Source organism: Dendropsophus ebraccatus, chromosome 12, assembly GCF_027789765.1.
Source record: "Dendropsophus ebraccatus isolate aDenEbr1 chromosome 12, aDenEbr1.pat, whole genome shotgun sequence".
Lineage (NCBI taxonomy): Eukaryota > Metazoa > Chordata > Amphibia > Anura > Hylidae > Dendropsophus > Dendropsophus ebraccatus.
In genome coordinates, this window is record NC_091465.1 from 92,379,450 (window position 1) to 92,451,538 (window position 72,089).

The window sequence follows — 72,089 nt, forward strand, 5'->3', positions numbered from 1 at the left end:
TCCCCCCAGTCTATGTCCCCGGGGTCCTCTCTTATATCTCAGGGCAGTGTCCCCCCAGTCTATGTCCCCGGGGTCCTCTCTTATATCTCAGGGCAGTGTCCCCCCAGTCTATGTCCCCGGGGTCCTCTCTTATATCTCAGGGCAGTGTCCCCCCAGTCTATGTCCCCGGGGTCCTCTCTTATATCTCAGGGCAGTGTCTATGTCCCCGGGGTCCTCTCTTATATCTCAGGGCAGTGTCTATGTCCCCGGGGTCCTCTCTTATATCTCAGGGCAGTGTCCATGTCCCCGGGGTCCTCTCTTATATCTCAGGGCAGTGTCCCCCCAGTCTATGTCCCCGGGGTCCTCCCTTATATCTCAGGGCAGTGTCCCAGTCTATGTCCCCGGGGTCCTCTCTTATATCTCAGGGCAGTGTCCCCCAGTCTATGTCCCCGGGGTCCTCTCTTATATCTCTATTTGTCTTATAAGAAGATTTTCTGGCTCTTCCACTATACTTGGAGGTTTATAACTCACTCCTATAAGAATTTTATTATTCTTCGTCCCTCCCCTTATTTCTACCACATTATCATCACTTATATCCTCCCGCACAATAGGCTTAAGGCAGGATATAACATATAGGCAGACCCCTCCCCCTTTCTTATTTTTACGGTCATTTCTGAATAGACTATAACCCTGGATATTAACCGCCCAGTCACAACTCTCATCCAGCCATGTCTCGCTTATCCCCGCTATATATCATATTTCTCTTCAACCATTATGAGTTCTAATTCCTCAGCTTTATTAGTGAGGCTTCGAGGCATTTGTATACATACATTTAATATATTTGTCCATATTCCCTTTCCTTTTATCACTAGTGACTGTTCTAACCCCTCCCGCCGCTCCCCCCCAGTTCCATAATCTAGGCCCAGCTCTCCATCTACTCTGTCTTCACTTATTATATTGTAGTTGCCCTCCCCCCCCCCCCCCCGGTCTCCTCCAACCTCTTAGCCATCTTCTCCCCCAGCACGGCTGCACCCTCCCCATTGAGATGCAGCCCGTCCCTACCGTAGAGCCTGTAACCGACCGAGAAGTCGGCCCAGTTCTCCATGAACCCAAACCCCTCTATCCTACACCAGCTCTTGAGCCACTTATTTACCTCCCTAATCTCCTGCTGTCTCTCAGGTGTGGCTCGTGGTACAGGTAATATTTCGGAGGATATCACCTTGGAGGTCCTAGTTTTAAGCTTCCTGCCTAAGTTCCTGAAATCGTTTTTAAGGACCCGCCACCTACCTCTAACTTTATCATTGGTGCCAATGTGCACCATGACTGCTGGGTCATCGCCAGCCCCTCCCAGTAATCTGTCAGCCCGATCCGCGATGTGACGAACTCGAGCGCCAGGAAGGCAACACACTGTTCGACGATCCCGGTCTTTGTGACAGATTGCCCTGTCTGTCCCCCTAATAATTGAGCCCCCCACTACCAGTACCTGCCTGGCCTGCCCTGAACTCCTGTTTCCCACCTTACTGGAGCAGACACCCCCCTGGCTGTCAGTGTCCTGCTGCAGCAATGCCCCCCTGAACCAGCATCCCCCTCATCCGCCAATTTGGTAAACTTGTTGGGGTGTGCCAGATCAGGACTGGGCTCCCTCACACTCTTCCCTCTACCCCGGTTTATAACTGTGACCCAACTAGCTGCCTCTTCCTCCTGTACCTCCATGCTATCACTCTCTCCCCCATCTACCCCTTGGAGTGCTTGCTCAGTGAGAAGCAGACCCCTTTCCAGTTTGCTGATGTATCACAAACGTCGCAGCCGCTCATTTACATCCAGGATCTGGGCTTCCAAACCAGCAACATGCACACATCTCCCACAATGGTATATACCCTCACCCCCCCATACATCTCCCACAATGGTATATACCCTCCCCCCATACATCTCCCACAATGGTATATACCCTCACCCCCCCATACATCTCCCACAATGGTATGCACCCTCCTCCCCCCCATACATCTCCCATAATGGTATATACCCTCCCCCCCCCCATACATCTCCCACAATGGTATATACCCTCCCCCCCCCCCATACATCTCCCACAATGGTATATACCCTCACCCCCCCATACATCTCCCACAATGGTATGCACCCCCACCCCCCCATACATCTCCCACAATGGTATATACCCTCACCCCCCCATACATCTCCCACAATGGTATATACCCTCACCCCCCATACATCTCCCACAATGGTATATACCCTCTATCTGTTGATCAAGGATTGCATACATCGCACAAGATGTACATTGGGCCGCATTGTCAAACATGGCGCTCATTTCTATGGGGATATTATGTATAACTAAACAAAACAAAAACAACAAGCAACAAAAGCAAACAATGTGTTCAAAAGCAAATAAACAATTTGTTTTCCTCTAAAACCCCCGAATCTAAAGTCCCGTAATATTAAAGTCCCGTAATATTAAAGTCCCGTAATATTAAAGTCCCGGAATATTAAAGTCCCGGAATATTAAAGTCCCGTAATATTAAAGTCCCGTAATATTAAAGTCCCGGAATATTAAAGTCCCGTAATATTAAAGTCCCGTAATATTAAAGTCCCGGAATATTAAAGTCCCGGAATATTAAAGTCCCGGAATATTAAAGTCCCGTAATATTAAAGTCCCGGAATATTAAAGTCCCGTAATATTAAAGTCCCACACTTGAGACACAAACACACTTCAGATCAAAAACTCGCTCACAAATACAATATAAAAGAACTTAGCTTGCAGAGATAGCTGTTTCTGGCTCCTTCTGGGGCTCATATTTCTGGGGCTCATATTCCTGGGGCTCATATTTCTGGGGCTCATATTCCGGGGACTCATTTTTTTAGGGTTCATATTTCTGGGGCTCATATTTCTGGGGCTCATATTTCTGGGGCTCATATTCCTGGGGCTCATATTTCTGGGGCTCATATTCCTGGGGCTCATATTCCTTGGGTTCATATTTCTGGGGCTCCTAATTCTGGGGCTCATGTTCCTGGGGTTCATATTCCTGGGGCTCATTTTCCTTGGGCTTATATTTCTGGGGTTCATATTCCTGGTGCTCATAGTTTTGGGGCTCATATTCCTGAGGCCCATATTTCTAGGGCTCATGTTCCTGGGGCTCAAATTTCTGGTGCTCATATTCCTGGGGTTATTATGTCTGGGGCTCATATTTCTGGGGCTCATATTCCTGGGGCTCATATTCCTGGGGCTCATATTTCTGGGGCTCATATTCCTGGGGCTCATATTTCTGGGGCTCAAATTCCTGGGGCTCAAATTCCTGGGGCTCATATTCCTGGGGCTCATATTTATAGGGTTCATATTTCTACTGCTTATATTCCTGGGGCTCAAATTCCAGGGGCTCATATTCCTGGGGCTCATTCCAGGGGCTCATATTCCTGGGGTTCATATTCCTGGGGCTCATATTCCTGGGGCTCATATTCCTGGGGCTCATATTCCTGGGGCTCATATTTATAGGGTTCATATTCCTGGGACTCATATTTATAGGGTTCATATTTCTGGTGCTTATATTCCTGGGGCTGAAATTCTGGGGGCGCATATTTATAGGGTTCAAATTCCTAGGGTTCATATTTCTGGGGCTCATGTTCCTGGGGCTCATATTTTTGGGGCTCATATTCCTGGGGCTCATATTTCTGGGGCTCATATTCCTGGGGCTCATATTCCTGACGATCATATTCCTGGGGCTCATATTTCTGGGGCTCATATTTCTGGGGCTCATATTCCTGGGGCTCATATTCCTGGGGCTCATATTTCTGGGGCTCATATTTTTGGGGTTCATATTTCTGGGGTTCATATTTCTGGGGCTCATATTTCTGGGGCTCATATTTCTGGGGCTCATATTCCTGGGGCTCATATTCCTGGGGCTCATATTTATAGAGTTCATATTTCTGGGACTCATATTTATAGGGTTCATATTTCTGGTGCTTATATTCCTGGGGCTGAAATTCTGGGGGCGCATATTTATAGGGTTCAAATTCCTAGGGTTCATATTTCTGGGGCTCATGTTCCTGGGGCTCATATTTTTGGGGCTCATATTCCTGGGGCTCATATTTCTGGGGCTCATATTTCTGGGGCTCATATTCCTGGGGCTCATATTCCTGGGGCTCATATTTCTGGGGCTCATATTTCTGGGGCTCATATTCCTGGGGCTCATATTTCTGGGGCTCATATTTTTGGGGTTCATATTTCTGGGGTTCATATTTCTGGGGCTCATATTCCTGGGGCTCATATTTCTGGGGCTCATATTCCTGGGGCTCATATTTATGGGGCTCATATTTCTGGGGCTCATATTCCTGGGGCTCATATTCCTGGGGCTCATATTTCTGGGGCTCATATTCCTGGGGCTCATATTTCTGGGGCTCATATTTCTGATGTTAATATTTCTGGGGCTCATATTTCTGGGGCTCATATTTCTGGGGCTCATATTCCTGGGGCTCATATTTCTGGGGCTCATATTCCTGGGGCTCATATTCCTGGGGCTCATATTCCTGGGGCTCATATTTCTGGGGCTCATATTTCTGGGGCTCATATTCCTGGGGCTCATATTCCTGATGTTAATATTTCTGGGGCTCATATTCTTGTATTTATACGGTCATATTTCTGGGGCTCATATTCCTGGGGCTCATATTTCTGGGGCTCATATTTCTGGGGCTCATATTCCTGGGGCTCATATTCCTTGGGCTCATATTTCTGGGGCTCATATTTCTGGGGCTCATATTCCTGGGGCTCATATTCCTGGGGCTCATATTTCTGGGGCTCATATTCCTGGGGCTCATATTCCTGGGGCTCATATTTCTGGGGCTCATATTCCTGGGGCTCATATTCCTGGGGCTTATATTTCTGGGGCTCATATTCCTGGGGCTCATATTCCTGGGGCTCATATTCCAGGGGCTCATATTCCTGGGGCTCATATTTCTGGGGCTCATATTCCTGGGGCTCATATTCCTGGGGCTCATATTCCAGGGGCTCATATTCCTGGGGCTCATATTTCTGGGGCTCATATTCCTGGGGCTCATATTCCTGGGGCTCATATTTCTGGGGCTCATATTTCTGGGGCTCATATTTCTGGGGCTCATATTTCTGGGGCTCATATTCCTGGAGCTCATATTCCTGGGGCTCATATTCCTGGGGCTCATATTCCTGGGGCTCATATTTCTGGGGCTCATATTCCTGGGGCTCATATTTCTGGGGCTCATATTCCTGGGGCTCATATTTCTGGGGCTCATATTCCTGATGTTAATATTTCTGGGGCTCATATTCTTGTATTTATACGGTCATATTTCTGGGGCTCATATTTCTGGGGCTCATATTTCTGGGGCTCATATTTCTGTATTTATAGGGTCATATTCCTGGGGCTCATATTTCTGGGGCTCATATTTCTGGGGCTCATATTTCTGGGGCTCATATTCCTGGGGCTCATATTTCTGGGGTTCATATTCCTGGGGCTCATATTTCTGGGGTTCATATTTCTGGGGCTCATATTTCTGGGGCTCATATTTCTGGGGCTCATATTCCTGGGGCTCATATTTCTGGGGCTCATATTTCTGGGGCTCATATTTCTGGGGCTCATATTCCTGGGGCTCATATTTATAGAGTTCATATTCCTGGGGCTCATATTCCTGGGGCTCATATTCCTGGGGCTCATATTTCTGTATTTATAGGGTCATATTTCTGGGTTTTATATCTCTGGTTATTAAGTTACTGGGAAATATATTTTTGTACCATTTTATACCTGTTCCAATATTGTCTTTTTCTATATCAGTTTCTCTGAAAGTTCCTCTAGCTGTTCTGAGTAATTGCACCCCTCCCATGTGTACCGCTCTCCGGCTGGCGTGCCTAGCTACACCTGTTCTTCAGGTATGCAGCTCCCTACCCTCGTAACCCTTCTGCCCTCCCAGGGCGGTATATAAGGCCTCAGACCGGTGTGAGGGACAGATCCTGGGCCGCCTGCAGGTATGTACCATGTCTATGCTGTGTATATGTGGACACTATCTGCACATTACTGCTTATTACTGTACAGATGTAGCCGAGCTGTATCGTGATTTGCTCTGTGCGATCTGGCTCTGCTACATCCATGCTTATAGCTCTTAACCTTTTTACTTTGAGGATTTTTCTTTGCTTCCTCTATAGCGTGTCATACATTTAGGGATTTTTCTGTGAAGTCTTTTGCTATCGTTCTATTATTTACTGGCTCGGCTTGGTTTATGGTGGGTTCAGTAGAACTGGAGATGGTCAGAGTATTGGGGTCATAATTACGGCCACCTGGCACTGAATAAGGCCATATTGGTGCAGAGGATAAGGGGACAATTCTGCCCTAGGGTTACGGTCAATTCTAGTGCATAAATTTTGTAGGAGGTAATTCACTACATCTGTACAGGAATTGATCTGCCGCTCAGATGTTGAATCTAAAATGTTTCAGACAGGTACCATCCCCCAGGTACTATCCCCCACGTACAATCCCCCAGGTACTATCCCCCACGTACAATCCCCCAGGTGCCATCCCCCAGGTACTATCCCCCACGTACAATCCCCCAGGTGCCATCCCCCACGTACAATCCCCCAGGTACTATCCCCCAGGTACCATCCCCCAGGTACCATCCCCCACGTACAATCCCCCAGGTACTATCCCCCACGTACAATCCCCCAGGTGCCATCCCCCAGGTACTATCCCCCACGTACAATCCCCCAGGTGCCATCCCCCACGTACAATCCCCCAGGTACTATCCCCCAGGTACCATCCCCCAGGTACCATCCCCCACGTACAATCCCCCAGGTACTATCCCCCAGGTACAATCCCCCAGGTACAATCCCGCACGTACAATCCCCCAGGTACTATCCCCCAGGTACCATCCCCCAGGTACTATCCCCCAGGTACCATCCCCCAGGTACTATCCCCCACGTACAATCCCCCAGGTGCCATCCCCAGGTACTATCCCCCAGGTACTATCCCCCAGGTACTATCCCCCAGGTACTATCCCCCAGGTACCATCCCCCAGATACCATCTCCCAGGTACTATCCCCCAGGTACTATCCCCCAGATACCATCCCCAGGTACCATCCTCCAGGTACTATTCCCCAGATATCATCCCCCAGATACCATCTCCCAGGTACTATCCCCCACGTACAATCCCCAGGTGCCATCCCCCAGGTACTATTCCCCAGATATCATCCCCCAGGTACTATCCCCAGATGGTATCCCCCAGATACCATCTCCCAGGTACTATCCCCCAGGTACTATGCCCCAGGTACTATCCCACAGGTACCATCCCCCGGGTACTATCCCACAGGTACTATCCCTAGATACCATCCCCCAGGTACTATCCCCCAGGTACTATTCCCCAGATATCATCCCCCAGGTACTATCCCCCAGGTACAGTACCATCCCCCAGGTATCCCCCCAGGTACTATCCCCCAGGTACCGTACCATCCCCCAGGTACAGTACCATCCCCCAGGTACCATCCACCAGGTACCATTAACCAGAAACCTTCCCCCAGGTACTATCCACTAGGTACCATCCCCCAGGTATCGTCCCCCAGGTACCATCCCCCAGGTACCATCCCCCAGGTATCGTCCCCCAGGTACCATCCCCCATACCATCCCCCAGGTACCATCCCCCAGGTACTACTCACCAGATAACATCCCCCAGAAACCACTTACCAGATAACATCCCCCAGGTACCAACCCCCAGTTATCATCCCCCCAGGTACCATCCCCCAGGTACTATCCCCCAGGTACTATCCCCCAGGTACCATCCACCTTATACTTCATAATAAGATGTGTATAACGTACGAGAAATACCTTGGTGTTGCAGCTCTTCAGTGCTCGCTCCAAGAAGTAGCAAGAACGTGTACTCACACAGATGCAGGCTTTACTTTCATTTATTTCTCTTTAGTCGGTATCTCGTACAGGACAAAATCAAATGCTCACAGGCTGGCGTGTTCTCCTCTCAGTCCAAACCATCCAACCTCGCGGCGGACGTTTCGGAGGACAGGCTCCTCCTTCCTCATGCGCGAGGTTGGATGGTTTGGACTGAGAGGAGAACACGCCAGCCTGTGAGCATTTGATTTTGTCCTGTACGAGATACCGACTAAAGAGAAATAAATGAAAGTAAAGCCTGCATCTGTGTGAGTACACGTTCTTGCTACTTCTTGGAGCGAGCACTGAAGAGCTGCAACACCAAGGTATTTCTCGTACGTTATACACATCTTATTATGAAGTATTGCTGTTACATTGCGGATTGAGTGGGATCCGGTGTGATGTGTACGGACTGATATACTGCCTATAGAGTGCGGTGTTGGTTATTTATTGTTAGACCATCCACCTTATACCATCCCCCAGGTGCCATCCACCAGGTACCATTTACCATCCACTAGGTACTATCCACTAAGTACCCTCCCCCAGGTGCCATCCACCAGGTACCATTTACCATCCACTAGGTACTATCCACTAAGTACCCTCCCCCAGGTACCATCCACCAGGTACCATTTACCATCCACCAGGTACTATCCACTAGGTACTATCCACTAAGTACCCTCCCCCAGGTACCATCCACCAGGTGCCATCCGCAAGATACCATCTGCTACGAACCCCCTGAACACAACAACCAGCAGTTCAGGTCTCCCCTTAGATGCTGAGTCCAACCATGGGTTTCCAGCCCAGCTTCCCTCCAGAGCAACAGAATATACAGAGGAACCTGATCCGAATCATGCAGCACTGCAGGGGGGACGCCAACCCCCTAAATAATAATAGCACCACGTATTGATAACGCCCATTCATATTCCCCTCAGAGTAACAAGGCCCCCTCTTTACCCTCTTAGTAATAATGCCCCATCTTTACCCTCTTAGTAATATTGAACCCTCATTACCCCCTTAGTAATAATGCCCCCTCATTACCCTCTTAGTAATAATGCCCCCTCATTACCCTCTTAGTAATAATGCCCCATCTTTACCCTCTTAGTAATAATGCCCCCTCATTACCCTCTTAGTAATAATGCCCCATCTTTACCCTCTTAGTAATAATGCCCCCTCATTACCCTCTTAGTAATATTGAACCCTCATTACCCCCTTAGTAATAATGCCCCATCTTTACCCTCTTAGTAATAATGCCCCCTCATTACCCTCTTAGTAATATTGAACCCTCATTACCCCCTTAGTAATAATGCCCCATCTTTACCCTCTTAGTAATAATGCCCCCTCATTACCCTCTTAGTAATATTGAACCCTCATTACCCCCTTAGTAATAATGCCCCATCTTTACCCTCTTAGTAATAATGCCCCCTCATTACCCTCTTAGTAATATTGAACCCTCATTACCCCCTTAGTAATAATGCCTCCTCATTACCCTCTTAGTAATAATTAGTGATGAGCGAACTGAGTAAAATGTTTAAAGCGACTCTGTACCCACAATCTGTCCCCCCAAAGGTGGGGGGGGGAAGATTGTGGGTACAGAGTCGCTTTAATTTCGAGTCGAACCTCAAACAACAGTGGTGTTCGTTTGAGGTTCAACTTGAACTCGAACCCCATTAAAGTCAATGGGAGATGTTTGGGTTAATTTTTATACCTATACAGGTGATCAGAAGCTGGAATTACCATCCAGAAGAATAAACTGGATACATGGAACAACTTAGTGAAGAGAATTTGGCACTAAGAATGACAGGGAAAAAATGGAGGGAAAAAATGGAGGGTAAAATACTTCATTATTTTCAATGGATAACTGAGGTAGCAAAGTTGAGAGAGTGACATACAGTAGCAGAGTTGAGGTAGTAAGAAAGTGATGTAGCAGAGTTGATGTAGCAGAGTTGAGTGGACAGTGATGTAGCAGAGTTGAGGCGGCAGTGACGTAGCACAGTTGAGGTAGTAAGGTATTGACATAGAGTCGAGGTAGTAAGGTAGTGACGTAGCAGAGTTGAGGCAGCAGTGACGCCAGTTGTAGGTCACTCAGCTTTCCTAGCATGTTGTATAGTAGTCAGTGTAATGGAGGTCACCCAGCTTTCCCAGCATCTTGTATAGTAGTCAGTATAATGGAGGTCACTTAGCTTTACTAGCATCTTGTATAGTAGTTAGTATAATGGAGGTCACCCAGCTTTCCTAGCATCTTGTATAGTAGTCAGTATAATGGAGGTCACCCAGCTTTCCTAGCATCTTGTATAGTATACAGTATAATGGCGGTCACCCAGCTTTCCCAGCATCTTGTATAGTAGTCAGTATAATGGAGGTCACCCAGCTTTCCTAGCATCTTGTATAGTAGTCAGTATAATAGCGGTCACCCAGCTTTCCCAGCATCTTGCATAGTAGTCAGTATAATGGAGGTCTCTCAGCTTTTCAGCATCTCGTATAGTAGTCAGTATAATGGAGGTCACCCAGCTTTCCTTGCATCTTGTATAGTAGTTAGTATAATGGCGGTCACCCAGCTTTCCCAACATCTTGTATAGTAGTCAGTATTATAGAAGTCACCCCGCTTTCCTAAGATATTGTATAGTAGGCAGTATATGGAGGTCACCCAGCTTTCCTAGCATCCGGTATAGTAGTATAATGGAGGTCACCTAGCTTTCCCAGCATCTTGTATAAAGCCGGTCAGCAGCTTTTCTAGCATCTTGTATAGTAGTCAGTGTGATGAAGGTCACCCAGCTTTCCCAGCATCTTGTATAGTAGTCAGTATAATAGAGGTCACCCAGCTTTCCAAGCATCTTGTATAATGGCGGTCATCCAGCTTTCCTAGCATCTTTTATAGTAGTCAGTATATTGGCAGTCAGCCAGCTTTCCCAGCATCTTGTATAGTAGTCAGTATAATGGAAGTCACCCAGCTTTCCCAGCATCTTGTATAGTAGTCAGTATAATGGCGGTCACCCAGCTTTCCCAGCATCTTGTATAGTAGTCAGTATAATGGCGGTCACCCAGCTTTCCAAGCATCTTGTATATTAATAAGTATAATGGCGGTCACCCAGCTTTCCTAGCATCTTGTATAGTAGTCAGTATAATGGAGGTCACCCAGCTTTCCCAGCATCTTGTATAGTAGTCAGTATAATGGAGATCACCCAGCTTTCCTAGCATCTTGTATAGTAGTCAGTATAATGGCGGTCACCCAGCTTTCCTAGCATCTTGTATAGTAGTCAGTATAATGGCGGTCACTCAGCTTTCCTAGCATCTTGTATAGTAGTCAGTATAATATCAGTCATCCAGCTTTCCTAGCATCTTGTATAGTAGTCAGTTTAATGGAGGTCACCCAGCTTTCCCAGCATCCTGTATAGTAGTCAGTATAATGGAGGTCACCCAGCTTTCCCAGCATCTTGTATAGTAGTCAGTATAATGGAGGTCACCCAGCTTTCCCAGCATCTTGTATAGTAGTCAGTATAATGGCGGTCACCCAGCTTTCCCAGCATCCTGTAGAGTAGTCAGTATAATGGCGGTCACCCAGCTTTCCTAGCATCTTGTATAGTAGTCAGTATAATGGCGGTCACCCAGCTTTCCTAGCATCTTGTATAGTAGTCAGTATAATATCAGTCACCCAGCTTTCCTAGCATCTTGTATAGTAGTCAGTTTAATGGAGGTCACCCAGCTTTCCCAGCATCTTGTATAGTAGTCAGTATAATGGAGGTCACCCAGCTTTCCCAGCATCTTGTATAGTAGTCAGTATAATGGAGGTCACCCAGCTTTCCCAGCATCTTGTATAGTAGTCAGTATAATGGCGGTCACCCAGCTTTCCCAGCATCCTGTATAGTAGTCAGTATAATGGCGGTCACCCAGCTTTCCTAGCATCTTGTATAGTAGTCAGTATAATGGCGGTCACCCAGCTTTCCTAGCATCTTGTATAGTAGTCAGTATAATATCAGTCATCCAGCTTTCCTAGCATCTTGTATAGTAGTCAGTTTAATGGAGGTCACCCAGCTTTCCCAGCATCCTGTATAGTAGTCAGTATAATGGAGGTCACCCAGCTTTCCCAGCATCTTGTATAGTAGTCAGTATAATGGCGGTCACCCAGCTTTCCCAGCATCCTGTATAGTAGTCAGTATAATGGAGGTCACCCAGCTTTCCCAGCATCCTGTATAGTAGTCAGTATAATGGAGGTAACCCAGCTTTGATATTGGAAAGATGGAAAGCTATAGGGGGGCTATTTATTAATGCAATAAATGATTTTTGGGGGGATACCCCTGTGAAAATTACACATTTTGCCATTGAGAAAGATTTAGCAACAGATAGAACTCTATTTCCTGGATATATATCTGTATGACAATAACACATGGTATATATATATCTGTATGACAATAACACACGGTATATATATATATCTGTATGACAATAACACACGGTATATATATATATCTATATGACAATAACACACGGTATATATATATATCTATATGACAATAACACACGGTATATATATATCTGTATGACAATTACACACGGTATATATATATATCTGTATGACAATAACACACAGTATATATATATCTGTATGACAATAACACACAGTATATATATATCTGTATGACAATAACACACGGTATATATATATCTGTATGACAATAACACACGGTATATATATATCTGTATGACAATTACACACGGTGTATATATCTGTATGACAATAACACACAGTATATATATATCTGTATGACAATTACACACGGTATATATATATCTATATGACAATAACACACGGTATATATATATATATATGACAATAACACACGGTATATATATATATCTATATGACAATAACACACGGTATATATATATCTGTATGACAATAACACACGGTATATATATATCTGTATGACAATTACACACGGTGTATATATCTGTATGACAATAACACACAGTATATATATATCTGTATGACAATAACACACGGTATATATATATATCTGTATGACAATAACACACGGTATATATATATCTGTATGACAATAACACACGGTATATATATATCTGTATGACAATAACACACGGTATATATATATATATCTGTATGACAATAACACATGGTGTATATATCTGTATGACAATAACACACGGTATATATATATATCTGTATGACAATAACACACGGTATATATATATATCTGTATGACAATAACACACAGTATATATATATCTGTATGACAATAACACACGGTATATATATATATCTGTATGACAATTACACACGGTATATATATATCTGTATGACAATAACACACGGTATATATATATCTGTATGACAATAACACACGGTATATATATATATATATATATCTGTATGACAATAACACACGGTATATATATATATCTGTATGACAATAACACACGGTATATATATATCTATATGACAATAACACACGGTATATATATATCTATATGACAATAACACACGGTATATATATATCTGTATGACAATAACACACGGTATATATATATATATCTGTATGACAATAACACACGGTATATATATATATATATATATATATCTGTATGACAATAACACACGGTATATATATATCTGTATGACAATAACACACGGTATATATATATATCTGTATGACAATAACACACGGTATATATATATCTGTATGACAATAACACACGGTATATATATATATATCTGTATGACAATAACACATGGTGTATATATCTGTATGACAATAACACACGGTATATATATATATCTGTATGACAATAACACACGGTATATATATATATCTGTATGACAATAACACACGGTATATATATATATCTGTATGACAATAACACACAGTATATATATATCTGTATGACAATAACACACGGTATATATATATATCTGTATGACAATTACACACGGTATATATATATCTGTATGACAATAACACACGGTATATATATATCTGTATGACAATAACACATGGTATATATATATATATATATCTGTATGACAATAACACACGGTATATATATATCTGTATGACAATAACACACGGTATATATATATATATATATATATCTGTATGACAATAACACACGGTATATATATATATCTGTATGACAATAACACACGGTATATATATATCTATATGACAATAACACACGGTATATATATATCTATATGACAATAACACACGGTATATATATATCTGTATGACAATAACACATGGTATATATATATATCTGTATGACAATAACACACGGTATATATATATCTGTATGACAATTACACACGGTATATATATATCTGTATGACAATAACACACGGTATATATATATCTGTATGACAATAACACACGGTATATATATATATATATATATCTGTATGACAATAACACACGGTATATATATATATATCTATATGACAATAACACACGGTATATATATATCTATATGACAATAACACACGGTATATATATCTCTGTATGACAATAACACACGGTATATATATATATCTATATGACAATAACACACGGTATATATATATCTGTATGACAATAACACATGGTATATATATATATCTGTATGACAATAACACACGGTATATATATATCTGTATGACAATTACACACGGTATATATATATCTGTATGACAATAACACACGGTATATATATATCTGTATGACAATAACACACGGTATATATATATATATATATATCTGTATGACAATAACACACGGTATATATATATATATCTATATGACAATAACACACGGTATATATATATCTATATGACAATAACACACGGTATATATATCTCTGTATGACAATAACACACGGTATATATATATATCTATATGACAATAACACACGGTATATATATATCTGTATGACAATAACACATGGTATATATATATATATATATCTGTATGACAATAACACACGGTATATATATATATATCTGTATGACAATAACACACGGTATATATATATATATCTGTATGACAATAACACACGGTATATATATATATATCTGTATGACAATAACACACGGTATATATATATATCTGTATGACAATAACACACGGTATATATATATATATATATATATATCTGTATGACAATAACACACGGTATATATATATATCTGTATGACAATAACACACGGTATATATATATATCTGTATGACAATAACACACGGTATATATATATATCTGTATGACAATAACACACGGTATATATATATCTATATGACAATAACACACGGTATATATATATATATATATCTGTATGACAATAACACACGGTATATATATATATATATCTGTATGACAATAACACACGGTATATATATATATATATATATATATATATCTGTATGACAATAACACACGGTATATATATATATATCTGTATGACAATAACACACAGTATATTTGAACGGTATTTCACCCCCAAAACTGACAAAAATGAACTTTTGACTAAGCATCTCCTCTGTATGATAGATTGATGTGTATGACAGACGGGGAGACTTTTTTATACTATTATTCAGCAAAAAAAACCTGACAAAATGGACTTTAGGGCCCTGAGTGTGAATAATAAAATAATGGAGGTCACCCAGCTTTCCCAGCATCTTGTATAGTAGTCAGTATAATGGAGATCACCCAGCTTTCCTAGCATCTTGTATAGTAGTCAGTATAATGGCGGTCACCCAGCTTTCCTAGCATCTTGTATAGTAGTCAGTATAATGGCGGTCACCCAGCTTTCCTAGCATCTTGTATAGTAGTCAGTATAATATCAGTCATCCAGCTTTCCTAGCATCTTGTATAGTAGTCAGTTTAATGGAGGTCACCCAGCTTTCCCAGCATCCTGTATAGTAGTCAGTATAATGGAGGTCACCCAGCTTTCCCAGCATCTTGTATAGTAGTCAGTATAATGGAGGTCACCCAGCTTTCCCAGCATCTTGTATAGTAGTCAGTATAATGGCGGTCACCCAGCTTTCCCAGCATCCTGTATAGTAGTCAGTATAATGGCGGTCACCCAGCTTTCCTAGCATCTTGTATAGTAGTCAGTATAATGGCGGTCACCCAGCTTTCCTAGCATCTTGTATAGTAGTCAGTATAATATCAGTCATCCAGCTTTCCTAGCATCTTGTATAGTAGTCAGTTTAATGGAGGTCACCCAGCTTTCCCAGCATCCTGTATAGTAGTCAGTATAATGGAGGTCACCCAGCTTTCCCAGCATCTTGTATAGTAGTCAGTATAATGGCGGTCACCCAGCTTTCCCAGCATCCTGTATAGTAGTCAGTATAATGGAGGTCACCCAGCTTTCCCAGCATCCTGTATAGTAGTCAGTATAATGGAGGTAACCCAGCTTTGATATTGGAAAGATGGAAAGCTATAGGGGGGCTATTTATTAATGCAATAAATGATTTTTGGGGGGATACCCCTGTGAAAATTACACATTTTGCCATTGAGAAAGATTTAGCAACAGATAGAACTCTATTTCCTGGATATATATCTGTATGACAATAACACACGGTATATATATATATCTGTATGACAATAACACACGGTATATATATATCTGTATGACAATAACACACGGTATATATATATCTGTATGACAATAACACACGGTATATATATATATATATCTGTATGACAATAACACACGGTATATATATATCTGTATGACAATAACACACGGTATATATATATATATCTGTATGACAATAACACACGGTATATATATATCTGTATGACAATTACACACGGTATATATATATCTGTATGACAATAACACACGGTATATATATATCTCTGTATGACAATAACACATGGTATATATATATATCTGTATGACAATAACACATGGTATATATATATATCTATATGACAATAACACACAGTATATATATATATATATATATCTGTATGACAATAACACATGGTATATATATATATCTATATGACAATAACACACGGTATATATATATATATCTGTATGACAATAACACATGGTATATATATATCTATATGACAATAACACACGGTATATATATATCTGTATGACAATAACACACGGTATATATATATATCTGTATGACAATAACACATGGTATATATATATCTATATGACAATAACACACGGTATATATATATATCTATGTGACAATAACACACGGTATATATATATATCTATGTGACAATAACACACGGTATATATATATATCTGTATGACAATAACACACGGTATATATATATCTGTATGACAATAACACACAGTATATATATATATATCTGTATGACAATAACACACAGTGTATATATATATATCTGTATGACAATAACACACAGTGTATATATATATATCTGTATGACAATAACACATGGTATATATATATATCTATATGACAATAACACACAGTATATATATATATATATATATATCTGTATGACAATAACACATGGTATATATATATATCTATATGACAATAACACACGGTATATATATATATATCTGTATGACAATAACACATGGTATATATATATCTGTATGACAATAACACACGGTATATATATATCTGTATGACTATAACACATGGTATATATATATCTGTATGACAATAACACACGGTATATATATATCTGTATGACAATAACACACGGTATATATATATATCTGTATGACAATAACACACGGTATATATATATATATCTATATGACAATAACACACGGTATATATATATCTGTATGACAATAACACACGGTATATATATATATCTGTATGACAATAACACACGGTATATATATATCTGTATGACAATAACACACAGTGTATATATATATATCTGTATGACAATAACACACAGTGTATATATATATATCTGTATGACAATAACACACGGTATATATATATATCTATATGACAATAACACACGGTATATATATATCTGTATGACAATAACACACGGTATATATATATCTATATGACAATAACACACGGTATATATATATCTGTATGACAATAACACACGGTATATATATATATCTGTATGACAATAACACACAGTATATATATATCTGTATGACAATAACACACAGTGTATATATATATATCTGTATGACAATAACACACAGTGTATATATATATATCTGTATGACAATAACACACGGTATATATATATATATCTGTATGACAATAACACACGGTATATATATATATATCTGTATGACAATAACACACGGTATATATATATATATCTGTATGACAATAACACACGGTATATATATATATCTATATGACAATAACACACGGTATATATATATATCTGTATGACAATAACACACGGTATATATATATATCTGTATGACAATAACACACGGTATATATATATATATCTGTATGACAATAACACACAGTGTATATATATATATCTGTATGACAATAACACACGGTATATATATATATATCTGTATGACAATAACACACAGTATATTTGAACGGTATTTTACCCTCAAAACTGACAAAAAATGAACTTTTGACTAAGCATCTCCTCTGTATGATAGATTGATGTGTATGACAGACGGGGAGACTTTTTTATACTATTATTCAGCAAAAAAAACCTGACAAAATGGACTTTAGGGCCCTGAGTGTGAATAATAAAATAATGGAGGTCGCCCAGATTTCCCAAACCCAAGTATTGCTGTCTATGGAGAGGGAAATGCTATCTAACTAAGTCTACGCTTCTCCCTAAGTCCCTGAGCTTGTCCCTAAGTCCTTGAGCCTGTCCCTAAGTCCCTGAGCCTGTCCCTAAGTCCCTGAGCTTGTCCCTAAGTCCTTGAGCCTGTCCCTAAGTCCCTGAGCCTGTCCCTAAGTCCTTGAGCCTGTCCCTAAGTCCCTGAGCCTGTCCCTAAGTCCCTGAGCTTGTCCCTAAGTCCCCGAGCTTGTCCCTAAGTCCCTGAGCCTGTCCCTAAGTCCCTGAGCTTGTCCCTAAGTCCCTGAGCTTCTCCCTAAGTCCCTGAGCTTGTCCTTAAGTCCCTGAGCTTGTCCCTAAGTCCCTGAGCTTGTCCCTAAGTCCCTGAGCTTGTCCCTAAGTCCCTGAGCTTGTCCCTAAGTCCCTGAGCTTCTCCCTAAGTCCCTGAGCTTGTCCCTAAGTCCCTGAGCTTGTCCCTAAGTCCCTGAGCTTGTCCCTAAGTCCTTGAGCTTGTCCCTAAGTCCCTGAGCTTCTCCCTAAGTCCCTGAGCTTGTCCCTAAGTCCCTGAGCTTGTCCCTAAGTCCCTGAGCTTGTCCCTAAGTCCCTGAGCTTGTCCCTAAGTCCCTGAGCTTGTCCCTAAGTCCCTGAGCTTGTACAGCACAGTGAGTGAGCAGAAAATGGCGCCCAGAACACATCACAGTGATATATATATGAGACGGTCATGTGATTTTAGCAGCCAATGAGACTAGGGATGGTCCGGACCCTCCAAGGTTCGGGTTTGTACGAACCTGAACTCTCGGCAATGATTCCCACTGTCTGCCCGCTCCGTGGAGAGGGTGGATACAGCGGGAGGACCGCCTGGAAAACTGGCATATAGCCTATGGCTGTGGCTGTATTGCAGTTTTCCAGGCGGTCCTCCCACTAAATCCACCCTCTCCACGGAGCGGGCAGACAGCGGGAATCATTGCCGAGAGATCAACAGATTCCGCAGCACTGTACAATTCTGGAGGTACATACATAGACAGAAATCAGACATTACAGAGATCTACATATAATTATCCAACCATGAGGAGTGAGGTCCCTGCTCGCATGCATCAGCTTACACACTATCGGGAGGGGGGGGGGGAGACAGAATGGCAGAGGGGCAAAGTGCATCATTGTTCAGGTTCTTACGAAACCCAAACCTCGGCAGGTTCGGTCCATCCCTAAATGAGACCCCTACACCTCAGCAATGACGTTTCTGACACTTCTATGTGCTCTGCATTGATTGCCTGGCAAAAAGGCGCTCGAACTCGAACACTTACTCGAACGAACAGTAAAAAGGTTGGTTTGGTTCGGTTCAAGTTCAAGAAAATCAAGATGTTCGACTAGAACTTAACTTTTCTTAAACAGTTCGATCAACACTAGTAATAATGCCTCCCAGTAATAATGAACCCTCATTACCCCTTCAGTAATAATGCCCCCTTATTACCCCCTCAGTAACAATAACACAGTTTACTGATAATGCCTATTCATATTCCCTTTAAAGTAACAAGGCCTCCTCATTACCCCCTTAGTAATAATGCTCCCTCATTACCCCCTTAGTAATAATAACATCTCATTACCCCCTTAGTAATAATTGCCCCTCATTACCCCCTTAGTAATAATTGTCCCTCATTATCCTCTTAGTAATAATGAACCTTCACTACCTTATTATTAATAATAACCCCCAATTACCACCTTAGTAATAATGTCCCCTCATTACCACCTTAGTAATAATGCCCCATCATTGTTCCATTAGTAATAATGCCACTTCATTACCCCCTTAGTAATAATTCCCCCTCATTACCACCTTAGTAATAATGCCCCATCATTACCACCTTAGTAATAATGTCCCCTCATTACCCCCTTAGTAATAATTCCCCCTTATTGTCCCATTAGTAATAATGCTCCCTCATTACCCCCTTAGTAATAATGCTCCCTCATTACCCCTTAGTAATAATAACATCTCATTACCCCCTTAGTAATAATTCCCCCTCATTACCACCTTAGTAATAATGTCCCCTCATTACCACCTAAGTAATAATGCCCCCTTATTGTTCCATTAGTAATAATGCCCCCTCATTACCCCCATAGTAATATTGCCCCCTCATCATCCCATTAGTAATAATGCCACCTCATTACCCCACCCTAGTATTAAGGCCCTTTTGTCCTCTCTATTCATGTGCTGTGGCCAAATAAAGAAAATCAACTCACTGGGGACTGAGAAGTCTAAAGGAGGAGCCAGAGGTGTCTATAAGGGAACGAAAAAGTCTGGAGGAGGAGCCACAGGTACCTATAGGGGAACAGAGGAGTACGGAGTAGGAGCCAAAGGTGTCTATAGGCAAACAGCAGAGCCTTGAGGAGGGAAACAAGAGAAGCCTGGGGGACAGAGGATTCTGGAGGAGAGGGGCAGAGGAATCGGGAAGAGGGGAACAGAGGAGTCGGGTGGAGCACAGGAGTCTGGAGAAGGGGAACAGAGGAGTCGGGTGGAGCACAGGAGTCTGGAGAAGGGGAACAGAGGAGTTGGGTGGAGCAAGAGAGTCTGGAGAAGGGGAACAGAGGAGTCGGGTGGAGCACAGGAGTCTGGAGAAGGGGAACAGAGGAGTCGGGTGGAGCACAGGAGTCTGGAGAAGGGGAACAGAGGAGTTGGGTGGAGCAAGAGAGTCTGGAGAAGGGGAACAGAGGAGTCGGGTGGAGCACAGGAGTCTGGAGAAGGGGAACAGAGGAGTCGGGTGGAGCACAGGAGTCTGGAGAAGGGGAACAGAGGAGTTGGGTGGAGCATAGGAGTCTGGAGAAGGGGAACAGAGGAGTTGGGTGGAGCAAGAGAGTCTGGAGAAGGGGAACAGAGGAGTCGGGTGGAGCAAGAGAGTCTGGAGAAGGGGAACAGAGGAGTCTGGGGGAACAGAAAAGTCTGGATGAGGGGAACATAGGAGTTTGGAGATTCTAGACCAGTAACATGACTGATCACTGGTGTGAATACCGTCATGGTAACGTCTGCCTCATTTACATGAATTGAACGTTGCTTCTGACCGGCAGGTGATTAGTCCCCTCTGCACTGGGATAGTAACTTTCTCTTCCTCTCTCCGCAGTCATGGGTGGGGTGACAGTCCTGCAGCTGTGGGCCTTCCTGGCGCTCCTGTCCGGTGAGTACAAACCATAAGTGGCGTATTAGACGGCTGATGTGCCCAATAAGCTGTTTGCTAGATATCGGCCTATTACACGGCTCCATAACGATGCTGGAGGAACTGGGGGGAAATTGTTAGCGATGCGGTGCAGCTCTTGGCTTTCATCTGTGGTCGCCAACGTATCTATACTATATGGTGTTAGATGTCACTGGCGCATGATGATTTGTCAAGACAAGAATTGTCGCTATTACCCAGGCAGATATCTGTCCGATTCTGCAAAATATTGCTCTGTGTAATAGTGCCTCCCTCTGTTCTCAAATGCCACCCCCGTGTAGTAAAAATGCCCCTTTCTGTCTCCCTGTATAGTAATCCAAACCTCAAAAACATAAGCGCAGGCTTTGTATCCAAAGGGGTAAATTTATTTCATAGTCCAATAATTATAAACCCTCAAGGCACACGGCCTCTTCCTCAGATAAGAACGGACAAAAAGTTAGTAGTGTGTGAGACCAAGCGTGCTGCACACACATCTATCTGCAATACAAAGACTCTTGCTAATGCAGATAGAGGTGTGTGCAGCATGCTGGGTCTCCCACATGACGTAACTTTTTGTCCGTTCTTATCTGAGGAAGAGGCCGTGTACCTTGAGAGCGGGTTTATAATTATTGGACTATGAAATAAATTTACCCTTTGGATACAAAGCCTGCGCTTATGGTTGATGTGTTTTTGAAGTTTGGAATGCCCTGACACCCCCCATGTGTGGATGTACTTGTGTGGAGCTGCTGCTGCTGGTATCTATACTTCACTCTACTCACATATATGTGCTATATAAGTGGCTGTGGCTATACACAACCTGATCAGGTGAGCCTTCAATCGGTGTCACATCATTGCCTTACCATGGTCCTGAGCGTACTACCCCATCAGGCGCTCTGCCTGTTTTTTTTTGTCTGTCCTGTATAGTAGTGATACCCCTTGCTATGCCCTCATATCCCTGACTGTGCCCTCGTAATATTAATGCCTCCTGCTGTGCCTCCATAAAGAAATAATGCCCCCTGTATTGTGTTCCCATAGTAATAATGTCCCCTGATGTGCCTCCATAAAGAAAGTGTCCCCTGCTGTGCCCCATAGTAATAATGTCCTTGCTGTGCCCCATATAGAAATAATGCCTCCTGCTGTACTTCCATATAGTAATAATACCCCCTACTGTGCCACCATATAGTAATAATGTCTCCTGCTGTGCCCTCATGAAGTAATAATGTCTCTTGCTGTGCGTCTACATAGTAATAATGTCCCCTGCGCTGCCTCCATATAGTAATAATGTCTCCTGCTGTGCCCCCATATAGTAATAATGTGCCCTGCTGTGCCTCCATATAGGAATGATGCCTCCTTCTGTGCTCCCATATAGTAAAAATGTCTCCTGCTGTTCCCTATATAATAATAATGTCTCCTGCTGTGCCCCCATATATCAATAATGTGCCCTGCTGTGCCTCCATATAGGAATGATGCCTCCTTCTGTGCTCCCATATAGTAAACATGTCTCATGCTGTTTCCCATATAGTAATAATGTCTCCTGCTGTGCCCCATATATCAATAATGTGCCCTGCTGTGCCTCCATATAGAAATAATGCCTCCTGCCGTGCCCCAATATAGAAAAAATATCTCCTGCTGTGCCTCCATATAGTAATAATGTCTCCTACTGTGCCTCCATATAGTTGTAATGACCCTTGCTGTTCCTCCATATACTAATAATGACCCTTGTTGTGCCCCTATTTAGTAATATTGCCCCCTGCTGTACCCCCATGTAGAAATAATGCCGCTGCTTGGCCCCTTTATAGTAATAATGTCCCCTGCTGTGTCCTCATATAGTAATAATGTCCCCTGCTGTGCCCTCTATATAGCAGTAATGTCCCCTGCTGTGCCCCATATAGTAATAATGTCTCCTACTGTGCCCCATATAGTAATATTGTTTCCTGCTGTTTCCCCATATAGAAATAATGCACCCTGCTGTGCTGTCCATGTGGTAATAATGTATCCTGCATTGCCCCATATAGTAATAATGTCTCCTGCTGTGCCTCCCTCTAGTAATTATGCCCCTTCTGTGCTCCCATATAGTAATAATTTCCTCTGATGTGCTCTCCATATGGTAATAATGTCCCCTGCTGTGCCCCCATATAGTAATAATGTCCCTACTTTGCCCGCATATAGTAGTAATGTCCCTGCTGTGCCTTTATATAGTAATAATGTTCCCTGCTGTGCCCCCATATAGTAATAATGTCTCCTTTTGTGCCTCCATGTAGTAACAATGCCCCCTGCTGTGCCCCGTAAAGTAATGTCTTCTGTTACACTCCCATATAGTAATAATGCCTCCTGCTGTTCCCTCTTTATAGTAATAATGTCTCCTGCTGTGCCCCCATATAGTAATAATGTCCTCTGCTTTGCGTTTCATATAGAGTACCATCTATCTATATCACTGTCTGTACAATAGTGCCGTCTATATCACGGCACTATTGTACAGACATATATACATACTGACAGGCTCCCTGGTGTCAATATATTATCAGCTGTAGTGGATTGTATTTGGCTGGAGTTTCCTGTTCCTGAAGCCGCAGAGTCTCAATGTTTTATCTCTATGATCAAGTTTATGAATAATCAGATTTTATTAAAATTTTTGATAGAAGAATAGAAAAATAAACAGATAATATAATAAAGGAAAAGGTCCATCAAAGACAAACGTAGGACCAGAACATTTTTACAATATCACAATGTCTGCTATACAAAAGGAATGACAGACGAGAAATACTAATAGGAAACCTCGGCAACTGTATACAACATTATTCCCTGGGGGGTAAATTGAGCAGTATGCACTGTGCAGATATATATAAAATATTTAAAATAAACGGACAATTCGGCACAAATCCGACTACAGAGAAGAACAAGAGCTAGAAGGTCCTCCCAGGGTGGTCCAGTAGAGGGGACCATAAACAAAACTGTGACCAAAAAGCATCACCAGGCAAAATCAAAGATGCAGCGGACCAGCGTAAACCGAAGAATAGGGAACCTCGAAGAGAAGGTAAGGAAAAGAGAACAAACGGAGAGTAGACAAAGAAGGTGAAATAGGAAAAGAAAGAGAGGAAGAAAAAAAGGGAGGGGGGAAGGGACAAGGGGCACATACCCTGACCGGGGGGGGGGGGGGGGGGGATGGGGGGGGGGGGAGAAGGGGCTGGCAGCTTAACTAAATAGCGTAACAGGTAAACAAATCAGGAGAACAATGTCTGAAAAGCTGGAGTTTCACGGAAAAGCAACCAAGGCTTTGATGGACCCCACAGCCTCAGCAGATAGCTCCTCCATATGGTGAAGGTTTGACATTTCGGTCTGCCATTCAGTCATGGTGGGTACCTGAGTATAACGCCAATGGTGGGGAATTACTGACCGAGCTGCAGACAAACAGAAACAAAGAAGACTTTTTTTCTGTTGGCCTATAGCGCCAGGGAGTATGGAAAGGAGGGCCATCTGAGGAGTCTTAGGTGCCGTCTGAGCCGAGATTGACCAATAGGCGTTGAAAACACCTGTCCAGAATGGGGTCCACTTGTCAAACCCCCACATGTGTGGAGCATGGTGCCCCCCCTCACTGTTACACCGCCAGCAAAGATCAGACACTGACGGGAACATGGAGTGCACCTTTGTTGGGAACCGATACCATCGGAATAGTAACTTATAGTTCCGTTCTTGAGCCAAGCATGCAGTAGATAACTTATGTGTGAAGATCCTCAGAGGAGATCGTAACAGCAAGGTCCTTCTCCCAAGCATTCCAGAACCCAGGGGGATCATCCATCTCTTTTTGTCAAAGGAGACGATAGATCAAAGAGACAAAGTGCTCAGGAGGCGAGTCAATTAGGAAAAGGGATTCAAAGGAAGTAGGGGTGGACATCAGGGAGCTGCGGCCCCCACGAGGGCTTAGATAAGAGCTGAGAGTACTCAAGCCAAGAGAGCTTGGTAGAGCCGGCGCACAATTACAAGTCCTCAAGGGAGGGAAGGGGTTTGCCCCCGAGTATTGTATGAAAACAGGGATTGTCATGGGCATTGCAGAGCAACAGTGTGTGTCTCCTGTGGGCAGGGGGAAAGTCAGAATTACAGAAAAGTGCCATAGGTTTAATTCCACTCAGGGCAAGGGAGAGTCTGCTAGGAATGGAGAAGTGACAGTGAGGGGAACCCATGGTATATTAGAAATAGGTGTCTTTATCCCGTCTTGTTCTGCAGCACCATACCGCTAACCTAATAGGTGAAACAGTACGGAGACCCAATGGTATAGACGGAGATCAGGCAAGCCCATTCCCCTGTCCGACTTATGTTTGGAGAGCGTGGAATATTTAATTCTAGGGGGCGAACTACCCCATATGAACTTGAGAAATGCTGTACGTAACTTACGAAACAAAGTAGGGGGAGGCATGATGGGGGTGGTTTGAAAAATGTAGAGAAACTGAGGAAGGATATCCATTTTTATAACATTGATTTGGCCGAACAAAGACAGAGGTTTCTTATTGTACGTCAAAAGATCTTTCAGTGTGTGGTCTAAAAGGGGTTGGTAGTTAAGAGAGTACAGGCAAGTAAGATCAGCAGAGACGTTCACTCCAAGGTATGTGAGGTGATCAGGTTGCCATCGAAAGGGGAAATTTTGGGCAATGGAGGAAGCAATCTCAGGGGGCAAGGTAATGTTTAAGACTTCAGATTTTGTATAGTTTATCTTAAAGTTGGACACTTGTCCGAACTGCTGAAATTCAGAAATAATGAAAGGGAGAGAAATGTGAGGTGTGGCGACATACAGGAGGAGGTCATCCATGTATAGAGCGGCTTTATATTGAGTCCCCCCCAGTGAAAGCCCATGAATATTGGGATTGTCTCATATGGCTGTTGCTAGTAGCTCCATCACAAGGACGTAAAGGAGGGAAGATAGGGGACACCCCTGCCGGTTACCATTAGATATGGAAATAGGAGCAGATAGTGCCCCGTTGACATGTACTCTCGCCGTAGGACCCGTATATAATGACAGCATTCTGCTAAGGAAGCGAGGGCCAACACCAACTTGTCACAAAGCAGCTTGGAGGAAGCCCCAATGGACACAATCAAAAGCCTTCTCTGCGTAGACCAAGTCAGGGTTGTATTGGTGTTGTCCCGCGCCTCCCGCCCCTGTAAAAAGCCAACCTGATCAGAGAGATCCCATGCAAAAGCGGTGTCAAACGGTTGGCAAGAGTTCTGGAGAAGAACTCTGATGATTAAGTGTTTACTTAGCAGATATCCTGTGCTTTGTGCATCAGAAGGTAAATCACTGTGCACTGCAGCGTCAGGGACTGATATCACCAGTAAAGCCCCTATTACACAGGGGGTCATAGAGACAGAAACCAGCGCTGTCAGTGCTTGTTTGCTCCTTGCTCCCCACTCGCTGCTGGCTTTATTACACATGTTGGCAGTGAGCGGGTAAGTGCAGGGGAGGCCGTGGGGAGGTGCGCGAGGGCTGCCCAGGTGATCGCTAGATTGCCCATGCAGCCCATAGAGGATAGCAGCGGTCTGCTGCCTCCTATTCTATGGAGCAATGGCAGATCGCTGCTATCACAGTCGTTTGTCTTTCAACATTGTTCAAGTCAGCTGATTGTTGCCTTCAATTACACGGGACGACGTAATGGCCAATATTGGCCACAAATCGTTATATATATCATCAGTAACCGATAATTGTTTTGTGTGTGGGAAATGACCGATAACCCTTTGTGTGTCATTGATTAAACTGACCAGAAAATCATTGTTAATTGTTCGTTAAGTATTCTCTTATTGTACGCATCGTTCCTTCTTTTGCTGGAATCAGAAGGGGTAAGGGTCCTAATAGACAAAGCGATTTTATAACAATTACAAATTAACCATAAACAATGACAAACCAGAGCTTTTGGGAAGGACATCATATTACACCGACCGATTGACGTAAGTTGCGGTCGTTTATTCCTTCTGATCCCAGCAAACGAATATACGATGTGTACAAATAGCAAACGAATATAGAATGTGTAAGATTAGAAAACGAGTATACGATGTGTATAATTAATCAGCAAACAAGTATACGATGTGTACAATCAGCAAACGAGTATATGAAGTGTACGAACAGCAAACGAATATAGAATGTGTAAGATTAGAAAACGAGTATACGATGTGTATAATCAGCAAACGAGTATACGATGTGTACGATTAGCAAACGAGTATACGAAGTGTACGATTAAAAGAGAGACAACCTACAAAGTCCTGCCAACACACATATACAGTGCAACAACAAACCTAAACAAAATCCAAAGAACTTGCACAGTAAATAAAGGTATACAAAAAAGTCTTTATTATGGTCAATCAATTCACTTACTTGTCTTTTGTGATGCCACACTGTTGTCTTCCACCCCCCTCTGGTTTTGACTTCTGTGTTCTATCCCATATATCATTTTATCTGTTTTTATGAATTGATTGACCATAATAAAGACTTTTTTGTATACCTTTATTTACTGTGCAAGTTCTTTGGATTTTGTTTAGAAGTGTACGATTAGCAAACGAGTATATGATGTGTACGATTAGCAAACGAGTATACGATGTGTATAATCAGCAAACGAGTATACGATGTGTATAATCAGCAAACGAGTATACGATGTGTACGATTAGCAAACGAGTATACGATGTGTATAATCAGCAAACGAGTATACGATGTGTATAATCAGCAAACGAGTATACGATGTGTACGATTAGCAAACGAGTATACGATGTGTATAATCAGCAAACGAGTATACAATGTGTACCATCAGCAAACGAGTATACGATGTGTACCATCAGCAAACGAGTATACAATGTGTATAATCAGCAAACGAGTATACGATGTGTATAATCAGCAAACGAGTATACAATGTGTACCATCAGCAAACGAGTATACGATGTGTATAATCAAACGAGTATATGATGTGTACAATCAGCAAACGAGTATATGATGTGTACGATTAGCAAACGAGTATATAATGTGTACGATTAGCAAACGAGTATACGATGTGTATAATCAGCAAACGAGTATACGATGTGTACGATTAGCAAACGAGTATACGATGTGTACGATTAGCAAACGAGTATACGATGTGTATAATCAGCAAACGAGTATACGATGTGTACGATTAGCAAACGAGTATACGATGTGTATAATCAGCAAACGAGTATACGATGTGTACGATTAGCAAACGAGTATACGATGTGTACGATTAGCAAACGAGTATACGATGTGTATAATCAGCAAACGAGTATGCGATGTGTACAATTAGCAAACGAGTATACGATGTGTATAATCAGCAAACGAGTATGCGATGTGTACAATTAGCAAACGAGTATACGATGTGTATAATCAGCAAACGAGTATGCGATGTGTACAATTAGCAAACGAGTATACGATGTGTACCATCAGCAAACGAGTATACGATGTGTACCATCAGCAAACGAGTATACGATGTGTACGATTAGCAAACGAGTATACGATGTGTACGATTAGCAAATGATTAGGGAGCGAGTAAGGGTCCTAATTCCTTGCGGACTCCGCTTAGGATCCCACCGGCCTCAGTGTGTCAATGTGATGCCTCACACGCCTCTGATCTGTATATCACACAAGTCTTCGCATTGACAGACTGAGGCAGGTGGGATTCCGAGCATAGTCCGTGGCGGGGCTCTGCATAGAATTCCGCCTGTGTGAACAGACCCTGACAATGATTTTAGGGTCAGCTTAGAAGATGCCACCAACAGCACAGGAAAGATTTTTCCGCTCCTTGCCTGCATACACACAAAACTATTATTGTTTAAATTTGAAGGATGCAACGATTGTTCACGCAATTATCTTCCCGTGTAATAGGGCTCTAAACCATTGCAGTGACGATTGTAACTAACGACTATTGTTCTGTGTCTTATGGGGAATGATTTCAGGTTGTTCCCACAAGCTCTCGTTTGTGATTGTTTAACGTTAATCGTTAAAAATCGCTTTGTCTAATCGGGGTCTTAATGGAGGTCCCTCACATGTCCTCGCAGTCTCAGCTAAAGCGGCCGAGGAGACGTCTACAGACATCTCCCCCATCTCAGCCTCCGGAGTCATTAGGAAGCGTAGGAATGTTGAGCTTTCTTGGAGGCACGCCCGATTTCTATGGTTTGCGTGGAGTTTAAGAAGTAACCGTATGTAAAAAGAAGAGGTCACATATTGTCAACTATTGATTGGAGACCGATCATTTACCTCCATGTTATCTGATGTCAAGTTATGGCATCGTAGACAAGTTGTCTTTGTCTTGCTTTAGGCTAAAAAATGTTCAGGCTGGAAGAGCAGGTTATATGAGAATGAGCCTCAGGGTAGGGGAGGGTAAGGGTTTCGAGATGAAAGTTGCCTTTAGCCTCCAGCAATGTTACTGGACTTCCAAAGAAGATTTTTATTAAATACCACAAATTGTTAAAGAAATGTATCGACCCCAGTCCACTGAGGCCACTATGGGTTTTGTAGAGACCACCACTGAGGATGCCCTTCGGATCCAGTAGAACATGTATATGGTCACAGCCTTCCCCATCCTCTCCTTCCCATTTCTAGATATCCTATTCTAATATCATGGTAAAAATTCTAATCTATTCTAATCTGGTAAAAATAACAATGGCGACGCAAAATTGTACTTTTGTCACAGAATAGACCAGGATACAAGGGAATATTACTCCTATAATCCCTTGTATCCTGGTTTTCTGTGAATATCAAGATGTGTGACGTCAACCCTGTTAGGGTGAGACCTTAACCCCTTGCTGCAAAATGACATTTGGGGAACGTCATGTAAAACAAGTAGTTCCCGCAACATGACGTTCCCCAAACGTCATGGCTTCCCTGCCTCCCCCCGCTGTCCCTAACGGTGATTGGGCAGCAGGAGGAGGCTATGTCACACAGCATCCTCCCGCTGCCTCTGTCCGGAGGGGAGCCGCGCTCCCCACGGGCAGTTAACCCCATAAACGCCGCGGTCAATGCGACCGCAGCTTCTATGGGGAGATTAGGTGTCCTCCCGCCGATCGGGCGGCGGGAGGAGGCTGCAGAACGTTGCCTCCTCCCGCCGCCACTTCTATTATGTCCCCCGGCCCCCTTCCCCAGTCCCCCGATACCGGCGGATCTCCGCTATTACCGTTACAGCGGCGATCCGCCGGTACCGGGCATTACCGGCGCCGCCGACAGCTTTCATCTCCCCCCACCGTGAATCCACGGTGGGGGAGATGAAAATGTATAAATCAGACCCCAGATCAGCCCCCCTAGTGGGCGATCACTAACCCACTCCCCTCCCCGGGCGGCCATCAGATCCAAGATGGCCGCCCCCATCCCTGCGAACAAACGATGTTTGTTCAAAGGGATGGAAATGAATAAATGATCAAAGCCCCATGCTCTCGGCCACCGAAGGTAGCGGAGAGCATGGGGCAGTGATCGGGGACCCCCCGTGTGGTCCTGGTAAAGGCGATCAGCGGAATATACTATATACCGCTGATCGCCTGTTTCCAGTGCAAAGAAGCACTTTTTATCCCCTGTCACCATAAATCATTGGTGACAGGGAATAAAAAGTGTCAGTGTGTCGCCCCCCACCCCTCCTGTCACCCCCGTCCCCCAGTCACCCCCCCCTTCCCCATATACGTTACCTGATCCTGGAGCTCCTTCCTCCTAGACGTCCTGGCTGGTTATGAAGTGCGCATGCGCTCCACAACCAGCCAACTCTGAAAATTTAATTTTGGTCTCTGTCACTGAACTATGATTACTGTGATAGAAAATATCACAGTAATCATAGTAATACAGTGAAAATGAATATGTGAAAGTACAAAAAGTGAAAAACATACAAAAAAAATAAAACACACACTTTTTATTATAGTAATAATTGCAGTTTACTCCCAAATTACCCCTAACCCCCCCAGATTACCCGTAACCACTGCAGGTTTCCCGTATCCGCCCCAGGTTGCCCTTAATCAAGCCAGATTGCACGTAATCACGCCAGATTGAACGTAATCACCGCACGTTGCCCATAACCACCGAACGTTGCCAATAACCACCGCACGTTGCCTCTAACCACCGCAAGTTGCCTATAACCACCACACATTGCCCATAACCACCGCATGTTGCCCATAACCACTGCAAGTTGCCTATAACCACTGCACGTTGCCCATAACCACCACACGTTGCCCATAACCACCACACATTACCCATAACCACCGCACGTTGCCTGTAACCACCACATGTTGACCGTAACCACCCCGAATTGCCAGTGACCCCCTCCAGATGGTCCGTAATCAGCCCCGATTGCCCGTAACCCCCCAGATTGCACGTAACCACCGCACATTGCCTCTGACCACCGCACGTTGCCTATAACCACCACACGTTGCCAGTGACCCCCTCCAGATTGCCCGTAACCACACCAGATTGCCGTAACCACCCAAAATTACATGTAACCACCCCTGATTACCTATAAGCACTTCAGTTTATCTGTAACCACCCCAGATTGTCTGTAACCACCCCATGTTGCCCGTAACCACCGCAGATTGTCTGTAACCCCCCCCAGGTTGCCCCTAATCACACGTAATTCCCCCCAGATTGCCTCTGACCACCGCACGTTGCCTCCGACCACCGCACGTTTCCTCCGGCCACCGCACGTTGCCTCCGGCCACCGCACGTTGCCTCCGGCCACCGCACGTTTCCTCCGGCCACCGCACGTTTCCTCCGGCCACCGCACGTTGCCTCCGGCCACCGCACGTTGCCTCCGACCACCGCACGTTGCCTCCGGCCACCGCACGTTGCCTCCGGCCACCGCACGTTGCCTCCGACCACCGCACGTTGCCTCCGGCCACCGCACGTTGCCTCCGGCCACCGCACGTTGCCTCCGGCCACCGCACGTTGCCTCCGGCCACCGCACGTTGCCTCCGGCCACCGCACGTTGCCTCCGACCACCGCACGTTGCCTCTAACCACCCCAAATTGCAAGTGACCCTCTACAGATTGCCCATAACCACGCCAGATTGCCTGTAACGACCCTAAATTAAAAGTACCCATCCCAGATTACCTATAAGCACTTCAGTTTATCCGTAACCACCCCACGTTGCCGTAACCACCCCACGTTGCATGTTACCACCCCAGGTTGCCCGTAACCACCCCAGGTTGCCCATAACCACACCAGGTTGCCCGTGACCACCCCAGGTTGCCCGTGACCACCCCACATTACCTGTTATCTCATTTTTTGTTGTATTTTAGTAACTGCGCTATTGTAATAACTATTACTAGCTGCGGTTTTGCTCCAACAAATTGGCGCTCCCTTCCTTCTGAGCCCTGCTGTGTGCCCATACAGTATGCCCACATATGGGGTACCGTTGTACTCAGGAGAACCTGCGTTACAGATTTTGGGGTACGTTTTTTCTCCTGTTCCTCGTGAAATTAAGAAATTTTAAACTAAACCAACATATTATTGGAAAAATTCGAGTTTTTCATTTTTACTGTCTTATTTTGAATACTTTTCTCTAATACCTGTGGGGTCAAACCGCTCACTGCACCCCAAGATGAGTTCTTTGAGGGGTGCACTTTCCTAAATGGGGTGACTTTTGGGGGGAATCTATTCTGCTGACACTACAGGGGCTCTGCAAACGCACCTGGCGCTCAGAAACTTCTTTGGAAAAATCTGCACTGAAAATGCTAATTGGCGCTCCTTCCCTTCTGAGCCCAGCTGGGTGCCCATACAGTGGTTTATGCCCACATATGGGGTACCATTCTACTCAGGAGAACCTGCGTTACAGAGTTTGGCATGCAGCTTCTCCCCTGTTCCTCGTGAAATTGAGAAATTTCAAACTAAACGAACATATTATTGGAAAAATTCTAGTTTTTCAATTTTACTGTCTTATTTTGAATACTTTCCTCTAATACCTGTGGGGTCAAAATGGTCACCACACCCCAAGATGAATTCTTTGAGGGGTGTACTTTCCAAAATGGGGTGACTTTGGGGGGATTTCTCTTCTGCGGACACTACAGGGCGCACCTGGCGCTCAGAAACTTCTTCAGCAAAATCTGCATTAAAAAAGCTAATACAGTGGTTTACGCCCACATATGGGGGACCGTTGTATTCAGGAGAACCTGCGTTACAAATTTTGGCATGCTTCTTTTCTCATGTTCCTTTTGAAAATGAGAAATTTTAATCTAAATGTATATATTATTTGAAAATTTAAATTTTCTATTTTTTTACGGCCTAATTGTGAATACTTTCCTCCAGCCCCTGTAGGGTTAAAATGCTCATTATACCCCTAGATTAATTCTTTAAGGTGTCTAGTTTCCAAAATGGGGTCACTTATGGGGGTTTCCAGTATACAAGCCTTCTAAATCCATTTAAAAAAGAACTGGTCCCTAAAAAAAATCAGTTTTGGAAACTTTCACAAAATGTGATAATTTGCTAATTTCTAAGCCCCATAACACACTAAAAAAGTAAAATATGTTTCCCAAATTATGCCAGAATAAGGAGGACATATCGGTAATGTGACTTAGTAACTAATTTATGTGCTATGACAGAGAATTTCAAAAGTTCATAAAATGCTAAATTTTCAAATTTTTCATGATATTTTGATGTTTTTAACAAAAAACACACAAAGTAGTGACCAAATTTTGCCACTAATATAAAGTGTCATATGTGACGAAAAAACAATCTCAGAATTGCTAGCATACGTTAAAGCATCACTGAGCTATAAGCGCATAAAGTGAGACAGGTCAGATTTTGAAAAATTACCCTGGTCATTGAGGCCAAAACAGGCAAAAAAGGGGTTAAATTAGTCACCTCAGATATACCTGGGTGCTGCCTAATCAAAAATGTAATGTGACAGCCGTCTGTGAGGATCAACCAAGACACATGAAAGTAACTTCACTGTTCAAGCTTATCGAATTTATTAAGGGAAAATCAGTTCATATCTTTACAATCAGGTTAAAAAAATAGAAGAATCCCTTTTAGCCTCAATAACAAAAAAAACCAGTCCCATCACTGTTGCAGAAACAAAAAAAGTCCCAAAAAAGGTCCCAGCTGTCCCATCACTGCACAGTTGTGTAGAAAAATGTTTGCGACTCATTGGGAGTTTTGGTGTCCAGGACCGTGCACCCCAGTGCTGATGTCTGCTCCCTTAATTATGGGCAGGGTAGTACATGTCTGTTACTGCCCATTGGGTCAACATCCCCCCAGAAGACCACCAGAAAGTTGGCCCATTCTTGTCGCTGTCACCTCCCCGCTGCTTTAGGGGGCCAGTTCTGCACAGGTTCTGCCTCCACCAGCTTGCAACCATCCACCGCTTTGACTGCAGTCCAACCTGCCCCGGTGTCTTACCAACCATGTCAGGCCCGGCGCTCTCAGGATGTCCTCCATTTTGTGAGCCGTGGTGAACGAAGCACAGTGGGCAGGATCTCCTCCGGACCATCAGGGAGGAGATATATGAATGGCTGAGCCCAGGTCAACTAATGGTGGGAAGTGTTGTAGCCGACAATGGGAGGAACATTGTCTCTGCAGTGCAGCAGGGAGTCAGACACTTTGTGTGGCACATGTGATAAACCTCATAGTGCTCAGGTTTCTGCGAATATGGTGTGCCAATTGTTGATCACTTTTGAGGACGCAACTCTGTGAGCATCAACGACATCATCCCACTCGTCCGTATTCTGGAAAGTGCGGTGAACAACATCATCAGCGAGGATTCCCAGGCCACCACTCCAAGGCTGAACATCCTCCTCCTCCTACTACTACTCAATTGTCTGTTCTCAATCATACTGGGCTTGGTGCAATCAGGTACTGCCCTCCTCCTCCTCTCCTCCAATAGTCTCTTTTCAACCATACTAGGCTGTTTGCAATCAAGTGCTACTGCCTCCTCCTCCTCCTCCTCCACACTGGGTCCAATACAGTACTTTTACTGCTGCTGGTTCCACTGTCAAATGTCTGTTATCACCCTACTGGCTCCAAGAAACTTTGTGTCCTATGTCCCGTCTAATCTCTTACACCTTAGCAAATTTTTTTTTCACTATTTTTGCACTTTCATTTTTCCCACTTTTTTCATTGTAATAGCAGCTGCAACTAAACGAAACAATACCCTATTGTAGCTGCAATTATTCAGCCGTTATAGCAAGGTTCGTTTTAGGTTTGGTTCGTATGTGTCAGGATCGGGCGATACAGACAGGACAAGACAGTGGGCCCTAGGTCTGAACCCACCCACTGTCACCTGCCTACTTGCCTCGATCGGCCCTAGGCAGCCGTGGACAACCACGAAGATGTTCCCTACACTGATAAAGTGCACACAGAACGAGACGGACGAACAAACATAAAAGATGAACAAGCCGGGTCAAATCCACACAGGCAGCGCAGTACAAAATCAGCAGGCAAAGGGATTGTCAAATAGTCAGGCAGAAGGTCAGATAACAAGTCGAGTAACACAGAGGGATTAGGAGAGGGGTTCGCAGGAATAGACGGGGGAGCTGGGACCAGGAATACACCTAATTAGCCAGCGCTGGGACTCAGTCTGTGCTTAGCTTTTATGCTGACCAAGAGCCCGGTCTGGATCCTCATTGGACCGGCGCTCTGATCTTCAGGTACAGACAGGCAGAGAAACCTGTCAATCACAGCAACAACACAGGTGTAACATCAAGTCCAGGAGCTTCTCAGCTTAACTCCTGCATAGCCAGAAGCTGAGAAGCAATCGGGTGTGGCACACAAAAGCAAAACACCAGGTCCAGTTCACACAGGCTACTGCAGATTCCTGACAGTGTGAATCCGAACTTCACAAAAGTTCGCCGGATCGAACCGAACTTTTCAAAAGTTCACTCATCCCTAATGAAGACATCACATTCACCACATTCAGAGGATACAGTCCCACAAGTTAGTGATGTGGAACATACAGTCTAACGGCCCTATTAAAAGTTAATATCGGCTGTTCATATTGATAATTGTTTTGTTTAATAGCATGCACAATGTCTGCTGATCATGGCCTTTCAAGATGCTGAAAGGGCATGATTTGTGCAGCGACGGTCTTCTGTTCGTTGCTCCGTGTAATAGGAGCCGCAGCAGCCGCCGCAGACCAATGGGCAGCCCGAACGATCTAAGAATCGCTCCTCCCGCTCGCAGTCATGTAATACGGCCGTATGATTACACTGTATTTGCTGAACAATCACGTGGGCAAAGCTTCGTAGACCGGTGTCTTGCTTTGATGGTCAGGTATTTGGTAGCTACATGGTGGAAAATATTTCAGGAAAGATCTTATAGCAAGAAGTTAGAAATGTAGAGATGGAGCTGCTCCCCGCCCGTGTCTAGTCACAGTGCTCTGCCTGTCAGCGTGCTCGGCGGGATGATTGATAGGCAGAGAGGCCAGTAACAGACTTCTCCCATAGTGGTACCAGAAAAGTCTGAGCAATTCTAGAGCCTGACACCAGGGTCAAAACCAATCAATGGAAGTTAAAGGGGTGGTCGAGTAGTACAGAAATAAGGGATCCTCAATTGTCCAATCCCTTTCTGCTGCCATCCCAACAATTTCCGGGTCTTTGCCGATCAGCACTTCCAGGTCCAATTTTTAAGAAGGAAATATCACCTCAAGCAATGACTAACCCAGGAGGTTATGGTTGTTACAGGAACAGGAAGCACTGATCACAGAAGATCAGACACTGATTAAATGCCAGCAGAGTGTTACAGGATCAGAAGTCACTGATCAGCCAGGACTGGGGTGCTGGCGGCCTATTAGTAGTGTGTTAATCTGATACTTGATAGGCACAGACCTAGGAACTGTGGAGATGGCAGTGGTGTGTTCACACAGGACCAGGAAGGATGGTGAGGGTCAGATAAACGAGGAACTTATTCACTCCAGTTTACTGTACTTTTTTAATGCTTATCTCCAGAAAACCCCAGTAACATTGGGGTAAAAGCCATTACACTTAAGGCCCTATTCCACCAACAGATCTGGCAACAGATTATCTGCCAAAGATTTGAAGCCAAACCCAGGAGTGGATTTGAAAAGATGAGAAATCCAGTATTTCCTTTATGACCTGTTCTCTGATTATAGTCTGTTCCTGGTTTTGGCTTTAAATCTTTGGCAGATAATCTGTCGTCAGGTCTGTTGGTGGAATAGGGCCTTTAGTACTTCCCCTGTTAAGATCTTCTATGACTTCACCACATTTCATATTAGAGGTGACCATAATTCAGAGCTAGACAAACCTCACAATAACAACACAAGGCTCATGGTGTAAGGTGAAGACCCTTTATAGGGTTATCATAGTGTAAGGTGAAGGTCCTTTATAGGGTTATCATGGTGTAAGGTGAAGGTCTTATAGGGTTATTATGGTGTAAGGTGAGGGTCTTATATTAGGTTATCATGATGTAAGGTGAGAGTCTTATATTAGGTTATCATGATGTAAGGTGAGGGTCTTATATTGAGTTATCATGGTGTAAGGTGAAGTTCTTATATATCATAGTGTAAGGTGAAGGTCTTATATATGGCTATCATTGTGTAAGATGAAGGTCTTATATTTGGTTATCATGGTGTTAGGTGAGGGTCTTATATTGGGTTATCATGGTGTAAGGTGAGGGTCTTATATTGGGTTATCATGGTGTGAGGTGAAGGTCTTATATTGGGTTATCATGGTGTAAGGTGAAGTTCTTATATATCATGGTGTAAGGTGAAAGTCTTATATTTGGTTATCATGGTGTAAGGTGAAGTTCTTATATTGGGTTATCATGGAGTAAGGTGAAGGTCTTATATTGGGTTATCATGGCAAAAGGTTAAGGTCTTATATTAGGTTATCATGGTGTAAGATGAAGGTCTTATTTTGAATTATCATTGTGTAAGATGAAGGTCTTATAGTGGGTTATCATGGTGTTAGGTGAAGTTCTCATATATCATAGTGTAAGATGAGAGTCTTATATTAAGTTATCATAGTGTAAGGTGAAGTTCTTATATTGGGTTATCATGGTGTAATGTGAAGGTCTTATATTGGGTTATTATGGTGTAAGGTGAAGTTCTTATATATCATGGTGTGAGGTGAAGGTCCTTTATATGGTTATCATGGTGTAAGGTGAAGGTCTTATATTGGGTTATCATGGTGTAAGGTGAAGGTCTTATATTGGGTTTTCATGGTGTTAGGTGAAGTTCTTATATATCATAGCGTAAGGTGAGGATCTTATATGAGGTTATCATGGTGTAAGGTGAAGGTCTTATATTGGGTTATCATGGTGTAAGGTGAAGGTCTTATATCGGGTTATCATGGTGTTAGGTGAAGTTCTTATATATCATACCGTAAGGTGAGGATCTTATATGAGGTTATCATGGTGTAAGGTGAGGGTCTTATATTGGGTTATAACGTTCTGTGATATCTTATGCTCTCCCTACAGGAACCTGTACAGCCGGTCCACTGGGCAAGGAATTTGTTACCGTCTTCATGCAGAACTATCAGTTATCTTACAGCAAAGCCGATTTCCAGCTTTTCATCACTGGCTACAATCCTTCCACCACAGTTACAATATGGATGAACAAGTCTAGCTTTAAACAGGTCTTGACAGTGAATGAGCGCTCAACGCTCACAGTGCAGATTCCTGCAAATGCAGAGTTACCTGCTACCAGCAAATCATGCAATGTGATTGGCATCAAGGCTGATAAACCTGTCTCGGTTCTTTCTCTCAATTACAAGTATCAAAGTGCTGACACCAGCGTTGTGTATCCCATTGAAGACCTTGGTACGGATTACTATGTGGTGACACCTTTAGATGGTCCTCCTGATGGGTTTAAAGAGTTCTCTGTGGTCAGTTATGAAGAATCAACCAATGTTGATATCTTCTTGACTGGATCTGTCACCTATCAAGAGAATACCTATGCGGCTGGTAAAAAGCTCACTGTCCTCCTAGAACCATTCAGTGCTCTTCAGCTCCTCAGTAGTGATGACTTGTCTGGTACTCATGTAGTATCTCAGAAACCTGTGGCAGTGCTGAGTGGTCATACGTGTACATGGAAGAACTCCAAATGTAACCATGTCTATGAGCAGCTCCGGCCGGTCTCCAGCTGGGGCACCGGTTTTATCATCCCTCCAATATCCTTGCAGTTGAAGTCGGATATTGTATTTGTGGTGGCTGCCGAGACGACAAAGATTGAATATCAAGTCGAAACTAAGAAGTCTAGCCAGAACTTAAATGCAGGTCAAGTAATTCAGCTTGAAGTCCCTGTCCGGACCCCCATCTATCTTACTGCTAGTGCTGGGATCCAAGTCATCTACTACTGTACCGGTTGGCAAGATAGGTTGTTAACTCAGTATGACCCTATTCTCATGACTATTCCTCCAATCAGCAGCTACTGTTCCTCTTACTACATCTATGGTCAGCAAGAATTTGACAATTACGGCACCCTGGTAGCAAAGACCACAGACGTCTCCAAAGTCACCTTCAATAAAAATCCAGTTGCAGACCTGACATGGAATGAGATTCCAGGAACAGCTTATTCCTGGACAACTCAAAGATTAGGGAAAGGAATCAGCTTCCAACTTCTGGAGAGCCCATCTTCACCCTTCATGTTACTGTCTTATGGATTTGTGAAGCTAAACAGCTATGGTTCTTCAGCCATATGCGCTAATGGTGAGTTTTTTCAGTTGTTTCGATCTGGGGAAAAGGGGAGGAGGTTATAGTTTTTAGAGGTATACTCTAACAGTATCCATCTCCATCAATGTGTTTGGCTAGAGAATCTGTCACTTAATACTCAGTTTATTTTGTTCTTCAGTCAACTCAGGTCCATCTTGTAGCACTATGAAATGCAGAGCTAAAGAGAAGTGCCAGATGACCAATGGAAAGCCAATATGTGTGCCGGAATCTGAAGCCTATTGCCATGCCGTTGGTGACCCCCACTACCGCACCTTTGATGGTCGCTTTTATGACTTCCAAGGAACCTGTACTTACACCATCGCCAAGACCTGTGGCAGTGACAGTGGTCTACCTGTTTTTAACATTGAAGCTAAAAATGAAAATCGGGGAAATACTCGAGTGGCCTATGTCAGCTATGTTACTGTACAAGCCTATGAGTTTTCCATATCGTTAGTAAGATATGAGTATGGATTTGTGAGGGTAAGTGTTTTGAGGAGTAAGCAGAGATAATGTTTGTTTGGTGCTTTTCATAATGACATTACATACCACAACCTACCTTCACTTTACATCTTTTCAGGTAGACAACCAACGCCAACGCCTCCCAATTAGTCTGAATGAGGGTCAGGTCCGCTTGTATCAATCTGGTGGCTCAGTCGTTATTGAAACTGATTTTACCTTAAAGGTTTACTATGATTGGAACTCAAACCTTCAAGTATATATCTCCAGTAGCTTTTATGGGAGTGTTTGTGGATTGTGTGGAAACTACAATGGAAACCCTTCAGATGACCTGATGACGCCAGCTGGTACCCAAGCTCCTGATTTAATTAACTTTGGAAAAAGTTGGAAAGTTGAAGATGGCGACAGGTTCTGCTGGCACAACTGTAATGGGGAATGCAAGACATGTTCTCTGGAAACTCAGCGAACATACTCGAGTGAACAAAGCTGTGGTCTGATCTCTAAGCTGGTAGATGGTCCCTTCCGTCAGTGTCACTCAGTCTTAGATCCCAAAACATACCTCGATAACTGTGTCTATGATCTATGCATGAATGGAGGCTCCAAACAGATTTTGTGTCAGAGCTTAAAAACCTATGCCGATGCCTGCCAGAAAAACAAGGTCTCAATCGGAGAATGGCGGCAACTTTCTGGATGTCGTAAGTTGAAAACTCAATGTGATCTTCTGCCTTATTATTCCTGCATAACATTAAGTGAGGTTAAAGTGGTTGGATAAGATTGGAAAAAGACAGCTGATTTTTGCAGACAGACCATTAGCATTGCCTATAGTCTGGTACTGATATTTCAGGAGGAGGGAGTCCCACCTTTACTGCAGGCTAAGGGGCATATTTATCAATGTCCCCACCTTTTTTCGCCCACAGCTAATTTAAAACACCTCTTGATAAATCCAGAGTATCTGAGGCTGCTGCACAACAGGCTAAAAAATTTACGTCAGCTTTTTTTAAGCTGGCACAAAAATTCATAAATTTTAAGCATGTGGAGGACATGCCTCCCTGCGCACAATGCTGTGCTGTTAGATGGGGTCCTTGCACAAAAATCTGCCCTTTTTTTGAGTTTGCACTAGGCACCCCTAAAGGCCCGATTACACGAGACGGCCGTTATGGGTAATAATCGTCCCATGTTATAGAGGCAACGATCAGCCATCATGAACGATGTCGGCTGATCATTCCTGTCATTTTTCTTTCAACATGTTAGAAAACATACGACTGTGATAGCAGCGATCTGCTGCTGTCACTCCCTGGAATAGTAGTGGCAGCAGCAGACCGCCGCTATCGGCTATGGGCTGCCCGGACAATCTAGCGATCACCTGGGCAGCCCCCCCCACACACAGCTCCAGCATCCCCCTCCCCCCGCCCCTCCCCCACACGCTTCCAACACATTTAATAGCATCAGCAGTGAACGGGAATGAGCGATGACAGCTCTTGTTTGCTCCTCCCCGTCGCCCTATATTACAGAAAGACTGCCCTCCTTTACCAATGGCCATGACCAGTACTATCTAGGGAAACAGGGCAGACCTTTTTCTAATCTCCTACTGCTAACATAAATCGTTTACAATGTTTAATCAGCAAACACACTCTGGAAAACGTTAACTAGAAATCTTTTTCTGCTTAGCAATGCCGTGTCCTGAGAACAGCGAGTACAAGCTCTGTGCCCAAGGCTGCCCAGCCACCTGCAATGATGACGCCACACCTGCAGTATGCTCGGACTCATGTGTGGAGTCATGTCAGTGTAAGGCTGGCTATGTCCTTGATGAAGGAAAATGCATACCCAAATCCGGATGTGGCTGTATCTACCAAGGCAAATTAATTGCCCCCAATGAAAAGTTCTGGGGTGATAATAAATGTGAGAAGCAGTGTGTTTGCAACCCTTCAACCAGAAAAGTTGAATGCAAAGCCACCAAGTGTAAGTCTTCAGAGCAGTGTTCTGTGGTGAATGGAATCCAGAATTGTTACCCCCTATCTTATGGCACATGCTCAGCATCAGGAGATCCCCACTACATCACATTCGATGGTGTCAGATACGACTTCCAGGGCACATGTATCTACCAGTTTGCAGGACTTTGCAAGAAGTCAGATGATCTGGTAGATTTCCAGGTCAATGTGCAGAATGAAAACAGAGGCAGCAAAGTTGTGTCCTACGTCTCAGCTGTCCAAGTCAAGCTCTGCAACTACGACATTGTCATCGACAGGAGGTACAAGGACAGGATTGTGGTGAGTTTGCCTATATTTCCAAATGAGATAATCAACCATCCATGTTTTGTGTTTGCCGATTAGTGAGTCTATCCTAATAGTAATTTATGATCCTTTCATTCCAGCTCAACGGAGTCCTAACCAACCTCCCCTTTGTGGTTGATAATGGTAAATTATCAATATACAAACAAGGTTATTTTGCCATAGTCCAGACAAGCTTTGGTCTACGTGTCTCCAACAACTGGGACAGTTACGTTGCCGTCACCCTTCCGAGCACCTATGCTGGGGCTGTCTGTGGTCTTTGTGGAAACTTTGACAATAACAAGAATAATGATTTGCTCATGAAGAACAACCAGTTAACCACAAAACCAACTGACTTCGGAAACAGCTGGAAGGTACAAAATGTACCCGGTTGCTATGAGGAGGAAAAAGGAGATTGCTCAAAGTTGGCAGAGCTAGAACTCCGCCACAATAACAACAAGGAAGGATGTGGAATACTAAAGGATACCAGTGGACCTTTCCGTGACTGCCATGCCAAGATAAACCCAGAGGGGCACTTCAAGAGTTGTGTATATGATGCTTGCTTCTATGAAGGTAGACAAGACGTACTTTGCAAGCTAGTAGCTGGCTATGCAAAATTATGTCAAGAAGCTGGGGCCACCATATACCCATGGAGGACACCAAAGTTCTGCAGTAAGTTTTATTGAGAATACAAATATATACTACCAACTAGCAGTCTAAGTGTTTCCCACATGGTTATATATTTCCAACAGTAAATTAACCTTCCCAATTTATTCTACCTCAGGTCCCGTTTGTCCAAAGAACAGTCACTATGAAGTATGTGCTTCTGGCTGTGCTCCTACATGCCAATCACTCTCTCCTCCATTGGGATGCAAACCCCAGTGCTCGGAGGGATGCGAATGTGATGACGGCTTCATCCTGAGTGGTGGAGATTGTGTTTCTATCTCCCAGTGTGGCTGCAAATACAATGACAAATATTACAAGGCTGGTGAAGTATTTTTCCCCAATGGTCTCTGCAGTCAGCAGTGTGCATGCACGGCCAGTGGAGTCGTCGAATGTAAAGCTTTTAGCTGTGGACCTAATGAAGAGTGCAAAGTCCTAGATGGAGTCCAGAAATGCCAACCAATTGGTTCTGCTCAGTGCTCTGCTGCTGGCGATCCTCACTACATGTCATTCGATGGTCTGACCTTTGATTTCCAAGGAACCTGCACCTATACCCTCACTAAGACCATCACTAAGAAGGACAATCTGGTACCATTTGCCATCAGTGTAAAAAATGAGAAGTGGGGTAATGGAAAGGTTGCAGTCACTAAACTGGTCTCCTTTGAAGTCTATGGATACACCCTTAATCTTGAGTATGAAGTTCGAGGTAAAATCATGGTAAGCTGCTATTTTCTATTATACCTTGCAGAAGGGAGGTCATGTCTGCATGGCAAAATACAGTCTACATGCAATGTTCTGTGGTTACCAGTATGAAGTTTTCCAAAATTACTGTAACTTAGAAATTATATGAATGCACCCTTTGATTTCCAAGAAAACTTAGAGGCACTTGAATTATTTTAAGAATCAAGACGACATTGAGAAGAGACTTCTATACTGAGCACCCAGAAGCCTTCCCATCACATCCCTCTCCTATTCATTCTTCTCCCACCCAATCCTTCTCTATGCATCTCCTATTCAACCTTCTTTCTCCTATTAGTCCATCTCCTATCCCATTCTTCTTCTATTCTTCCTTCTCCTCTCAATCCATCTCCTATCCCATCCTTCTCCTATTCTTCCCTCTCCCAATCCATCTCCTATCTCATCCCTCTCCTATTCTTTCTTCTTCCCCCAATCCATCTCCTATCCCATCCTTCTCCTATTCTTCCTTCTCCTCTCAATCCATCTCCTATCCCATGCTTCTCCTATTCTTCCTTCTCCTCCCAATCCATCTCCTATCTCATCCCTCTCCTCCCAATCCATCTCCTATTCTTCCTTTTCCTCCCAATCCATCACCTATCCCATCCTTCTCCTATTCTTCCTTCTCCTCCCAATCCATCTCCTATCCCATCCTTCTATTCTTCCTTCGCCTCCCAATACATCTCCCATGCCATCCTTCTCCTATTCTTCCTTCTTCTACCAATCCATCTCCTATCCCATCCTTCTATTCTTCCTTCGCCTCCCAATACATCTCCCATGCCATCCTTCTCCTATTCTTCCTTCTTCTACCAATCCATCTCCTATCCCATTCCTGTTCTATTCTTCCTTCTCCTCCCAATCTATCTCCTATCTCATCCCTCTCCTATTCTTCCTTCTCCCAATCCATCCCCAATCCCATCCTTCTCCTGTTCTTCCTTCTCCTCCCAATCCATCTCCTATCCCATCCTTCTCCTATTCTTCCTTCTTCTCCCAATCCATCTCCTATCTCATCCTTCTCCTATTTCTTTCTTCTCCTCCCAATCCATCTCCTATCCCACCCTTCTCCTATTCATCCTTCTCCTCTCAATCCATCTCCTATCTCATCCCCCTCCTATTCATCCTTCTCCTATCTCACCCCTATCCTATTCTTCCTTCTCCCAATCCATCTCCTATCTCATCCCCCTCCTATTCATCCTTCTCCCCAATCCATCTCCTATCCCATCCCCCTCCTATTCATCCTTCTCCCCCAATCCATCTCCTATCCCATCCCCCTCCTATTCTTCCTTCTCCTATTCTTCCTTCTCCTCTTAATCCATCTCCTATCTCATCCCTCTCCTATTCTTCCTTCTCCTCTCAATTCATCTCCTATTCATCCTTCTCCTCACAATCCATCTCCTATCCCATTCCCTTCCTATTCGTTCTTCTCCTCACAATCCATCTCCTATCCCATCCTTCTCCTATTCTTCCTTCTCCTCCCAATCCATCTCCTATCTCATCCCTCTCCTATTCTTCCTTCTCCTCCCAATCCATCCCCAATCCCATCCTTCTCCTATTCTTCCTTCTCCTCCCAATTCTTCTCCTATTCTTCCTTCTCCTCCCAATCCATCTCCTATCTCATCCTTCTCCTATTCTTCCCTTTCCTCTCAATCCATCTCCTATCCCATCCGTCTTTTTCTTTCTTCTCCTTCCAATCCATCTCCTATCCCACCCTTCTCGTATTCTTCCTTCTCCTCCAAATCCTTCTCCTATTCATCCTTCTCCTCTCAATCCATCTCCTATCCCATCCCCCTCCTATTCTTCCTTCTCCTCCCAATCCATCTCCTATCCCATCCTTCTCCTATTCTTTCTTCTCCTACCAATCTATCTCCTATCCCATTCCCCTCCTATTCATCCTCCTCCCCCCAATCCATCTCCTATCCCATCCCCCTCCTATTCTTCCTTCTCCTCTTAATCCATCTCCTATCCCACCCCCTCCTATTCGTTCTTCTCCTCCCAATCCATCTCCTATCTCATTCCTCTCCTATTCTTCCTTCTCCTCGCAATACATCTCCTATCCCATCCCTGTCCTATTCTTCCTTCTACTCCCAATCCGTTTCCTATCCCATCCCCCTCCTATTCATCCTCCTCCCCCAAATCCATCTCCTATCTCATCCCCCTCCTATTCATCCTTCTCCCCCCAATCCATCTCCTATCTCATCCCTCTCCTATTCTTCCTTCTCCTCCCAATCCATCTCCCATCCCTCCCCCCTCCTATTCGTTTTTCTCCTCCCAATCCATCTCCTATCATATTTCTCTCCTATTCATTCTTCTCCTCCCAATCCATCTCCTATCCCTCCCCCCTCCTATTCGTTTTTCTCCTCCCAATCCATCTCCTATCATATTTCTCTCCTATTCATTCTTCTCCTCCCAATCCATCTCCTATCCCTCCCCCCTCCTATTCGTTTTTCTCCTCCCAATCCATCTCCTATCATATTTCTCTCCTATTCTTCCTTCTCCTCCCAATCCATCTCCTATCTCATCCCTGTCCTATTCTTCCTTCTCCTCTCAATCCATCTCGTATTCTTCCTTCTCCTCCCAATCCAGCTCCTATGCCATCCCCCTCCTATTCTTCCTTCTCCTCCCAATCCATCTCCTATCCCATCCTTCTCCTATTCTTCCTTCTCCTCTTAATCCATCTCCTATCCCATCCCCCTCCTATTCTTCCTTCTCCTCTCAATCTCCTATCCCATCCTTCTCCTATTCTTCCTTCTCCTCCCAATACATCTCCTATCCCATCCTTCTCCTCACAATCTATCTCCTATCTCATCCCTGTCCTATTCTTCCTTCTCCTCTCAATCTCCTATCCCATCCTTCTCCTATTCTTCCTTCTCCTCCCAATACATCTCCTATCCCATCCTTCTCCTCACAATCCATCTCCTATCTCATCCCTGTCCTATTCTTCCTTCTCCTCTCAATCCATCTTCTATCTCATCCCTCTCCTATTCTTCCTTCTCCTCCCAATCCATCTCCTATCTCATTCTCTCCTATTCATCCTTCTCCTCTCAATCCAGCTCCTATCCCATCCCCCTCCTATTCTTCCTTCTCCTCTCAATCTCCTATCCCATCCTTCTCCTATTCTTCCTTCTCCTCCCAATACATCTCCTATCCCATCCTTCTCCTCTCAATCCATCTCCTATCTAGTCCCTGTCTTATTCGTTCTTCTCCTCCCAATCCATGTCCTATCTCATTCCTCTCCTATTCTTCCTTCTCCTCTCAATCCAACTCGTATTCTTCCTTCTCCTCCCAATCCATCTCCTATCCCATCCCTCTCCTATTCGTTCTTCTCCTCCCAATCCATCACCTATCCCATCCTTCTCCTCTTAAGCCATCTCCTATCTCATCCCTCTCCTATTCTTCCTTCTCCTCTCAATCCATTTCCTATTCATCCTTCTCCTCCCAATCCATCTCCTATGCCATCCCCCTCCTATTCGTTCTTCTCCTCCCAATCCATCTCCTATCTCATTTCTCTCCTATTCATCCTTCTCCTCCCAATCCATCTCCCATCCCCCTCCTATTCGTTCTTCTCCTCCCAATCCATCTCCTATCTCATTCCTCTCCTATTCATCCTTCTCCTCTCAATCTAGCTCCTATCCCATGCTTCTCCAATACATTCTTTTCCCACACCTCCTTTTACTATTCATCCTTCTCCCTCCTGATTATTCTATTATCGATTCCCCTCTTATCCCATCCTTCTCCAGTTCCTCCTTCTTTCTCCCAATCCTCCCTATCTACAATTCATCAGTCTCCTACCTTATCCTTCTCCTATCGATCTACCTCCTATTCCATCCATCTCCTACCCCATCCTTTCCAATCTTTCTCCCACCCCATACTTCTTCTATCCATCTTTCTCTCAGACCTTCCTTATTTGATTGATCCTTCTCCTATAGATTTATCTCCTTAGGCCCAAGCCATACACATGTACTGGCCATACACATTAGAAAAGTTGCCAAAACCACTGAATTTGACTTTGCTATACAGCCAAATAATGTGTATGGAGGCTCCCATATTAAGTTGGAAGAGAAAAGGATGGAGCCAGTTGTATTTTTACAGTCTGGTCCATTTGTTCTCAGGGTTGCGGTTTCCTCCCCCCTTCCCACACATGAATACTCAGCAGTTATGTATATGGCCAGATTTATCATTGGAATTAGTGACCCATACTTTTTTTTACGAATAGGCTTACAACTAACGGCCTTTCACACTTAACATTGGTGTAAATAAAGTCCTGTTATTGTCAGTCCTCATGTTCTCGTTTCCACACAGGTTGATGACATATACTATAACCTCCCATTAAACTTGGAAGAAGGAAAGATCCGTGCTTATCAACATGGAATAAGAGTCCTTATTGACACCAATTTTGGTGTTCAGGTCAATTACGATCTTGTCTACCATGTCATAGTTACTGTTCCCGGAAACTATAAGGAGCAGTTGGGCGGCCTGTGTGGTAACTATAACGGTGATAGAAGAGATGACCTCCAGCTACCCGACAAGACGGTGACCACAGATGCCACCAAATTCGGAGCTTCATGGAAAGTCCAGATTCCTGGTGTATCTTGTGAGGATGGTTGTGGTGGTAATGGAAATATTTGTCCAACATGTGAAGACAAGAAGAAAGAAATCTTCAAGACTGAGAACTATTGTGGATTCCTGAAAAAGTCCAGCGGTCCTCTAAGTGCTTGCTATGCTACCATTAACCCTGAGCCCTACTTCAACAACTGCATCTATGACCTGTGTGCCAGTGTGGGTGATGGAAGTTCCCTGTGCAGCAGTATTCATAGCTATGTAGCTGCATGCCAGGCGGCTGGGGTCACCATCCAACCATGGAGAACCGAAGCCTTCTGCCGTGAGTCTGCTTATCTGTACAACTACTCAATCCCACAAATGTTGCATATTCTCCATCACGTTTGTAGGCAAATTGATCAAATCTATTTTGGACAACCTAATAGAAAGGGACTGCCCAAAGATTCACATATTAGCTAGCAGCTTTCCTTTCACAACATGTGTGGATGCACTAGTGTGCCTAAAGTCAGAAAACCTGCCTGTACCCTATCGTCATGTCCCGGTCTGCACAGTCAGTGCTCCAGAGCTGATTTTTTTGCTATAACTTGCTATTGTAGTCGGCCATTTTAGATGAAAGTGTCTTTTGGTCTCCCAAGTTTTCTTGCCTCTCTGTGCCTGTCAGATAAGGTTTCACTTGTTTGTGGGACCTAAAACTGCCCAGGTTTTCCAAAACACACTAAGGGATTCCCAGATGACAGCCCACACCTTCCACAGGATTCAGCTATCTTAGTGGAGCCTAAGAGCAAAGGGCTCCAACATACGATGAGGCAGGAATTAGGATGAAAAGAGATTATCCTGCAAAAATGCTGGACAAGGGCAAGAAAACGGATTGCCCATTAACACTAACGGAGCTATGACGTAGACCTCACTGAAGTTCTTCAATCTCTCCTCAGAATTGAGTGTTCTTCACCATGTGTGCGCTGGGCCGTGTAGTAAATATTCTTTGGGTGATATTTTATCTCTCCACAGCCATGAAGTGTCCAGCTAACAGCAAATACAAAGTGTGTGCCGATGTTTGCTCGTCAATATGTGCTGGGGTCACCGATCCCGCCAAGTGTCCAGAAACTTGTTCTGAGGGCTGCGAGTGCAATGATGGCTTCTTCTTTGATGGGAAAGACTGTGTGTCCATGGATAAGTGCGGCTGCTATGAAGATGGAAGATACTACCAGGTGAGTGAAACTTTAAACTGGTCTTCCGTCATCTCCTGTAACATCTAATGTAACCACATGGCTTCAGTTCAGGTAATGAAGCAAAGTGGGAAAACCATGCAACTTCTTAGGACACAAAGGTTTTGGAAATTCTTTACATTTTTATGCTTTTTTTTATGTTCTGTTTCTACAGCCTAACGAAAGGGTTTTATCGGGTGACTGTAAAGAAGCGTGCACCTGCAGTCCAATGGGTGGCCTCATCTGTGAGGACACTGGGTGTGCTGCCGACGAGAAGTGCCAGATTAAAGACGGCACAGTGGCTTGTATTAATAAAGGTGACACTATAACCAGGCCCCAGTCATGGTCCAGTTCAGGCACATGCAAACCTCTTCAACATTTCCCTTTTTCTTACAGATCCATGCAAGACAATGAAGTGTAGGACCAAAGAATCGTGCAAGATACAAGATGGAAAGCCAGTCTGTGTCCCAGATTTCACAGGCACCTGCTGGGCATGGGGCGACCCCCATTATCACACCTATGATGGATACAACTATGACTTCCAGGGAACCTGCACATATATCCTATCTAAATACAGAGGGGGAGATAATGGACTTGTTCCATTCACGATAGAAGAGAAGAATGACAATCGAGGAAGCCAAGCTGTGTCATTTGTCAGAACGGTCAACATCTACATGTATGGCTACAAGATCAGCATTATGAAAGGGGAATTTGGCAAAGTCAGGGTGAGTATGACACGTGATATTTCATACATTACTGATCCTGAGTTACATTATGTTATACCCCAGAGCTGCACTCACTATTCAGCTGGTAAGGTCACTGTGTACATACATTACATAACTGATCATGAGTTACAGCCTGTATTATACCCCAGAGCTGCACTCACTATTCTGCTGGTGGGGTCACTGTGTACATTACATTACTTCACTGATCTTGAGTTATGTCCTGTATACTTCAGAGCTGCACTCACTATTCTGCTGCTTGTTTTCAGAGACTCAGCAGGTGGCTCTTGAATATGATGTGACTATATGATGTGACTGCCTAGTGCTGGGTTTATAGACAGATCAGCAGCCGCAGATCTCTGCAGACGCACACCAGGCTGGGGCTGCTGAGGCATTTCCGCCTTTGAGCTACAGAATTGTGAGTACAGCTCTGGAGCATAATAGCAGTTTGTTTCTGATACATGTCCCCTATTCCCTTCCCAGGTGGATGATGTCATCACCAACCTACCGGTGACGCTGTTAGATGGGAAGATCTCGGGCAGCATCAGTGGTCTGAACGCGGTCATCCGCACAGACTTTGGCCTCCAGGTGACCTATGAGTATAACTGGCACGTGGTCATCACGCTCACCAGCAGCTACTTCGGCCTCACACAAGGTCTCTGCGGAAACTTCAACCAAATGACCAATGATGAGATGATGACGGCCGACAACAAAGTGGCCACCTCCATTATAGACTGGGCCAAGAGCTGGAAAGTCAACGATAGAGACCCCTTCTGCTTCGACTCCTGTCCTGGTCTAAACTGTCCGACCTGCGACGATGCCAAGAAGAGCCTGTACGGAGGAGACAACAAGTGTGGTCTGATCAGCAAGGCCGCCAACGGTCCCTTCAGAGAGTGCCACCCCAAGGTCAACCCAGACAATTTCTTTGATAACTGCTTGTATGATGTCTGCATCAATGGGGGCGCCAACCAGTTCTTGTGCCAAGCCCTCAGCGCCTATTCCAACACTTGCAGGAAGCAAGGAGTTAAAGTATACGACTGGAGAACCCCGTCAGGATGTGGTAAGTGAGGGGCTCAGATTTATGTGTAATATAGAGACTGGTGTCAATTGTCCGTAGCAACCAATCACAGCTCTCATAGCAACCAATGACAGCTCTCATAGCAACCAATCCCAGGTCCCATAGCATAGGGATGGAGGAGGGGGATGCCGCTGCAGTTTTTCTCCTTCTCTGTGAGATCACATGGTGTGAGACTGGAGGAGGAGCAGAGGTAGGGATGGAGCAGGGAGATGCTGCTGCAGTTTCTCTCCTCTGTGAGACTACATGCTGTGAGAGAGGAGGAGCAGAGGTAGGGATGGAGGAGGGGGATGCTGCTGCAGGTTCTCTCCTCTGTGAGACTACATTCTGTAAGAGAGGAGGAGGAGCAGAGGTAGGGATGGAGGAGGGGGATGCTGCTGCAGGTTCTCTCCTCTGAGACTACATGCTGTGAGAGAGGAGGAGCAGAGGTAGGGATGGAGGAGGGGGATGCTGCTGCAGGTTCTCTCCTCTGTGAGACTACATTCTGTGAGAGGAGGAGGAGCAGAGGTAGGGATGGAGGAGGGGGATGCTGCTGCAGGTTCTCTCCTCTGTGAGACTACATTCTGTAAGAGAGGAGGAGGAGCAGAGGTAGGGATGGAGGAGGGGGATGCTGCTGCAGGTTCTCTCCTCTGTGAGACTACATGCTGTGAGAGAGGAGGAGCAGAGGTAGGGATGGAGGAGGGGGATGCTGCTGCAGGTTCTCTCCTCTGTGAGACTACATTCTGTGAGAGGAGGAGCAGAGGTAGGGATGGAGGAGGGGGATGCTGCTGCAGGTTCTCTCCTCTGTGAGACTACATTCTGTGAGAGAGGAGGAGGAGCAGAGGTAGGGATGGAGGAGGGGGATGCTGCTGCAGGTTCTCTCCTCTGTGAGACTACATTCTGTGAGAGAGGAGGAGGAGCAGAGGTAGGGATGGAGGAGGGGGATGCTGCTGCAGGTTCTCTCCTCTGTGAGACTACATTCTGTGAGAGAGGAGGAGGAGCAGAGGTAGGGATGGAGGAGGGGGATGCTGCTGCAGGTTCTCTCCTCTGTGAGACTACATTCTGTGAGAGAGGAGGAGGAGCAGAGGTAGGGATGGAGGAGGGGGATGCTGCTGCAGGTTCTCTCCTCTGTGAGACTACATGCTGTGAGAGAGGAGGAGGAGCAGAGGTAGGGATGGCGGAGGGGGATGCTGCTGCAGGTTCTCTCCTCTGTGAGACTACATTCTGTGAGAGAGGAGGAGGAGCAGAGGTAGGGATGGAGGAGGGGGATGCTGCTGCAGGTTCTCTCCTCTGTGAGACTACATTCTGTGAGAGAGGAGGAGGAGCAGAGGTAGGGACGGAGGAGGGGGATGCTGCTGCAGGTTCTCTCCTCTGTGAGACTACATTCTGTGAGAGAGGAGGAGGAGGAGCAGAGGTAGGGATGGAGGAGGGGGATGCTGCTGCAGGTTCTCTCCTCTGTGAGACTACATTCTGTGAGAGAGGAGGAGGAGGAGCAGAGGTAGGGATGGAGGAGGGGGATGCTGCTGCAGGTTCTCTCCTCTGTGAGACTACATTCTGTGAGAGAGGAGGAGGAGCAGAGGTAGGGATGAGGAGGGGGATGCTGCTGCAGGTTCTCTCCTCTGTGAGACTACATTCTGTGAGAGGAGGAGGAGCAGAGGTAGGGATGGAGGAGGGGGATGCTGCTGCAGGTTCTCTCCTCTGTGAGACTACATTCTGTGAGAGGAGGAGGAGCAGAGGTAGGGATGGAGGAGGGGGATGCTGCTGCAGGTTCTCTCCTCTGTGAGACTACATTCTGTGAGAGAGGAGGAGGAGCAGAGGTAGGGACGGAGGAGGGGGATGCTGCTGCAGGTTCTCTCCTCTGTGAGACTACATGCTGTGAGAGAGGAGGAGCAGAGGTAGGGATGGAGGAGGGGGATGCTGCTGCAGGTTCTCTCCTCTGTGAGACTACATTCTGTGAGAGGAGGAGGAGCAGAGGTAGGGATGGAGGAGGGGGATGCTGCTGCAGGTTCTCTCCTCTGTGAGACTACATTCTGTGAGAAAGGAGGAGGAGCAGAGGTAGGGATGGAGTAGGGGGATGCTGCTGCAGGTAACTGATATGTGTAATACACATGCTAAAAAAGAAAATAGGGCTCACTCACCTTATGGAGTTGTGCCAAGACATAGGTATAAGGCATAGGCACAGCTGTACACTGCAAGCTTCACAAAAGGTCCAGATAGATCCTAGATCCAATATTTCACTCCAAGATGGTCTCCAGATGTCAGCCGAGCATGGCTGCTCACGCTTTCACTTCACAAGCAACACTATGGGTTGTGGTGTAATGGTGTGAAGTGTGATGTTTTCACACCTTCATCATTGTTGCAGAGGAGCTTGACCTGTCTGGTTGTGCAGTGGCGTCCGGGTAAAATCTGGAGACCATTTTGGAGTGGAATGGTATAAGTTTCCTTTACTGTCACGTTGAGGTGACAACTATGTATGTGCTCTTTTCTCTACAGTTCTGCCCTGTCCAGCAAACAGTCACTATGAATTCTGTGGAAATGCCTGCCCGGCTACTTGTACTGATCGCACGGCTCCTTCGCGATGCACTGAGGACTGTGTGGAGACCTGCCAGTGCAATGACGGCTTTGTTCTTAGTGGTGACAAATGTGTTCCCATATCAGGCTGTGGCTGCTCTTACAATGGTGCCTACTACCAACCTAACCAAGAGTTCTGGACTGACGAGAACTGCCGCACACTCTGTAAATGTGATCCAAGCGTTGGCATGGTGGTCTGCAAGGAGAGCAGCTGTAAGTCCAGTGAAAGGTGCCTGATAGCTAACGGAGAGAGAAGCTGTCAACCCATCAGCTTCGGCACATGTTCAGGCTCTGGAGATCCACACTACACGACTTTTGATGGCAAAAGATTTGACTTCATGGGTACCTGCATATACCAACTTGTAAGCGTGATCTCCAACACTCCATCAATTCCACGTTTTAATGTCTCTGTCCAGAATAACAACCGTGGAGGCAACAAAGCTGTGTCCTACACCAAAGTGGTCACTGTGGAGGTTTACGATATCATTTTGACTCTTAGCATGGACTACCCTCGCCGTATTTTGGTACGTATGAGGTCAATGTTCTTGTTTAACTAGTCAAGGTTGCCCAATGTTAGGAATTTCCTGACAAGGTATTTAAGGTTTCTAAACCAGACAAGGTCAGTTAAGATCTAGAAATACGGTGGGTAGGACCATACCTTATTTACTACTATTCATATAAACAGTGGGCAGATAAAGGCATCTCACATGGAGCAATCCAGACACTTAATGATTTTTCTTTTTCAGGTTGATGGCGTGGTTACTTCTCTACCGTTCTACTACCAAACTAACAAAGTTATAGTCCACATCAGTGGCAGCACTGGAGTCGTAAAAACAGATTTTGAGGTCACCATCACGTATGACTGGAACAGTTACGTTGCAGTGACCATACCCAGCACCTATGCAAATGCTGTAGCTGGTCTGTGCGGCAATTATAACAAGAACCCCAATGATGACTTTAACATGAGGGATGGACGAGCAGCATCCAATGCCGTTCAGTTTGGTAACAGTTGGAAAGTCGGTGATGTTGATGGCTGTTCTCCAGAGTGTACCGGAAGCTGTCCTCTATGTTCTGAAGCCCAAAAACAAGAGTACAAGAACGAGAAGTACTGTGGGCTGATTAATAAGCCCAATGGGCCATTCAGTCAATGTTACTCCACTGTGGACCCGACCCCATTCTTTAATGATTGTATTTTTGATGCCTGCCAATACAAAGGTCACCCGTCATCCTTCTGTAATGCCATTGGCCTCTATGTGGCTGCTTGCCAGGCAGCTGATGTCAAATTACAGGAATGGAGATCCCAAGCTTTCTGCAGTAAGTTCTTTCCTTATAATCGGTAAATGTTCTTGCCATAGACTTCATTTCCGGCTGTTCTTTGCAGTGACACTGACATCCACTGACTTTCCTTCTAGGTCTATCCTGTCCACCAAACACTCACTATGAATTGTGCGGAAACTCCTGTCCAGTCACTTGCCATGGGTTGTCTTCACCAACTGGTTGTGCCTCTCCATGTAAGGAGGCCTGCTACTGCGACAACGGATACATACTAAGCGGTCACAAGTGTGTTCCTATAGCCGACTGCGGCTGTGTATACCAAGATAAATATTACCAAAAGAACGAAATCTTCTATCCCAAGGGTCAGTGCAATGAGAAGTGCCAGTGTGGAGCTGATGGCATTGTTAAGTGCAAATCCGAAGCCTGTGGCCCTGAGGAAGAATGCAAACTAGAAAATGGAGTTTGGGGATGTCATGCAAAAGCGTGTGGCCAGTGTGTGGCTTCCGGAGATCCACATTACATCTCTTTTGATGGCCTCAGATTCGATTTCCAGGGTACCTGCACGTACACTTTTGCAAAGGTTGTTGAAGAGAATTCTCATTTGGTGCCGTTCTCCATCACTGTTGAAAATGAAAGCTATGGAAATGGTAATGTTGCCGTGACAAGGCTCGTGGTGGTGTCTGTATATGGTTACACAATAGCTATCGAAAGAGACACAAGAACAAAAGTGAAGGTGAGTATCCTTGTTGAAGTAGTCTGGTCCCATCACGTTCTGACTTTTGTGCATCACCTTCATTGTGTTCTGTGTTTCAGATCGATGGAGAGTTCAACAAATTGCCCCTGGTGTTAGGTGATGACGATATCATAGTAAATCAAGAGGGGAACAATGTTGTCTTGCAGACAGACTTTGGCTTGAAGATTCTTTATGACACTGTTTACTATGTGGTCCTTAATATTCCAAGTACTTACCGTAGTAAGATGGGTGGCCTCTGCGGCAACTTTAATGGCGACCAAAGTGATGACTTCCAGCTTCCCAGCAAGCAGGTTGCCAAGAATGTGAATGAGTTTGGGTTCTCCTGGAAAGTTAACATTGCTGGAGCTAAGTGCAGTGATGGCTGCAATGCGGGAGAGTGCCCAGTCTGTGAGGAGGCCAAGCTTCAGCCATTCAAGGCTACATCCTCTTGTGGTATGATCACAAACCCATCTGGACCATTCAAGTCTTGTCACTCGAAGATCAGCCCAGTTGAGTATTTCAACCACTGCATCTATGACTCGTGTGCTGTCAATGGAAAAGATGACATTCTGTGCAAGAGCCTTCAGGCCTATGCCGCTGCATGTCATACAGTCGGGGTTACTCTTGGCTCTTGGAGAACACCAACATTTTGTCGTAAGTATATACCATAATAGATCCTGGAACCTTGTTCTGTTTCAAGACTTATTCTCTACGACTGGTGGCCTAAATGATGTTCTTTCTCTTCTAGCTATGTCCTGCCCAGCAAACAGTCACTATGAGCTCTGTACCAGAACATGCGAACAAACGTGCTCTGGACTCGCAGCACCAATGAAATGTACAAGCCGATGCTTTGAAGGCTGTGAATGTAACACCGGATATGTACTAGATGGAGATAAATGTGTCACAATGGACAAATGCGGATGTGTATTCAGTGGAAAATACTTGAGTGTGAGTCCAATCATTGGGATGTAATTGTGTAATTGAGAACCCCACATGGAACCTGAGAGAGGTCACCACTAGGAACTGTTCTTGTTGTGCTACTCCAGAGATGCTCCTACAGGACCTAGTGTGTCTATACTTGACACATGGAGAGCCATAATGTCACAATTTCCAAATGTGGCTTCCCTAGGTGATAACAGTTGACTGAACAGGGGTACAGAAGCCGGACACATAGCAAATAGTTTCTGTTTAAAAACAGGCAGCCCTCCAGAGAAGACCTCATCTGTAAGACCAAAGGCTCAAAATGAGTAAACAGAATAAGTTGTGGGGGACGGCGTCAGGTCCCACCCCTGATTACCTTGCTAGATTCAGTAGAAGGCACACGCCTTTTAGTGAATCTGGTGGGAATTGCTCTTGGCGCACATCCAGAGCAGGTGTAAATTTTACCAGGTTTACACCTGTTCCCAGGCGTAAACCTTGCTAAAAGAGGCCCAAGAAGAAGCCATGCCTCCTCCCCGCCTTGCTGTGCTGCCCCTGCCTGCCCATCAGGCTAGAGGGGGATATGACAATTGTACGCCACTATAAAGGGGCAAATCTTCCCCTTTTCTGTGGCATACACATGGGCGCATCTTGATAAATGTCCCACTGTGTGTTTCCAGGTGGTTAGAGAACCATATATACTTAGAAACCAATAACACTACTATCAGAATGTTAAACATCTTGTCTCATTTATTTTTCATCATTTAGGAGGGTGAGTCCTTTGTTACAGCGGATTGTACCAGACAATGTAAGTGCCAGGCTGGAGGTGTGACCTGTAATGCAGTAAGATGTGGGGACAAGGAACGTTGCAGCCTAGTCAATGGAGTCCGTGGTTGCTACAAGACAGAAGGAGAATGTTCCGTGAACCCAAAGAATTTGGTGACTTTTGATGGCCTCACTGGAGGTCCTATTGGGAATGGTCCAGTAGAGGTGGCTTCTCTATGCAGTGACAAGGTAACCGGATGGTTCAGAGTAATTGCCGATATCCAGACTTGTGGAAATACAGCAGCATCAGTGGCCAGAGTTCACATATTCCTGGGTAGTTCTCTAGTGACTGTCTCCAAAGACAAGGAAGTATGGGTGAGTGATTTATCTGAAAAGAGTATGGGGACTATATTTGTGTCACATGAGTGAGAAACATGATTTATAGTGTGAATTCTTCTTTGTGTAGGTAAATGGGCGTTTGGGACGCTTCCCCGCTGAGTCTGGTATTCTGTCGGCCAATGCTGGGGACAACTCTGTCTCTATCCAGATTGGTGTTGACGTTAAGATTGAGTTGAACAACAACGGGAATCTTGTTCTACGTATCTCTGAAAAGTTGTCTGAGGCTGTTTGTGGAGCTTGTGGAAACTTTAATGGGGACACTTCAGATGACCTTAGGACTCCAGGTGGAAGGTTGGCCACTGACATTATACAGCTCATTACATCTTGGAAAGCTCGCGACCTAACCAGCTGGTGAGTGAATCTAAGATTCCTATTTATTCATGTATGTCGGGATCGATGTTACGGAGGGCTGTTTTTAAGTCCATTAGGGCATATGGATGTTCTGGGTGATGTCTACCTCTTCAGGTCAATGTCTGGCTTTAAAATGCTTCTCCTGCTCCAGCATCTTTAGTATTATCTAGATAATTCGGTGTAATATAAACAAATGTTAGACCACTTTGGCAACACAACTGATCATAAGATATTGTAGCAGGTGATCCAATGGCGCTCAAGCAGACAAGTCTGCAGCCCAGGGGTGTAGGCAGGCTCTTAGGACACTTGCTGCACCATAGGGCACCAGTGAAGGTGTAGTATGCCAACACAATTCAATGAGGTGATAGCTGATGTCAGAAGTCTCATGGCACAAGTCTCTGGTACCATGTACTACAAAACTTGAGCAGACTGCTGGTTCCTTCCACCACATCCATCTATCTCAGAGGAAAGACAAAAAAGACATTACAAAAAATACCAAGTAAGTATGGAGTTGTATAAGAGGTTCCTGCAGCATCTGTTCCTGGGAAGTGACCCGCTGTTCCTGAGTGACCCATGTGAGTGGGTTGTCAGACAGCTGAGCCGGTCCTGGGCCTATAACAGAACACCTCTCCTCTATGAGATAATGATCATGTATTATTATTTTCTTCATTTTCAGTAATGCATAAACTGATGGTGAAACCCAGAAATTTCCAAGTGAACGCAATCTTGAGAATTACTGCTTTATAAAACATGGAATACTGCCAGACTACAATATATACATGAATTCAGAGGACTCTCAAAGCCGAATTACAGGCAGTGAACACAAGAACGTCGTCAATATATGGGGACCACCCTTTGGACATGTGTATAATGGAGACGCCTCGATATGGAGGATTACTGGAATGTTCTGCCTCTAACATACATGTAATTCCAATGGTTTACAGGGGTCAATAAACTTTTATCTGATACTTCATACTACTCAAGTGATTGCAGCTTTCTCATAACTTTTTTATAGAAGCAATGACTCTCTTATATAACTATAGGAAGTGAAAGGGGAGCAGCTCCCACAGTGGCTCTAGAGGTCAATAAGAAGTTATAGGGCCGCTACCACTATATCTTCTCTGCCTCTCCTGCTCCACATCATGGCAGGAGATTGAGATGTCAGATGTGGGGACAGGGATCCTCTAAGGCAGTGCTTCTCAAACTTTTTGTTCTCGGGCCTCACTTGGCGTTCCATATTGATGCTCGGGCCTCACCAACAAACACCTACTACTATGCATTGCCTGATACCACCATGTAATGCACATTATATCCCAAAGCAGCACCAAAGTGCAGAAATAAATACTGCTCCACCTGCAGTAACACAACACCACATACTGCTCCACCTGTAGTAACACAACACCACATACTGCTCCACCTGTAAACTAGCACCACAGTGCAGCACTCCTTCCTCTGTGACCCAGCCCTCTACTCGCCTGCCAGCTTCACCGCACCCCCCCCCCCCCCCCCCCAGTATGATTCCATTCTTAGCGTCCTCTTTTTGGTGCAGCTCTCTTTCTCCTCCTTACCCCATTTCTGTGCATGCAATGCTCCTGGCACTGTCAGAGTGTGCCACAAATAGTTGATAATCCCAATGGTGTTCCACAAATAATTATACACATGTATACATACAGATATCACAGTCATCAGCACACATGTATACACTGTAGGGGAGTTGCTCAGGTATAGCTAGGTAGCGGTAGCAGACAGAGGAAAACAGGCAATTCACAGTTCAAATCTTAGTGTTTATTCACACTACAAAAACAAATGGACTGTGTCACATACCCCCCCCCCCCTTTGTTCAACCTTGAGGGGGTGAACACTTGCCAAACAATGCACTCGGGACAGGGCATCTGCATTCCCTTGTAGTCGGCCTGCTCTGTGTTCTACCGTGAACTTGAAGTTCTGTAGTGACAAGAACCATCTGGTGACCCGAGCGTTCCTCTCCTTCGTCTGGCTCATCCACTTGAGAGGTGAATGGTCAGTCACCAGACGAAAATTCCTCCCCAACAGGTAATAACGGAGAGACCCCAGTGCCCACTTGATGGCTAGGCATTCCCTCTCCACTATACTGTACCTGGTTTCGGGTAGGATAAGCTTGCGACTCAGGAATCCAATGGGATGTTCTTCCCCGTTAACCTCCTGAGACAGCACAGCCCCTAAGCCCACTTCAGAGGCATCGGTCTGTACTACAAACTCCCTTTTGAAGTCAGGTGTCACCAGGACTGGTGACCCACACAAAGCAGACTTCAAAGCTGAAAAAGCCTTTTCAGCTTGGTCATTCCAGAGTACCATCACTGACTTATGTCCCTTCAAGAGCCCTGTCAATGGAGCTGCCAAAGTAGCGAAATGGGGAATAAACCTCATATAATATCCCACCAAACCCAGGAACGATTTTACTTGCCGGATAGTGACAGGCCTTGGCCAACCCTGTATCACCTCTACCTTATTCATCTGGGGTTTGATGACTCCGCGCCCAATGACATAGCCTAAATATCGGGCCTCCTCTAACCCTATGGCACATTTCTTTGGGTTAGCAGTTAGTCCCGCCCTACGGAGTGAGTCTAGTACGGCCTGTACCTTCGCTAGATGACTCTCCCAGTCAGTACTCAAAATGACAATATCGTCAAGGTACGCCGAGGCATACTGACGATGTGGACGAAGAACAATATCCATTAAACGCTGGAATGTGGCCGGAGCACCATGAAGACCAAAAGGTAATACCTTATACTGATATAGCCCCTCGGGTGTGACAAAGGCCGTTTTCTCCTTGGCAGCCTCCGTCAAGGGCACTTGCCAGTACCCTTTGGTGAGGTCCAAGGTGGAAAAGTACCTGGCCTGTCCTAAACGCTCAATTAACTCATCCACCCGGGGTATAGGATAGGCGTCAAATTTAGAGACCTCGTTTAGCTTACGAAAATCATTACAAAAACGTAAAGTTCCATCCGGTTTGGGTATTAATACTATCGGGCTGGCCCACTCACTCTTAGATTCTTCAATCACATCCAGCTGCAGCATCAACTGTACCTCCACTGCGATGGCTTGGCGCCGAGCCCCGGGTACCCGGTACGGCTTTAGCAGGATTTTCACCCCAGGCTCGGTGACAATGTCATGTTGGATTACGGAGGTACGCCCAGGGAGGTCCGAGAACACGTCCGTGTTCCGGCTAATGAACTCCTTGGCTTCCCGAGCCTGTTTCGGTGAAAGGCTGTCAGCAACACGTACTCTGGCAGCTGCTTCCCCTGAAACAGTCGGAGGAGCTAGCTTCCCTTCCCCTAAACATACCGACTGTGGGCAGCCAACACAAGTCTCTCTATCCTTCCATGGCTTCAGTAAATTGACATGGTAGATCTGCTGCGGTTTCCGACGACCAGGCTGATGTACCTTGTAATTTACGTTGCTTACTTTCTCCAGGATTTCGTAGGGGCCCTGCCACCTCGCAAGGAACTTGCTGTCTACAGTCGGTACGAGAACCAAAACCCGATCTCCTGGGTTAAAGTTCCGGACCTGAGCTGCTCTATTGTAGACCTGACTCTGGGCTTGCTGAGCTGCCTCCATATGTTCCCTGACAAGGGGCATCACTGTCTCCATCCGCTCCTGCATTTTAGTAACATACTCAATGACACTCTTGTGTGGAGTAGGCTGTTGCTCCCACGCCTCTTTGGCCACGTCGAGCAAGCCTTGGGGGTGTCTGCCATAAAGAAGTTCGAAGGGCGAGAACCCAGTAGAGGCCTGGGGCACTTCTCGCACTGCGAACATTAAATAGGGCAGAAGCAGGTCCCAGTCCCTCCCATCCATAGACACTGCTCTTTTCAGCATATTTTTTCAGCATAAGTTTGATTAAACCTCTCCACAAGACCATCCGTTTGGGGGTGGTAAACAGACGTCCTTAACTGTTTAATGCCAAGCAACTTGCAGACTTCCTTCATGACCTAAGACATGAAGGGAGTCCCCTGGTCTGTCTGTATCTCTCTAGGTAACCCTACCCTTGAAAACATCTCCATTAATTCCTTAGCTATGAGTTTGGCAGAGGTATGGCGCAGCGGCACCGCCTCCGGGTATCGGGTTGCATAGTCAATAACTACTAAGATGTGTTGGTGACCCCTAGCAGACTTTGGAACTGGACCAACGAGGTCCATGGCAATCCTCTCAAATGGTACCTCTATAATCGGAAGGGGGTACTAGAGGACTGCGGAAGTGCTGCTGGGGGCTAGTTATCTGACAGGTCGGACAAGACTTACAAAATTCCTCCACCTCTTTGAATACCCCAGGCCAATAAAACCTCTGCAGTATACGGTCCTGTGTTTTCTGTACCCCAAGGTGTCCATCTAACACATGTTGGTGAGCAAGATTTAGTACCAGGTGACGATATGCCTGGGGCACTAATAATTGTTCAACATTCTCCCCACGTAGTTGAGTGACACGATATAACATATTGTGGTGAACCACAAAACGAGGAAATATAGCCTCAGCTCCTGGTTGTTGTGGTTCACCATCGACCATTAAGACACTCCCCCGTGCTCGGGACAGAGTCGGGTCCCGGAGTTGCGCCGTGCCAAAATTGTCACCAGAGATGTCCAGATCTGACAATTCGGGGCCAGGTGGCAAGTCCTCTACATCCCCAACCATTACATTCAATGGAATTGTTTCCATCTCATCCACCGAAGTAGCTGTCACCCCTACGGCTGGCCCTTCTATCTCGGTGGCCCATGGTTCTGGCTTAACATCTGGATTAGGACCCTCAGCTACTGCTCTGCCTGACTCTTGGGGACAGACATTCAAAAATGATGGCCACAATGCAGAGAATAAGGGAAAGTCTCTTCCTATTATAAGGTCATATGGCAGATTCGACGCTACTGCCACCTCATGGACTTTCTCCCCTGTAGGAGTTTTTATTACCACCTGGGCAGTAGGATAGTCTTTCAAGTCTCCATGAATACACAACACTCCAACTTTGCGCTTAGTGAACTTAGACGGAAGTGCCAGGGTATCCCGTACTAGGGTCACCAAACTCCCCGAGTCCAGAAGAGCATTGACCCTGCACCTGCCGATAGACACTGGGCACATGGGAGGTGCCCTATCCTCATCCGGGAGGTTAGCGGTACATACACTAACAGCAGGTCGGGCATAGAAGGATGTCCGGCGACTATAGCCACAGTCCATAGGCTCAGAGGTTAAGGGGCACCTTGCCGCAACATGTCCCGGACCATTACAGCGCCAACAGCGGATAATGGGGACCTCATGTAACCTTGGGGAACGTTGCTTTGGTGGGGAGCTACTCCCAGCAGGAGCTTGAAGCTATTTCTCAGCCACTGCAAGTGGGAGTACGGGACGGGGTGGCCTCCGGCCAGGGGTACAGTCTTGCACCAAGTCTTGGGTAGCTACATAACGTTCCACCAGACCAACCAGCTGGTCTAAATTGCCTGGGTCACCTTGGCCTACCCAGCACTGGATAGTGACCGGCAGACTGTGCACAAATCGGTCAACCACCACCCTCTCCACTATTTGGGCTGGGGTTAAAGTCTCGGGCTGGAGCCATTTCTTTACCAGGTGCAGTAGGTCATAGGCTTGAGACCTGGCGGCTCTGGATTCCACAAACCCCACTGATATACACGTTGGGCCCGAACATATATATTGACCCCCAAGCGTGCCAGGATCTCACCTTTCAGCTTTTGGTAGTCCTGGGCGTCCTCCCGAGTGAGGTCAAAGTATGCCTTTAGTGCATCTCCTGTGAGAAATGGGGCAACCACTTCAGCCCACTGGTCAGGCTGGAGACCCTCTCGCTCAGCCGTTCTCTCGAACACTCCCAGGAAGGCCTCCACATCATCCTCTGCCGTCACCTTTCTCAGCGCCGTCCGGACTCTCTCTCTGGCGGCAGGCTGTAGCTGGGAAACCACTGGCGGAGACTCACGGATGGCCACCATTTGTCGTAACAGCAATTTGTTAGTCTCTTGCTGCTGGGCATTAGTCTCTTGCTGCTGGGTATTAGCCTGTTGCAGCTGGGCATTAGTCTCTTGCTGCTGGGTATTAGCCCGCACCAGCTGTTTAATCAACTCCTCCATCTTGTCTGGAGATGGCGGCTGAAGCTTTGCAGGCTTAATCCAGGACATGCAATGGTGCCAGGAAAAAATATGAAAAAAAACCCTCTGTTTTTTCTCCTGCCTCATTGCGTTTGCCCGCATCCTCCACCATATGTAGGGGAGTCGCTCAGGTATATCTAGGTAGCGGTCGCAGACAGAGGAAAACAGGCAATTCACAGTTCAAATCTTAGTGTTTATTCACACCACAAAAACAAATGGAACAAAAATCCAGCATTCCCTTCCTGCTGCCATCACACATAAGTGCAGTCCCAGCTCGGCCTTTAAAGCAGTAACAGAAGTTCTAAGTGTTGGTTCAGACCTTACAGCAGCAGCTGCCTTGTACACAGTCCATGGGTCTGAACCATAAGCAAAATTTGGGGGGTGCAGGGGGGGCAGTGGCTCCTGGGCCCACACTGGCAGGGGCCCACTGAGGTCTCACAGGCTTAATGCTGTCTGCAAAAGCTATTTCTTTTGCAGACAGCCTGCAGAGCAATGAGGAAAGACCTGTGGTGATGTCATAAGGGGGGCGGGGCTGAGAACTGGACAGGATTCTTGTGGATGAAGGACATGTGGTGATGTCATGAGGGGGGAGGGGCTGAGAAGATGCTGGTGCATGAAGGACATGTGATCATTGTCCTCTTATATCTCCTCCTGTAATGTGATAGATAGGTAGATAGGAGATAGATAGATAGATAGATAGGAGATAGATAGATAGATAGATAGTAGATAGGTAGATAGGAGATAGATAGATAGATAGATAGATAGATAGATAGATAGATAGATAGATAGATAGGAGATAGATAGATAGGAGATAGATAGATAGAGAGATAGATAGGAGATAGATAGGAGATAGATAGGAGATAGATAGATAGGAGATAGATAGATAGGAGATAGATAGATAGGAGATAGATAGATAGATAGATAGATAGATAGATAGATAGATAGATAGGAGATAGATAGATAGGAGAGAGATAGATAGGAGATAGATAGATAGGAGATAGATAGATAGGAGATAGATAGGAGATAGATAGATAGATAGATAGATAGATAGATAGGAGATAGATAGATAGATAGATAGATAGATAGATAGATAGATAGGAGATAGATAGATAGATAGATAGATAGATAGGAGATAGATAGATAGGAGATAGATAGATAGATAGATAGGAGATAGATAGATAGGAGATAGATAGATAGATAGATAGATAGATAGATAGGAGATAGATAGATAGATAGATAGATAGGAGATAGATAGATAGATAGATAGATAGGAGATAGATAGATAGATAGATAGATAGATAGATAAATAGATAGATAGATAGGAGATAGATAGATAGATAGATAGGAGATAGATAGATAGATAGATAGATAGATAGATAGATAGAAGAGAAGTCAGAGTCGCACTTCTTAAAAACTGTAGCGGGTGCTGTAGGATGCAAGTCCCTTGGCAGGAGGGATCCCCAGATACACAACGAAAGTTCCAAGCACTCCAGCATAAGTGAAAAAAGTAGTGGTTTATTGTAAAGAAAAATTACAAGGATGCAACGTTTCAGCTCCCTCTCGGAGCCGTTCTCAAGCATAGTGAGTAGGTCATTAACACAGGTTTAAATAGTTTCTTCATTAGTGTGTCCAGCCCCCTTAGTAGCCATTAACATAGTGGGCGTGTAGATGTAAACATAATAAATATAAAAATACATAAGGCACAAAGGCATGAATGTACAAAAATACATATAAATATACATAGTGTAAACGTCATAGGTGCTAGTTATATCGTATTCAGTGTCCGATCCAAAGTGCACAAGTGCTAAAAAGTGCAATAAAAATAAATGCTTGACAACAGTCCTGACATCTAGCATCATAAATATGTATAAATAAAGTGCAGGAGGGCGCGGAGAACACTCACCACAAATAAGAGGAGCTAGTTAATAAACAACACAGGTGCTCGGGTCCGTAATGGTGGCTGCACAAGAGAGCGGCGTCCGTAGAGCGACATTGCGCATGCGTGAGCAGGAGCGCCGCCCCTAACAACGGATCAGCCAATCACTGTGTGTGTAAACAATAACATAGTAACCGCACCGTAGTAGAGATCAGGTGCCGTGTAGCAGCTAGCGGAACATCAGGGCTTCTAGACAAAAGGTAAAGGGTAGGAGGTATTGACGCACGGGACCCAGCTGCATCCAACTTCTGCTCACTCGCAGGTCAATGGCGCGGCGTGTCCCGTTCCCCCGTCTCCGGTGCGGCACCGCATCACAGACAAGGAAGCATCATAACCAACGAAACCCAGGAGGTACATTGAAGAGTCCTGATCCGCAAGGAATCATGCTGCTTACAGAAAATTTACGGGATAGAGGGACCGTCATTGTCACCCAAAAAAAATAATGAACATAATAATGAAGTAAAGTGATTGAGTGTTTCTTTGTCCTCCGTATACAATTCCTCCTAATCTTTTTCCTAGCAACAACAGGCGCGTCCGCATCCGGACACGAAGAGGAGGCAGACACAAACACCGAACTGGGCAGGACTCGCAGCCAGAAGAACAAGTCCAACAAACCTGCATTGAAAACCAAAGACAAACCGTGGTAAATATATCTTCTGCCGATTTAACTGACTCACAATTAAAACTTTTAGCCAAGGGCTTGAGTTTCTGTCCCAGCCAAAAAATGAACTGGTTTGATTTAGAACTAGATCTTCAGCAGTTTATCAGGCGCATCAAATTAAAGGTCTGGTTTTCTACACAACCTAAACCAACTACTAGACCCTCCATACAACAGCACTCTTTAACCTTACGCCAATTTGGCCTTAGGCTACAGAGTGAGTTTTCACCTACAATAGATTCACATGCGATTGAGACCTTTTCGGATCTCATGCATAAAGATATCGAGCATCTCAAAGGTCGATATTCGGGGATCTGTCACCCAAACATGACCACGGAAGAAATCCGTGCACTTGAGGAGATTACTGGCAATAATGACTTAATAGTAAAACCTGCGGATAAGGGGGGTGCTACTGTAATCATGGATCGAGCCCCTTACTTGAGAGAAGCTGAGAGACAATTATCAGATTCGTCAGTGTACAGAGCTCTTTCATATGACCCCAAATGGGAAATTATGAAAAAAATTACTATGTGCCTAGAGTCAGCATTGAATAATGGTGTTATTGACCCTGATTTACAAAAATTTCTTACTGTCAATTTTCCTATCACTCCAACTCTGTATTTATTACCAAAGATACACAAATCTATGATAGATCCACCTGGTAGGCCAATAGTGTCAGGCCGTGGATCTATCACTAGTCAAATATCAATCTTTTTGGACAATGTGCTCAGGCAACATGCCACAAATACCAGATCTTATATTCGTGACACCAGTGACTTCCTGCTTAAGGTAAAGAATCTACACATACCTCCTAATACTCTTATTGCCTCATTTGACATTGCTAGTCTGTATACCTCCATTTCCCATGCTATGGGAGTGAGAGCAGTCAGAGAAGCTCTGTCACAGTCTGATTTTTCTTCTGATACGATTGCATTTCTTCTGCAGTTACTTGAACTGGTGTTGACATGTAACTATTTCACGTTTAATGGTCAATTTTTTATGCAGATGAAGGGCACGGCCATGGGCACCAACGTGGCGCCTACTTATGCCAACATTGTGGTGGCCCATATGGAGGAAACTGCCGTCTATGTGTCTCCCCACTTCAGCCATGTGCTGGGGTGGTGGAGATACATAGACGACGTTTTCGTGATTTGGCATGGCACAGTTACTGAGTTACAAATGTTTCATGAATACTTGAATAGCATTGATTCTGATATTCAATTTACCATGTCTTTTTCAGCTGACTCGGTACAATTCTTAGACACTACGGTTTCTATACTGGACAATCGACTATCTACTGACCTCTTCACCAAACAGACGGACTGTAACACACTGTTACATTACAACAGCAGCCACCCCAGATCCATGACAAAATCACTACCGTATAGCCAGATGCTCCGTGCACGCAGAATAGTGAGTGAACCGGAAAACGTTAAACCAGCCCTAGAAAAAATCTCCCACAAATTTATAGCCAGGGGATACCCCCCTGCACTGATTCAGAAACACCTTGAGTCAGCCACCGCTCTTGACAGACATCAACTTCTACATACATCACAGTTGAAACAACCCCTTGAAAGAATACCTTTCATTACAACATATCATCATGTGTCAGGTCAGATCGCACAATTAGTGCGCAAACACTGGAGAATAGTTAGAGAAAGTTACCCTCAAATCTCTGAGTTTCACAATCCTCCTCTCATGAGTTATAGGCGCGACACTAACCTGAAAGACAGACTTGTCAAAAATGATGTTTCCCTACACAGAGGTTCTAGACAGACTTATCTGACAACCCAAAAAAAAGGATCCTTTCCCTGCTGCGCTTGTGTCAATTGTCCCTTAATGCACAAAGGCTCTTCATTTACACATCCCAAGACAAACAAAGTTTATACTCTGAAACATTATTTGACATGCACATCGGAATACGTGGTGTATGTGCTCTGGTGCCCATGCCTCATGCTCTATGTAGGTGAAACCAAATGTGACTTCAAGACTCGTATTAATCATCACAGATATACAATCAGACGACAGAGACAGGACTTGCCCGTACCGAAACACTTCACAGACATGGGCCATACTGAGCGTGACTTGAAATTTATGCTTCTGGACCATGTACCTCCATTAAAAAGAGGGGGCGACCGTTTGAGTGCACTTATGCGCAAGGAATTACAATGGATCTATGAGCTACAGACTCTACGACCCAAAGGTCTTAATGTTGATTTCAAGGTAAACCACAGGATTATGCGATAGGAGGTTTCTTTTCTTTAATCTGTAACCCTATAAAATGAGAATCTGATTTTGTCATCTATACCAATATAATTTGTTTTTCTCTTTTCTTTATTTTCAGATTGTATACGGAGGACAAAGAAACACTCAATCACTTTACTTCATTATTATGTTCATTATTTTTTTTGGGTGACAATGACGGTCCCTCTATCCCGTAAATTTTCTGTAAGCAGCATGATTCCTTGCGGATCAGGACTCTTCAATGTACCTCCTGGGTTTCGTTGGTTATGATGCTTCCTTGTCTGTGATGCGGTGCCGCACCGGAGACGGGGGAACGGGACACGCCGCGCCATTGACCTGCGAGTGAGCAGAAGTTGGATGCAGCTGGGTCCCGTGCGTCAATACCTCCTACCCTTTACCTTTTGTCTAGAAGCCCTGATGTTCCGCTAGCTGCTACACGGCACCTGATCTCTACTACGGTGCGGTTACTATGTTATTGTTTACACACACAGTGATTGGCTGATCCGTTGTTAGGGGCGGCGCTCCTGCTCACGCATGCGCAATGTCGCTCTACGGACGCCGCTCTCTTGTGCAGCCACCATTACGGACCCGAGCACCTGTGTTGTTTATTAACTAGCTCCTCTTATTTGTGGTGAGTGTTCTCCGCGCCCTCCTGCACTTTATTTATACATATTTATGATGCTAGATGTCAGGACTGTTGTCAAGCATTTATTTTTATTGCACTTTTTAGCACTTGTGCACTTTGGATCGGACACTGAATACGATATAACTAGCACCTATGACGTTTACACTATGTATATTTATATGTATTTTTGTACATTCATGCCTTTGTGCCTTATGTATTTTTATATTTATTATGTTTACATCTACACGCCCACTATGTTAATGGCTACTAAGGGGGCTGGACACACTAATGAAGAAACTATTTAAACCTGTGTTAATGACCTACTCACTATGCTTGAGAACGGCTCCAAGAGGGAGCTGAAACGTTGCATCCTTGTAATTTTTCTTTACAATAAACCACTACTTTTTTCACTTATGCTGGAGTGCTTGGAACTTTCGTTGTGTAGATAGATAGATAGATAGGAGATAGATAGATAGGAGATAGATAGATAGATAGGAGATAGATAGATAGATAGGAGATAGATAGATAGATAGGAGATAGATAGATAGATAGGAGATAGATAGATAGATAGGAGATAGATAGATAGATAGGAGATAGATAGATAGATAGGAGATAGATAGATAGATAGGAGATAGATAGATAGATAGGAGATAGATAGATAGATAGGAGATAGATAGATAGATAGGAGATAGATAGATAGGAGATAGATAGATAGGAGATAGATAGATAGGAGATAGATAGATAGGAGATAGATAGATAGGAGATAGATAGATAGGAGATAGATAGATAGGAGATAGATAGATAGGAGATAGATAGATAGGAGATAGATAGATAGGAGATAGATAGATAGGAGATAGATAGATAGGAGATAGATAGATAGGAGATAGATAGATAGGAGATAGATAGATAGGAGATAGATAGATAGGAGATAGATAGATAGGAGATAGATAGATAGGAGATAGATAGATAGGAGATAGATAGATAGGAGATAGATAGATAGGAGATAGATAGATAGGAGATAGATAGATAGGAGATAGATAGATAGGAGATAGATAGATAGGAGATAGATAGATAGGAGATAGATAGATAGGAGATAGATAGATAGGAGATAGATAGATAGGAGATAGATAGATAGGAGATAGATAGATAGGAGATAGATAGATAGGAGATAGATAGATAGGAGATAGATAGATAGGAGATAGATAGATAGGAGATAGATAGATAGGAGATAGATAGATAGGAGATAGATAGATAGGAGATAGATAGATAGGAGATAGATAGATAGGAGATAGATAGATAGGAGATAGATAGATAGGAGATAGATAGATAGGAGATAGATAGATAGGAGATAGATAGATAGGAGATAGATAGATAGGAGATAGATAGATAGGAGATAGATAGATAGGAGATAGATAGATAGGAGATAGATAGATAGG

At 44.5% G+C, this 72,089-nt stretch overlaps 2 protein-coding genes across 2 annotated transcripts; one reads left to right on the forward strand and one right to left on the reverse strand.

The window, feature by feature from the left end:
* Positions 1-3,329: 3,329 nt before the first annotated feature.
* Positions 3,330-4,598, reverse strand: LOC138768858 (uncharacterized protein in mobD 3'region-like). Its single transcript, XM_069946825.1, has one exon. It carries the CDS (start codon positions 4,596-4,598, stop codon positions 3,330-3,332), a length of 1,269 nt encoding a protein of 422 aa, XP_069802926.1.
* A 17,113-nt stretch (positions 4,599-21,711) lies between these two features.
* On the forward strand, positions 21,712-60,044 carry LOC138769842 (IgGFc-binding protein-like). The gene is made up of 20 exons (XM_069948539.1): positions 21,712-21,772; positions 39,168-40,397; positions 40,540-40,880; positions 40,978-41,551; positions 42,525-43,123; positions 43,228-43,795; positions 43,908-44,503; positions 48,821-49,400; positions 50,087-50,286; positions 50,459-50,600; positions 50,680-51,008; positions 51,489-52,065; positions 54,553-55,154; positions 55,377-55,944; positions 56,043-56,638; positions 56,719-57,292; positions 57,387-57,586; positions 58,325-58,696; positions 58,788-59,071; positions 59,748-60,044. Exons 1-20 carry the CDS (start codon positions 21,721-21,723, stop codon positions 59,755-59,757), a joined length of 8,994 nt encoding a protein of 2,997 aa, XP_069804640.1. The 5' UTR covers positions 21,712-21,720; the 3' UTR covers positions 59,758-60,044.
* Positions 60,045-72,089: the final 12,045 nt, after the last annotated feature.

Coding starts and splice junctions, on each gene's coding strand:
- LOC138769842 (XM_069948539.1), top strand. CDS start 21,721: ATGGGTGGGGTGACAGTCCTGCAGCTGTGGGCCTTCCTGGCGCTCCTG. Junction 55,155..55,376: donor ACTACCCTCGCCGTATTTTG/GTACGTATGAGG, acceptor TTTCTTTTTCAG/GTTGATGGCGTGGTTACTTC. Junction 55,945..56,042: donor GAGATCCCAAGCTTTCTGCA/GTAAGTTCTTTC, acceptor CTTTCCTTCTAG/GTCTATCCTGTCCACCAAAC.
- LOC138768858 (XM_069946825.1), bottom strand. CDS start 4,598: ATGAGCCCCAGAAATATTAACATCAGGAATATGAGCCCCAGGAATATG.